Raw genomic sequence first — 72089 nt, forward strand, 5'->3', positions numbered from 1 at the left:
CATTTTAAAACTACTGTACAAGAAAAGGTTTCTGAGTATATTAATATATATGGAAAAATTTATAAATCTTACGAAAGACCAAAACATTTTATAGCAATTTTGTAGGAGTTTTCAAATTCTGTTTGTTAAAGACAGTTGTTTAGGAAACTACTATGTGCTGGGTATTAGTGGTTCAATAATACACTAGCAAGATCTGCAGTCTATTTTCATGGAGTCTATTTATTCAAATTCATTAAATTATTTTCATAGTCAATTTTATCAGATTTATTAAAGTGCCTTTCTTTTACAACTTTGGTTAAGGAAGATGAATTCAGATGTACATGAAATGATGCCACCAGCCTCTAGAAGGCAAGAATCTTTTCCATTCTTTAGTGTCTTTTCCATTCTCTGGGCCAAGTGGACTATGTCAGTAACATTTGTGGAATGTTGACTATGAGGAATCAGAGCTGAAAAGTTGGCAAGAAGCTAAGAAGTCATCTCAGGAAAAATTTGTTATCCCACCCTTGCTTTCTCTGATAAATCAACAGTTACTTTCTTTGGTCACTGGTAATTTGGGGAGAAGTCATTTCAGTTCCTACAGGTGTGTGGCAGCACCTGGCATCACCTGGCATCGGTGGCCCTGTGGGATCCCCTACCTTCACGACTGGCTCTCCTACAAACCTCATAAACACACACTGTGTTCTAGGCCTGGGCAGCTATTTTTAGTTCTCTGTGGCTGTCACACTCTCCCATACCTCCTTTCTTTTGCCTGAAATGCCCTTCCTCTCCTCATTCAACTGGAGTCCCCTTACTCAGGTTCTGGGGGACAGCTCCAACATGGCTTCCTCTGAGAAGCCCTCACCTGGCTGGCTCGTCAGCTCAGTGGCAGTGTAGAACGATGGTGAGAAAGGATAGACCAGGAAATGGATCTGGGGCTCTAGCTTTTACCAGGTGCAGAACTGTGTAAACTTTCTAAACATTAGTTTTTCCCACTGATAAAATACAGAGGCCTTTCAGGGCTGTTTTGAGGTGACAGTAAAGCGTCCCAAGCAGAGAGCCTGGCACACAGGCAGCGCTCAGCAAATACTGCTTTCCACACCCTCCTCTCTGTCACACCTGGAAATGGCACGAACTTGGCATTTATGCTAGATCAACATAGTCCTTATTTTGACAACCACTAGGATTATGATAATCTAAAGTTTCAAATTAAAAACAGTGTTATAAATCAAAGCTCATTAAAGAGTTTCCAATTACTCACAAAGATCCTTTGCGTGAAGAATAAAATAATTAGGGTGATCTTTTACTTGAAGTGTATGCATGCAATACTTTCAAAGATCTTGATCAAAAGCCTCTGCACAGTGTGTTCCAGGCCTATAAATTTTACATAGAGGTCATCGCTATATTCTTAGCAATCACGTCTGCTCTTGCACCCATTTTACAAACTCAGAGCTACTCCAAGAACAGCAGTACATCGATAGCAAAGGTTTCTAAAAGACAGTAACATTATAAAAGCAATCATTTTGCATGTAATGAGAATTTGCATTTTTTCCCAAGTTTCTCACTCATGCCTTAAACACATTACAAAGACTTATAAAGTCTTAAATAGTCTTCTTCATGGCATCTTCTGTGGGAGGTCAGTGGTGCTGGGGGGACTCAGTTGTCCCAGTCTCCAGAGTTGTGTGCAGAAGTCCTTCCATATCAGTGTAGCCGAGCAATGCTGGGTGTGTTTTTTGAATAGGAAGAACCCAATGAGGAATATGGAATCCTCCCAAACCGGCCAGAAAGTTTCATTTTCCAGTATAGTTTTCATTCCATTTGAAGATATTTGGGAATCTTTAATACCTTACTTAGCTATTCACTCAGCAACTAGTGGGTAGAAACACAGAATCTGAGTTCAAATTCTAGCTGTACCACTTGTAGCTATGAGGCCTTAGGCGAGTTACTTCCTCTGTGGTTTAGCTTCCCATCTATAAAACTGGGAGAACTACAACACCTACATCCTAAGACTATGGGCAGCAATGCCCAGGACATAATTAATATTCCTGATTACTGGGAACTATTAGCATTAACTTTTATTCCTGTCCTGGGACCTGAGATGCAATGGTAAACAAAGGCACTCAGTAAATATTTACTTGATGAATAATGTAAAACCATAATAGAATGAAGCTTATAAATATACTTTTGGATACTCAGTGGCTTCCACAAATGGTTGATGTCAGAGAACAAAAATTTAATTTAACAGTCATATGATTAAGTCTCAGCAACATGCTCATTTGCCCAAGAGCGAGCAGAAATAGAAAGATAAAATGAAACTATTCTCCTGACATCACAAAAGACAGACCAATGAGAATAAGCCAGGTAGCTCTGTGCACAAGTATTCTTTCTTAACTTGGCTGTATTATGAATTTTTTAATAAGCTTATAAATCTGGTTTAATTTTTAGCTAAATACAGTGACTCTCCAATGAGGTCATGTTTGGAAAAATATGTATCAATACTTAAACAACTCAAAACCATAAGAAAATCTTAAATACCTCAGCCAAATTCTGTCTCAATATTGAAATAAGTAAAGTGTGAAAATTAAAGGAAGGCATACTCTTAGGATCATTGTTTTTTGTTACCTTTTATATATGAGTGCTGAGTAAAGGCATTTCAGGATATTATCATTAAAACCGTTTGCAGTTATAAACCAGTTCTAATCATGGCCAAACTCCCAGCACTCTTTAAAAATACTCAAGAGAGCAGAACCACAATATTTATGTCTGTCTATAAGCACATAATCATCTTCAGTCTCAATTTTAAATATAGATATCTTCTTTTAAAGTTCTTCAAAAGGTATGTTCTATGGAAAGAATTCTAAAAGCATTACCTAAGGCTGCAGAAGAGCTAGAGGTCTTAAGAAAGGTGTGCAAAGAGTCAGTGCAAGCAACTGATAGAAATCAAAAGTGGCGCAGCAGGTCAAAGAACAGAGGGGAATGGAATAAGACAGTCACTTTCTTCCAACTGCTGAGAGGAGAATGCGTGGCCACCTGACTAGGAGTGCTGGCTTTTTATATTTCCCCAGAGATGATGAAATATTAGGAACCAGGCATACCTAGAAAGTTGACCTTTTAGAAGTCAGGACAGATAGAAGGGTTGTTGTTTTTAAACAACTAATGAAAACAGATTACTGACAAGAGGGAATAGAAAACCAGAAAGAAGGGGGAAGCTGTCCTGGCCTTCAAAATACAGTCATGGGACGCTGCCTTCAGGAACTGTGCACCCTGAAAATCATACACGCATTCAAAAGAAATGATTGATAAAGGACAGAATTAACTGGCACTCAGAAATACTTCTGCAGGAATTCCCTGGTGGTCCAGTGGTTAAGAATCCACCTGCCAGTACAGGAGACATAGGTTTGATCCCTGGTCTGGGAAGATTCCATATGCTGAGGCGCAAAGAAGCCTGTGCACCACAACTATTAATACTTAACAATAGTTTTGGCATCAAAAGTGTGGGGTTTTTCCTGATCTCAAAAAACCAGGTCTTCGATTCTCCAGACACCAAACAGTTGCCCTACCACTGAATTCAATTCTGACACTAACCACTGGAGTCAGTGCAGACTGCATAGGACTGCACTACGAGGTGCGGTCCTACAAGGACTCAGTCCCACAAGCCTTCTCCCACTCCAGACACCGTCATAAGTCCAGGTTGTCACCTGGACTTCTGACCAACCTGCTCTAAATTGGGGGTTCCCACTACTCCCTTCCAGGTTCAATTTGCTATAAAGGCTCACAGAATTCAAGGAAACACTTTACCTAAGTTTACCAGTTTATTATAAAGGATAGAATAAAAGATGAAAAGGCACATAAGGGTGAGATGTAGGAGAGTCCCGAGCACAGAAGCTTCTATTCTTGTGGAGTTAGGAACCAATCTTCCTGCTTATAGATACCAACCACCAACCCAGAACCTCTCCAAACCCTCCAGTTGAGAGATTTTTATGAAGGCTTTGTCACAGACAGGCATGATAGGTTACTAACTCACTCTCCAACCCCTCTTCCCTCCCCTGAGATCAGAGGGTAGGACTTGGTTTTGCCAGTGACCGACCCTATGCTGACACCACCTAGGGGCCGCCAGTCACCGGTCATCTCATTAGGTTACAAAAAGACATTCTTATCACTATGGAGATTCCAAGGGTCTTAGAAGCTCTTGTGTCAGAAACTAGGGACTCAGATCAAGTACACATTTCTTATTCTACCACAATATCATAGGTTTCAACATATGAATTTGGGAGGGGCAAGCACAGTTCAGTCCATAATATCATGTCATCTAACATATTCAGAGCCTCTGGGAATTAGGACACGGACATGTTTGGTAGAGCCATTGTTCCGCCTGCCACAGGGCGGTCCTTTGAGCAGCAGCCCCACCATAATATGCTCCTGAGGGCAAATGAAGGCACAATGGTGGGCTGATCACAGACAGGACTGGAGGAATGACACTGTATGAGACAATGGCTCTTTGGTTGTCATGGATGCTTGGGCCACTTTCAAACAGAGAGCTGGCTTCCCTTCCTCTCTGGCACCGGTTTAGAGTAAGATCAACTTGAGCATGTGCTCAGAGTAAAAGGAGAATGCGGCACTGGTATAGGGCCCTCCAGAGCTTGGGGCTGGGATGGTTACAACACTGAGGTGACTTTTAATCTGAACGTGGTTAAATGGTGTGTGCTGAGCAGATCCTGGGGAAGTGCCTGGGGGTCAAACACTCCGCACTGGGTTTTAAACTCCACATTTCAAGAGCGCGTGATGCATGAAAAAGACAAGCAATGAGCGCAGTGCACCGTGTGTCATAAAGGAGTTGCCTCTGTGAAGTCCAAGGGGAAGAAGCTCCTGATCCCGAAGAAGGCAAACCTCCCATGTGGATATTCCCCTTTTATCATTTATGAAGGTCACTGGGTTAATCAGGCCCATTATTCATCATTTGTATGTCAGGACACGCAGGGATGCGGCCATCTTGATAAAAGGCCTTACTGTTCTCAAGAGGAAGTAATTAGCTCGGGGAGTAAGAAATTTGCGGATTCCAAGGCTCAAAGGAGACAGCAAGTATCTGAAGAATGAAAATCTGCAGTTTCCTCTCTGTCGACCTCTTACTGCTGGCCAGATGCTTGGTAATAAATTTTTACCCAGAATTAGCTACCATTCTGATATCACCTGAAAGATCTAACAGTGATAGGAAATACTTTTTTGTCCTCCCATCCCACTGAACACACACACAAGCCGTACTGATATAAAAAGCATTTAAGCCCTTCACGTTATGTTGATTCATCAAGAAAAAGAGAAAACCAAACACCTATACATTAACTAAGGTCTAGTCTCTGCCATGTCCTGAATACAATGTCCACACATCAAGACAGGACTTGAGGCAACGCTTAGCGGAATATAGAAAAGTCTGTTTGACCACTAAACCTTTCCTATGCCCATGGCAGGCATTGCTAATCAATCATAGCATTAATTCCTATGAACCCAGAGGAAACTTTAAAGTCCCAAGGTAAGATTCTAGGTAGCCACTATTCGGGGCTGACATTAAATATGGTACCTTTTCCTGCCTTTCTGGTATACAATATCTCTAATTTCTCCCTTGCTACTGTCCTTTTCCTCACTTCCTCCAAATATACAATAGACCTTACTCTCAACAGCAAATGTTTGTGGAGGACTTACTGTGTGTTGGGCTTCCCAGGTGGGGCCAGTGGTAAAAGCCCACCTGCCAATGGAGGAGCCATCAAGAGACATGGATTCTATTCCTAGGTAGGGAAGATCCCCTGGAGGAGAGCATAGGAACCCACTCAGTATTCTTGCCTGGAGAATCCCATGGACAGAGGAGCCTGGCAGACTACAGTCCGTAGGGCAGCAAAGAGCTGGATGTGACTAAAGTGACTGAGCACACACACACATGTTGTGTGCCAAGCACCATTTGCTGCTGCTGCTGCTGCTGCTAAGTCGTATCAGTCGTGTCCAACTCTGTGTGACCCCATAGACGGCAGCCCACCAGGCTCCCCCATCCCTGGGATTCTCCAGGCAAGAACACTGGAGTGGGTTGCCATTTCCTTCTCCAATGCATGAAAGTGAAAAGTGAAAGTGAAGTCGCTCAGTCATGTCTGACTCTTAGCGATCCCATGGACTGCAGCCTACCAGGCTCCTCCATCCATGGGATTTTCCAGGCAAGAGTACTGGAGTGGGGTGTCATTGCCTTCTCCAAGCACCATTTAAGGCAATGGAAATACAGAGATAGCAAGAATTAGCACGATCTCTTGTATGGAGATCAAACCAGTCAATCCTAAAAGAAGTCAACCCTGAATATTCATTGGAAGGATTGATGCTGAAGCTGAAGCTCCAATACCTTGGCCACCTGATGCGAAGAGCCAACTCATTGGAAAAGACCCTGATGCTGGAAAAGATTGAGGGCAAGAGCAGAAGGAGGTGACAGAGGATGAGAGGGTGGATGGCATCATTGACTCAATGGACATGAGTTGAATAAACACCAGGAGATAGTGAAGGACAGGGAAGCCTGGCATGCTGCAGTCCATGGGGTAACAAAGAGTCAGACATGACTGAGCAACTGAATAACTAGTCTAATGTAAGTTACACTTAATGAGGGAGACAGACAATAAACAATCATTAAACTTACAAGTAAGATAATTCCAGATACTAATAAATGTTTTTAAAAAAATAAAACAGGGCAGTATGATGGAGAAGGACTGGGGGTGGGGGGATGGGCATTGGTAGGGTAGTCAGGGAAGTGCTATCTGAGTAGGTGGAATCAGATCTAATGAATGATGAGTCAAGCAGCACACAAAGAGGGGAGGAGTGTCTCAATGGAGGGAGCAGGAAGTACAAAGGTCCTGAGGCAGAATGAGGCAGACATCCAGGGGTCACACAGAAGACAAGTATGGCTAGAGCATACTGAGCTGGGGAGAATGAAGTCAAATAAGGTTGGAAAGAGATGGGAAACAGATGGTGGAGGGTTTTGAAGGAATGTCAAGGAAATGACCCATTTTATCAGTGTGATGAGAGGGCACTGGAGAATTTAAGTAGAAGACTCAACAGCATGATTTACTTTTACTACTCGGAAAAACATCTTCACTTGACCCACCTTTGCTGGTCATCTTTCTCTGCATCTATCCACTGTTGGGACTGGATCTGCACCCACCATTTCCTCACACGGCCCTCCTCCTTCACCACTTGAGGAAACACTCCATTTCCTTCACTCTCCTGAAACCTTTTGCACGCATCTCTCTTTGACCCTCTCCAAGCACTTTTACTTACTCAAGAGTTTTTACTGAGGCACCATTTTGTCCCAAACTCTATACTAGTCTCTGGGGATTCCATAGTAAGCAGTCCTGGCCCTCATGAAACTTAAAGGCCAACAGTCAAGCCAGTCCTAACAATGAAGCTGAAGGTCTCTGAAGGCAGAGCTTGTGGGTCATTAATGGGAAAGCACAGTGGAGCAGCTCAGACAGCCTGGGGAGGCCTGAGTGGTGTGGGGGACAGGGAGGGCAGAGAAAGCATGGCCACCTGCGGCTTAAGGACAGCAAGCATTAGCCAGGCTGCAGAGAACCGGAGAACCACATCCAGGTGGTGGAAACTGGAGGTGAGAAGAGCACAGCAAGCATTAGGAGCTGAAATGGTCCAGGAATGTGCCCGAGAGCCGGAGGAGACAGGAAATGAACTGTCTACTCATTACTAAAGTGCTCTGCTCACAGGATCTATAGCAATCTACTTCTCTTTTGTCTTCCTTTACAAATACTTTTTTCTTAAAGTATATTAGATTTAAAAAAATATTAAGATGTGAATGCTTGTTGTGAAAATTGATGGAAACTATCTAAAGAAAATTAAAATTAAAATCAAATCCCTGCTAAAACACTGGTCTATTTCTCTTTGTTTTTCCTTTGCCATCTCTCTGCCTCTGCCTCCTTTGGAGGAGAGGGCATTCAGTTTTGAATCTTATTTTTGAAGGGGAAAGTTTTTGGCTTAATATTTTGATGTGAATATTTTCCCCATGAAAATGCATAAATTTCTTATACTTTAAGCAATTCTCTGACAGATACAAGGTTTCTCCTTAGTTTGAAGGCAGGAGGAGAAGGGGACAAGAGAGGATGAGATGATTGGATAGCACCACTGACTTGATGGACAAGAGTTTGAGCAAGCTCCAGGAGTTGGTGATAGACAGGGAAGCCTGGCATGCTGCAGTCCATGGGGTCACAAAGAGTCTGACACAACTGAGTGACTGAACTGATATATAATTATGATTATGCTTGTACACAAATCTTTGTTTATATCATGGATTATTCTGAGAGATATTTCTGGAAGTAGAATTGCCAGGTAAAAGGATGTGAGATTTTCTGAAGTTGTCATGCAGGTCACCAAGTTACTCTCCAGAAAGGTTCTGCTAATTGTACCCCAGCAGCATCAAATGAATGTTTTGAGCCACCCCACACCCTTACTAGTAGGGAGGATTTTTGTTTTATTAATTGTTGATGTTTTATTTATTATTTATTTTTATTGGTTAAAAAATTTTCATTGTTCTAATTTACATTAATTTGGATCACAATTTTAATTTTTTTTGGTCAATTTATGTTTCTTATATAAAATTTTCAAACATGTCATTTGTCATGTTTGTGGTTTATTAATGTGTTTTTCTTAGTGATTTACAAAGTCCTTAATAGATTAATTAAATTGAATTGGTGCACCTTGAGATTTTATAGGCAAGTAGTCCTCTCTCAGATTTGTTAGATAGAAATGTTTTACTTATCTGTAATTTTTATATAGTCACATTTTATAAAACACACTTTCACCTCAGTCTACACAACTCTAGTTATAACAATAACAACACAAATGGTACCTTTGGCATGGTCTTTTAACCCCCAGCTCACCTCACTTCCTAAAGAGAACCTGTGGTGTGGGGCCTTTATTAATCCTATCAGACTTTGTCCCTAAGTTCTCTCAGGCGGTTAGGGCTCCACTGTCTCACCAAGTCTCACCGTTTCCACTTGGCTCCCTTCCAGTGTTTCTCCAGAGGAAATCTGAATGACTGTTTAAAAATCTGCTTTAAATGCTTCAACAGCTTCCTGGGGCATTCAGAACAAATTCCCAACTCCTCAACGTGGTCTAAACAGCCTTTTCTGTGGTCTGGCCTCCCTTTTTCCTCCTCCTCATCTTGTGTCATCTTTCCCTTTGACTCCAGTCAGCATTCTTGCCTGGAAAATTCCATGGACAGAGGAGCCTGGTGGGCTACAGTCCATGGGGATCACAAAGAGTCAGGTATGATTGCACACACACACACACACACACACACACACACACACACACAGTTGATTAACAATGCTGTGGTAGTTGGTCACCAAATCCCAAATTCCAGGTTCACAGGCCTTCTGCCATGCCCTGGGATTTCCTTTTTCTCTTTTAACTGATTTTATTTAATTTTTTAATAATTTTTTAACTTTTTTATTTTACATTGGAATATAGGTGATTAGAGCTTCCTGGGGTGGGGCGCAGTGGTAAAGTAGCCACCTGCCAATGCAGGAGATACAAGAAACACAGGTTCGATCCCTGGGTCTGGAAGATCCCCTGGCGAAGGGAATGGCAACCCACTCCAGTCAGTATCTTGCCTGGAAAATTTCATAGACAGAAGAGCCCGGTGGGCTACAGTCCATGGGGGTTAGATAAAGTTAGATATGACTGAACATACACACACACACACACACACACACAGCTGATTAACAATGTTGTGACAGTTTCTGGTGTACAGCAAAGTGATTCAGTTATATAAATTCATGTATCTATTCTTTTTCAAATTCTTTCCCCATTTATGTTGTTACATAATATTAAACAGAGTTCTCTGTGCTACCCAGCAGACCCTTATTGATTATGTATTTTACAGCAATGTATACATGTCCTGGGCTTCTGAGCTGCCCTCACCCTTCAGAATACCACACTAACACCGTCATACCAGAGGGGGCTTTGCTGACTGCCCAGTCCACTTTTCTTTCTCACAATATCTAGCTCCTTTTCCCTCATGACACTTCTCATGATTTATACCTGATGTTTTCAGGATTATCTGTTACACATCTGGCCCCCCTCCTCTATTAAAATGGTATCTCCAGACACCTCTCTGCTCCTGCTCTGTTGGCAGTGAATGCCCAGAGGGTAAGATGGAGGGAAGCAGGGCAAAGGATCTCACATCATTTCCACTCACCTTCTACTCAGCAAAATTTCCTCCCAGGTGCTAAGACTGCCAATGTTAGCTTTTGGAAAGGGCCACCTTGCCCAAGCTCAGGTAAAGGAGGGCTTTGGAGAGGAAGTGATGATATCTGGCCTGAACTGAGGCCCACCGAGAAACAGTTTGGGAAAGGCATTCTTCACAGAGCATGCATTTGTACAGGAGTTGTGACTTGAGAATGTGCCACATCTGAGGAAACCACAAGACAAAAAGGCTTCACCCTTCAAAACAAAGGAATTATCCTTTGCTTTCTTATTCTGCAAAAAGCAAACAAACAAAAAAAGCTCAGTCTCTGCCTAGCCCTTACATTAGGCCAAGGAAAAAAATCATATACACAAAGTCCTTAATAAATATTGGATGACCAGAAGAATGTATGCTACATGCCAGGCCCAGTTGTAGTAAGTCTCTTCTAGAATGCTCTTTTTCTCTCTACCAGTTGGATCACCAAGACCTGGCTGGAGACCCACTCCCTGAAGCTTTCCTTATCTCGCAGGAGCACAAATAACCTTTCCTTGCTCAGAATTTCATCTTTTATTAATATCTTCTATCTAATCTTATCTTCTGAGTTAACATAAAGTTAACTGGAATCTATCTCCTTCACCTTCTCTTTTTTCTTGGGGTGGGGGTGGTCATTTTGTTTTGTTGTATTCAAATGTCTGTACACTAAAAGTATGACTTCTATGGAAAGAAGGAGGGAGGGAGGAAGAGATGATGGAAACCTAAAGAAGAGGATAGCTGTTGGGGGGTGATTTGGCTTAGCCCACCTCCACAAGCCCCCTTTTCCATCTTTTTTCTTTCTTTTTTACAAATTCTTTTAAACATACAATTCCTGAAAAATTTTTTAATTCAATTAATAAATGAGATTTGACTCAAAGTCCTCAAATTTCAGCAAGAGATAAATAGCTTACTAGTACTTTATAATAACTCTGTATCAAAAGGCATTAATCTTCACCCTTCTCTTTTCTCCAGCAAACCAGAAACTGTATCTCCTTTTGATGCAATGTAGCAAATCAGACACTAAAATAGCAACAGCTACTTTTCATGCACAAAGAAACACCACTATTATTTCTACCTTAATAATTCTGCATCTTAAAAAGCCCTCCAATCCATCCTCTTTGAAAATCTCCATTCCTGCCCTAGGCTCTCAACTTACATCTCCTGAGAACACTTTGCATTGGTTTTCTTTCCTCTACTCTGACCCCTCTCAGCACATTCTGCTAAAGACAGCCAGGGACAGTCCATCTGCTCAGGGCATTTTCCTCCTTAAAATCCCATGGTTGCTTGCACATAGGATAAAAACCAAAATCTGTGACAGCACCTACAAGGCTTGGCATGGCCTAGGGCCCAGTTAGCTCCCCAGCTTCATGTCACACCAGGTTCTCTCATTCTTGTGGTTCTTGCAAGTTTCAGCTGCAAGGACCTTCCTTTAATCGCTCACACATGCCTTGCCCTTAGCTCAGTGCTTCTGTCCATGCCCTCCTTCCTCTGTTCACTAGTGAAGCCATTCTTGATCCATACAACGCAACCTCCCCACTTTATCCTCACTACACAACACCACTGTACTTTTTCTTTACAGCTTTTCTTACACTTACGACTATGTATTTATTCGTGTATTTGCTTGTCTAATAGCTTATTTCCCAGTCTAAACACCTAAAGATAGGAACTGTCTGTTTTGTTCACCAACATATATCATTAGTGCCTAATACCTGACATGTAGTAGGCATTCAATAAATATTTGACAGATGAATGCCATCTACAATAGATATTAATAAGATGGATATCTGGGGGTGGTTGTTTTTGTGTTCTTTTTTAAAATGTAAGGCTACTCAAGCCAAAAACTCAAATAAATTGAACTCTAGATAAAAGGTAAATTAGGTTAGGTATCCCTCTTCAGAAAAAAGGATAAAAGTATCAGCCCAAACTTACCCATGCACGTTTTCCTGAAAATCTTTATAAACTGCTTGTACGCTAATCATATTTCCCCCTAAACAACAGAAAACTATTCAATAAGCTCTTAAATGACGCAAGCCTGTTCATGGGTTTTTGTTTTGTAAATAACACACTTCGTTTCTATAAGGGAAGAAATAGTTTAGATACTTAAAACTCCTCAAACTTAGGAGGGGAAATAATTTGGAGGAAAAAGCAAGGAAAGACACAATATTTCTGTTTGTAAAATTGGTTTATTTACAATTTGGTATTTTTAAATTATATTTGGAATTTTAATTTTTATATATTTCTTTGGCAGGCATTCTGTTTCTTAAATAGGGAGGCAAAGGAGAGGAGGAAACCTGAGTAAGTTTGAATTTTAGAGATTTACCTGCTGCTAGTCAGTCAAATTTAACTTTTAATCCCTGAGATTTAGTGAAGAATCAAAAATATCTTCATACATTCATATGTAAAAGCATATGTTAAGAACAATAAAGAATAAAGCCATTATAATTAATCTCCCCCCATATGGCAATATGAGAAGTCCCTCTTTCTTAAATTAACTAAAGGGTGTGCTGACAGTGCATTTAGCTATTAGATATACCAAGAGACTAAGCTACCCTAGGCCTCAGTTTCATTTTGCTTTTTCTTTGTAGTTTCTCCCCTTTTAAAAAATATTCTTGGAAACTGATACACAATTTATTCAAATAATAGAAATGCCCACTGCTAGCTCAAAATTTCTCCCCTTTCTAAATTTTTGGTTGTGATTTACAATTAGGGATTTTCCTTTATTGTCCAAGAGCAAAGTTCTTTATCTGATTGCAACCTGAGGCCGTTTTTTTGCAGTCACTTTGGAGCCAGTCACTTCTATCAAATTAGGGTAATTACAGTTCAGAGGGATGAACAAGGCTGAAGTGATGTTCATACACCACCATGAGATCTGGGAGGCTTTCTTCATAAAGAGCATACAAGAAGCTCTGGAACACATGGGAGTTGTTATATGTCTTGTTGCTCCCTTCTATAGATGGCTAGTTAATACTCCTAAAATGTCAGCTTTCCTCAGAGGAATGAATATTAATTTAGTTTGCTCATTAAATGTCCTTGAGATGCAAAGGAATGGCAATTATGTTTCTTCTTCCCATATATACGATATGTAGCAGATATTAAGGATGTGACCACAGCAAAACACTAAGTCAAAGACAAACCAAATAAACCAAATCCTTTGCAGTAAGATGCAATTTTCTTACGTATGTGTAATGCGCTGGCAAGTCATTTTTCATTTTGGAAGGTGTTAAGCATCACTCATGACAAGTGTTTATTTGCCTAATTGCCCAAAGGAAATGCAGTGTAATTCAAACTTTTTTAAAACAGCAATGAAACAAAGTCACAAATACCCTTTTTTCAAATCTCTCTCAACAGTTCTTTTTCCAAAACAGAAAATAAACTAATTTCTCTTGCTCTAAAACATCAATACCAATGCCAGCTAGGAACACCCTCCAGTGCTAGTTTGAAGACAACTTTGAGGTTCCAAGAATATTTATGTATTTATTCCAAAAGATTACAGAAATTCAAATAAAAAGTAGCATATATCAATTTAAGAAAGAACTTTGAGAAGATCCGATGATAGAGAATGAACAAGAGCTATCATCTGCTCTGTCAAATCTGGACAATATTTTAAACTGTAGCTTTAGCATCAACTTTCATTTTCATACATAATGCACATCTCTTAAAAATTCATATCAAATATACTGGGTTTCTTGGTTGGTTGGTATTTTGTCATGCGTAAGAACTCTGAGAAACAAGAGAAGCAATTCCGGAAGTCCACGGCCTAGGCTGTGATAAGACCAAGCCTGGGGCTGGGAGCTCCTAGCATGCCCTCGTTTTCGGTGTAGCCCCCTTCTGCTGCAGGAAGCCGCACTAAGTAGTTCCTCTGCTGTTGCTGGCAGGACGGGTGTAAATAAAAATGTGAGGTAGTTCTTTCCACAAGAGGGAAATATTTGTCTACATAATAACCCTGCAATGTCTGACAAATTACCACAGCATCTGCTCACTGTCATCTGTGAGTAAACTCTCCGCTTGGTATTAACTGAACTTGACAAATCACGAGCTAGCTGCAGTTCACAGGCCTTACTTTCTGATCCAGCCATGACTAAAGGAGCCACTAAAAACTCCCAAAAATGTGAACCAAAGAGACCACGAGTACAAGAACTGCAAAAGCATAAGCGTTAAAAAAAATATGGAGGAGCTGGTGAGAGCACATTAAGAATAATTTACCAGGACTTTAAGTACAGGGGAGAATGAAGACCAGTGGGAAATAATTTCGACTCTGCTCCCAAGGCCCTGAAAATTAAAAAGAAATTAAAACACACACACACACAAAAGATCTGAAGTTCTACAAGATACTAAATATAAGATAGAGAATATAGCAGAGGCTCATAAAAATAATATAGGTAAAAGAACAAAATACATTGAGAAAAAGCAAGAGTGATCTAACTAAAACTCTAGCCTTTCTGACTTGGAATCTGTACATTTATATGGAACTAATAAAAAAATAATTGGTGATTGCTGAAAAATATTTGTATTCTAAACTCTCTCCAGGCTACTAGACCAAGACTAACACCAGAAATGGATCAGGAGTAAAATTACAGTTAGAAAAGGGGAGAAAAGTAAGGTAGGACATTAAAATTTTATTCTGAAATTATCTCTGGCCACGACAATAAAATTTAACAAATATTCACTGAACAGTCTTACTCCTGTCATCAGCTGTACAATACATACAGTATCATAGAACTGGCCACTAGGATTAAAATCCACTAGAACATATTTCATGTTAAGTGGCGACAGCAGCATCTCACAGAAATTTTTACATACATATATACACAGTCCACATTCAACCATTTTCACATATTTTCAGTACACACAGTTGCAGCATATTACAGTCACGTGTCTAAGTTGTTGCTCGATAGAAACCCAAGCCACTGCCTAGACATAACTGTAGCAGTTGAGCTGAGTATAATTACAATTAATTTCATCTATGTCCATAGCAGAGATGTACAAGCCCCTAAGAAACAGAGTTCACAAATACTTTTTTTTTTAATGCTACCACAGCATTATGTTGGGCAATATTAAAACCTTTACCGACCAAATCAGTTTGTTTTTAAGTCTTCTGCTTACCAGAATATTCTTGATGAAAAAAATTACAAAAATGAATGCTCTCTTGAAAATAATTCACACTTTGAAGATTCCAATATGGCCCAATGCTGACGCCTAAAGTGTTTCCTAACATTCTGATGGAGTCCTTCCACATGACTCCAAACCACCTAGTAAGTTTAAAAGTGGCTTAAGTGCCTTGCACCCAAATTGTAAAAATCCCTGGCCATCCTTACTAGAGCCAGGCATATATAAAAGGAATGCACTTTGGTTCATACCAAATGCCCTGGGATTAATCACACTATAAAATTAAATGGTTTGAGGTAAATTTTTACAAATACAGTCGATTTTTGTCTAGTGTTAGCATAACAAAAAAAAAAATATCATTTAAAAAATCAGTCTGATGTTAAGATACAACAAAGACCATCTTTAACCCCTTAAACATAGGAATTCCATGCGTAACTAACCAGTGGTGACCTTTTTTGGTGCTTGACAATGATATACGCCTTATGGTTTCTATTAAGGCCAGTAAGTATCTGGATGTTTAAGACAGATGTCTCTTTGCAGAGGTGGGTTCCATTCTTACTGCCTAGTATTCAAAGAGTTAAAGAGGCCAAAAAATGCATGCCCTACAACATGGCATTCAGAACAAAAGGCACACTGTTATCACTAAGGGCACAATTTCTCCTCTACTGTTAATCTACACTGTCTTGCATCACTGTTGTAGCAACACACGGAAGTGGTGATGCACGCCCTGGGGGTGCAAGAAACGGAGCCAGATGAGACCACAACCAAAGACCAGACCACACTGTGCTCTTAAATCTGAAAACAGCTCAGACATCCCTAGACAATGGTAACCTGTGAGACCAAGGACTGTTTCCAAGCCAACTCCTACTAGCCTAGCAGAGCCCTTCACTGATTTACGTTTTAAAATCACAACGATGCAACATTTGTCTTTTTCTTTGACATTATAATTAAGCTAGACTTAAAAAGCAGCTCTATCACTAAACACTGAACGTGGTGGCTCTTTGTGAATGAGGGGAGTTTCACTGTATTTAGGAAGTGCAGTGGGGGGAGCCCCAGTGCCGCACATTTTAGTTTGGCTTAAAAGCTTCCGGTTACATTTGTGAATAAACACAGTCACAAATGCACTGTTGGCATGTGAAGAACCAGTTCTGTGTGGTGGGGGAGGAGACAAGCAGTATTAGACTGTTTATAAACTTTAACATGGATAATCATTCTATAGGGAAATTCATATTAATGGCAGGCTCAGGTTCATTTATTTCAGTGAAAATCTTGAGAGTGGATACGGCGGAAGAGGAGCATTGCAAGGGGAAAATAGCCTTTATGTTTCTGTTTGTTTTAATGACCTAAAGACACTAACCATCGTTAAGAGGCTTATGGTTTTCTAAAGCCACCACGAGTCTTACACTTCTTATGCCTTTAAGCCAAAATTTTAATAATACACAATCTTTAAATTCTATAAGCCACTGACTGATCACATGAGCATCATTTAAAATGCAACTAACATTATTGCACTTCCATAGATTACACAGAAATGTGTACAACAGGCTAAAGAATTTGACTAGGGGAAAGAAGCTATAATTTCTAAATACAGAAGTATAAATTAATTTATCAGTGACACCCTTAAATAGTAAAGCAAATATCAACACCACTACTTTATTAATAAGCTAATCTTATTACTGATTTTTTGGCAAATATCTGTAATATTTCCTGAGCATTTTTCTCCACCATCAACTGACAAAGCCTCAAGATAAGTAAAGTGTTTTATTCAAAACTACTCTTTTTCTTTTTTAAAGCAAGAGAAACTGTAGGATTAATATTAAAAGAACTTAACCGGAAACTTTCTTGGCCTCACTGGGGACCATGCTTTAAGTACTTGTAAATCAATTTACAGGCAATCCATACAATAATATCTGTGCATATAAAAGAGTATTTATCCTATTTTATACTACCCAAACCTATTGTCCAAACAGGCAGAAATCTTTCTATATTAAATTGCACATAACTAAATTTTTTTCCACGTGCCTTGAAATTGATATGTATCACTGCTCATACATTAGTGATAAAATACTGAAGTTTTCACTGTGAAAATAATTATTATTCAGAGGAGAAAATATTCTTTTACCTAACTCTCAAGAGTTACTTTTACAGGTAAAGTGTCATTCCCATGAAAACAATCAAGTGCAATCCAAACAAAAGTAAAATAAAACAGGAATGCAATGTCTATGGTTCTTCTAATGATGCACAGAGTAAGTCAAACCATTTAACTTGAGGCTGAAATTTTCCTCCTTAGATTTTGTTAAAATTGGCCTTGCTGGACAAGGACAATTGACGTCTGTTGAAGAAGAGGATTTTCAATCCTCTTTCTTTTTAAAGAGGTGATGCTTTCCCAGGCTACAAGAACCTTACTGTGGCACCTGAAGTGTGAACTCACTCGAGTCTGCTAAACTGTCTTTGGACTATGGAAATCCCCACTTTAAGTAGCTAGGCTATTCTTTTTTAAATTGGAATATGAAAAAGATGGTCATAATCACAGCTAAAAATGTCTCTTTTCTGTATTAACAGTCTGGGATATGTATTTGACGGAAGGAAAAGAAATTAGATGCAAGCAACAGATGTGTGGTGAAAGAGGAACAGCGGGGAGAAAAGCAAAGAGAAGGGAAGAACAGTTAGTTCATGGAATACATTTCTAACTTTAGGTGCAAAACCAAATTCTGTTAAACGAGACTTCTTTGCAAAATGGCTCACTGATTACATTGGAGAATTTGGAGGGACACACGCGTTTCCATTCATCCACCAGGTTTGCTTGGCTGGCCTTTAGAACGTCAAAATGCTAACTGAGCATTTCAACTGTGGGGATTTTGTCTCTGAGCACTATTTCAGGGGAAAAAACCTCTAAGGTGCAATTTTTCTTACAATATCATTTTCGTCCTGACCATCCTCCTCCCACCATCACTACCACCCAGGTAACTTATGGAAAACAAAGCAGGACATGCTGCACCTGTGCATGACCCTGGAGTGTGGAGAGAGAAGGGCTTGTTGGGGGCGGGGGGGCCTTCAGAGGCAATCACCTTGGGGAGAATACACTATGAACCATGAAGACATAGTGAATGTCTCTGACACCAATCTGTAGATGCGCGGCAGTCATGATGTGATCAATGGCCTGCCACTGATGTTTATTACTCTGCCACACTAATTACAGTAAGGCTCATCGTACTTTTAGAACACAAAAACAGTTTCAGAAAGTATAAAAACTTAAAGCATTGTCCCCATGTATTTTATAAAACAAAACAAACTTTCTTACATTAAAACAAGTGCCGAAAAGATACAAATGAGTCGAGTTATTGAGCAAATAAAAACAGGTCTGAGCTACTCTTTTTCAACCCAATAAGGCTCAGCAATGTCGTATCTTTCAGAATTACCAGCATCGGGGGGCTCAGCTCAGCTAACCAGTTTTGGCAATACTGTCCTCTGCTGAATATTCCCATTGGCATCTGTCATCTGTGCCAGATTAGTCCTCAGTTTGGAAGCTGAGCTGGAAGGTGGAGGTAACTTGGAAATGGATGTGATAGCACCAGTGCTCTCAGTGATCCTCTTCACAGACGTCTTCTCCCCCGTCGGAGGCTTTGGCAGCCGCCTCCTCAGCCAGGGGTGCCGCAAAGCCTGGCCAGGGGTCATGCGAACTGCAGGATCCCATTCTAAACACTGTTTTAAGAAGTCAAGGAAGAGGGGATCGTCACACCCCTTCAGTGCATTCCCCCACTCTCTGCTCTCTGGTGGGCCCCTCAGTTTCCCCCTCCGGGAACGGCCACCATTGAGGACCACGGAGCCGTCTGAGAGAGTCGTGACAGTGCAGTAACGAGGATAACCCTTGGAACTCACAAAATTTTTGGCTCGTTTGGATGCATCCAGCAGTTTCTGGGAGGGCATGCCCAACAGTTCAATCATACAGGCCAGCTGGTCCCCTTCATCCTCCCCAGGCAAGAGGGGGTAACCAGTCAGGAGCTCTGCGAGGATGCAGCCCAGGCTCCACATGTCGATGGGCATGCCATACCTGGCACCAAGGATCACTTCCGGGGCCCGGTAGAAACGGGACTGGATGTATGTGTAGACCCGCTGGTGCTCGTAACAACTGGAGCCAAAATCAATCACTTTAATCCCGCTTCTACCCTGCTGCTTCAATAAAATGTTCTCGGGCTTCAAGTCACAGTGAATTATCCTGTTTTTGTGCAAAGCGTCCAGGCACTGCAGGATGGAGTGGGCGAACTTGCGAACCAGAGGCAGACTAAAGCCCTGGAACTTGTTCTTCTTGATGAGCTCATAGAGGTTCATGCTGAGCAGCTCGAATGTCATGCAGATGTGGTTGCGGAAGGTGAAGTTCTCCAACATGTGGATGACGTTCATGGTGTTGTCCTTGTCCTGCTTGCGCAGATGCTCCAGGATGCGGATCTCCTCGGCCGCCTGCCGGTGGAAGCGCTTCTCGTTCCGCACCATCTTCAGGGCCACGTGCTGGTGGACTTTGTGGTCGTAGGCCTTGACCACCTGCCCAAAGCTCCCCTTCCCAATGACCTTGAGGACCTCGTACCTGTAAGCCACGTGATCGTGGGGCACCTGCACATAGGACCCCTGGTCATCGTCGTAGCCACCGTTGTTGGGCCCGCCTGTCATGCCCTGGCGCTTCTTTGCATTTGGACCTAAGAAGTATATTTCAGGGTAGCTGAAAATCTCGTGGTGTTCAAAGCTGGTTAGTTTTTGCATGTATTGCTTCATCGCTTGCTCCGGAGTCATGGGGGTGGCTTTCACCTTCCCCATGCCTTCCAGAGACTTCAGAGAGGTGGAACTCCCCTGCCGTCTGTGGATGCTCTCCAGCTGCCGCTCCGGCACCACTGGCAACCCCGTTTTGCCCACCGTGGTAAGCCCATTTGGTTGTGTCGTGAGCACTGTCCGCTTGTTACTGTTATCCTCAAACAGCTGCTGAACCTGGATCTGTCCGTGGCTGCTGACGTGTAGGTGGTCATTCATTGTGTGCTTACTGCCGCCAATCTGGAATTCAGAGAGGGAACATCAATGGAACAGAAGAGGTTCGTTCAAAAGGGCTATTTTATACGTTGGCTCCCACCCCCACCTTTACGAAATCCAACTTGGTTTGAATGTACAGTCGGTATCAGGTTTCTTCAAAGGAAAGAGCTGTGCACGCAGCAGGGACCTCACCAACATTGCCACAGGGAGAGTGGACGTCGTGATGCAGAGAGCCTCAAAGGCAGAAGAGGCTGAGGGGCTGGGGATGGCTATGAAACGAGGGATCTGGAAAAAAAGAAAGGACCCCAGAACTGCTGCACCTAACAAAGAGTTTGCTGTACATGTTTTCAGGGTCCTTAGAGTAAGTTCTCAGTGGAGGCAGAGATCAGGTTTCTTGGTCATCATTCTCTACCTAACATTTAGCACAGGCACTGTGGTATCATAGACATTCCATTCAACCCATACTTGATATCACGATGAAAGGATACAGAAAGAGCATGAACACATGGGCACTCTACTGGCTCTCCCGCCCCTGGATTACAACATTTTTCACACTTCACTTAGTAGCTTCTTTATTGCCATGAGGGCAGGGACCAGGTCAGTCTTGTTTACTACTCCGTCTCTGGAATTTAGCTCTATTCTGAGAGCACTGCTGTCTTCATTCTTGGTCTTCTCCACTACTCGCAAATCAAACTAATTATACCTAGGAAAGTACTTGATCCAGAAGCAGAGAATTGTACTTTTAGGCTGGAAAAGATTCCCATGTAGATATACACTGTAGTATCTTATAAACCCCAAACCTATTTTTAAGTCTCTGGGCTGTACTGACTGTGATGACCATTTAAGGCCATCCAGCCCAACAATCCAACCGCCTCACTCGGCGGGCCTTCCTTTGGTCAATGGCTTGGCTCTCTCAAAACATGTATTTCTCCCGGCTGCTGGGATACTCAGCTTTCCAACAAGGAATACAATGTAGCGATTTCTATTTCAGGCACACAAGCCATCCCTGAACATTCCTGTATGAACAAAAGTGAAGGCATAAGCCAGGGGGCCCCAGCCTTCTCACAGAGAATCTACTTGGGATTTCTCTCAAGCATTATTATGGCCAAGAGGTGAGGGGTGGAAGAGAACTAACAGCCAGGATCCCCTCCCAGTTAGGAATTCTTGCCAGCCTCAGACAATAACTCACAAGTCTTAAAAGCATCCCAGCAGGTGATTTTTTTTATATGAAAGCTTAAAGATGAACTTGCTGTTTGCGATCCATCTCATTCATTCAGTGTTCTCTGAGGTCTGGCCACACAGCCCTTCAGGAGTATACAGTCAATTAGCTGAAGTCCTAAACTTTCAGTATTTTCCCCATCATCTCCTAAACCCTATCTCTTGGACTTTACATATCACTAAATGCATAGAAGTGCTCTATGTAATATTATAATTCAAGAAATGGTTTGGGACTACCTAGATTACAAAATGAAATTCCAAGTCAATCTCACTAGGAGTCCAAGACCTTCAAATTTTAACTGATGTACTATCTGAGGCATGTGCTTTCTCTCTGCAATCTTCTAAAACAAAGGAGAATACAGTTCAGTACTTGGGCCTGTCTGAAGTGGGATTTCATTGACTGAGGGATTTTACTTCTTAGATTTCTGCAAGACTTCTAGTTGAACCCTTCTACTAAACTCACAGATGGTATTCTATGTTAAATGAACTTATCTTCTGTCAGTGTAGCCAGACAAGTTATTTTATCCTCATTCTTTGCCAAAAGCAAAGCAGTTTGTAAAAATGAATTAGGGAAGTCCTGGATGTATATATGAAAGTAGTACAGTCTTGTCCAATGCTTTTTGTCTAAGCCTCACTCTCTGTACCTCTCCTCCTCCCCACTGTGGTCTTTCAAGTACCAGGAATGAAAGGACCTGAAATTAGAAATATATGTCTCCTAGTGAACCGTTCTCTTCAGGGCAGCCTGGAGAGATTTCAGAAGAAAAACCAACATTACCAGTATACACAGTACAAAAGCATGAGGCTTCATTGGGGACAAAATTGACCTTGGAGCCATAGGAAGTTCTAAAAAGAGGGCAAAGTAAAACATTCTGAGCTTCAGAAACCGACTTCAATTTTTATAATAGCAATTTTAATGTTCTGCATAATTTAAAATACCATCACAAAAGCTGAGTGACTAGAACTAGAGTTTTCCAATTAATTGGATGACCTTCTGTCTCTCCCAACTATCTACTCTTGGTCTCTTCCACAGCAGCAATCAAGGAGGGTTCCAGGGTTCCCCCAGGGTTCAAGCCTCAAGTTGCTCATGGCTTTTACTCCCAGAACACCTCCAGCTTAGACAAGCCCAATCCATGACTCCTGAACTCAAGACTCGCTGTGTCCAACTACAGATCAGCTGCCTTCCTCATGTATTTCTCCATGAAATACTCAATGCAGGAAACCCAGATTCTAAATGAATCTAAGCTCCACCACTACAAACTATATGACCTTGGGCAATTAATCTCTCTGAACCTCAGGGCCCTTATCGGTATAAAGAGGGTAACAAGGCTGCCTCATTAGGGGCATTAGGAGGGTTAAACAAGGTAACTCAACTCAACTCAAACTCAACTCGCACTTTTCCCACTCAAACCACTTCTTCCTCCCATAACCCTGCATTTCTGACCAAGAAAACGCTGTGCTGCTGTGCTCAGTTGTGGCCAACTCTTTGTGACCCCATGGACTGTAGCCCAATAGGCATCAATGTCCATGGGGTTTTTCAGGCAAGAATACTGAAGTGGGTGGCCATTCCCTTCTCCAGGGAATCTTCCCCACCCAGGGATCAAATCTGGGTTTCCTGCATCGTAGGCAGATTCTTTACCGTATGAGCCACCCTCCCGAATAGTCACTCAGTCCATCTCCATATCTCCTGTACCTTCCCAAGTCACCATGGAGCCCCACCATCATTTCTAACTGACCCACTCCCCTCCAGCCTCGCTATCCCACCTGGAGTTCTTGTGTCTTTTACTGGGACAACAGAAGCAGCCTCTTCACGTGTCCTTTTGCTTCTAAGCCTAGAATTCACCATCTCTCCTCTCCATGATGTTTCTGGAGTTACCACTGAAAATGTCACTCACACTGCCCTTGACTTTGCTTAAGGCTCATGTGGGCACTCCATTTCCACAAAGAACTGAAGAACTTACAGGCAAGAACATGAGGTTCTAAAATGCTGAGCCTAAATGACCTGAGTCTTTCCAGTGTCACCTACCACTGTCACACTCTCTCTGAGAATAATAAGCTGGATTCCCTACGACCCATGGAGACACCACTCTCTTTTACATTCCTCTCTTTTCGGTGAAGTCATGTTTCATAATGGTTAGGTGTTCAGGGATTTTCAATTAGACACATGGGAAATGAATCTAAGCTCCACCACTTCAAACTATATGACCTTGAGTAATTAATCTCTCTGAACCTCAGGGCCCTTATCGGTATAAAGAGGGTAACAAGGCTGCCTCATTAGGGGGGTTAGGAGGGTTAAACAAGGTAAAAGGCATAGTGTGCTTAGTATAGTAGTGAGTAAGCAGAGACATTACTTTGTCAATAAACGTCCGTCCAGTCAGGCTATGGTTTTTCCAGTGGTCATGTATGGATGTGAGAGTTGGACTATGAAGCAAGCTGAGCACCGAAGAATTGATGCTTTTGAACTGTGGTGTTGGGAGAAGACTCTTGAGAGTCCCTTGCACTGCAAGGAGATCCAACCAGTCCATCCTAAAGAAGATCAGTCCTGAATATTCATTGGAAGGACCAATGTTGAAGCTGGAACTCCAATACTTTGGCCACCTGATGTGAAGAACTGACTCATTTGAAAAGACCCTGATGCTGGTAAAGATTGAGGGCAGGAGCAGAAGGGGACAACAGAGGATGAGATGGTTGGATGGCATCACCGACTCAATGGACATGGGTTTGAGTGGACTCCGGGAGTTGGTGATAGACAGGGAGGCCTGGAGTGCTGTGGTTCATGGGGTTGCAAAGAGTCGGACACGACTGAGCGACTGAACTGAACTGAAAGGAGAGCTAGAACTATCATCCTTTCCAAGTGCTGCTTGAAATCTTGTTAACGTGGGCCATGTGGAAAACTCCTACTCACCCTTCAATGGCCAGTTCAACTCTCACCTCCTCTTTGAAAAGGTCCCCTTCCCTTCCAGGGTGCTTACAGAGCACTGATATATTAAAATACTTATTTCATTTCACACCTGTTTTCAAACCTGATATACCAACCAGGATGTGAGCAGTTCCAGGGTGGGGTCACCTCTTATCTTTTTAAATCCTTATTGACATAAATCCAAGCATACAGTAAGCACCAGTCAATTTCTGCTGAATGGAAGAACGTATGTCAGTAACTCCTTTTAAACTCTCACCTCTTTAAGTTATTCTTGACAACTACCTTTGTACCTTCATAACAAAACATGAAGTTAACACCCAGGGAATCAAGACTTGTCCCTGGTGACTCAGTTAGGATTGCAATACATAAGCAGAGACATGGAGGCAAGGACAGCCCGTTAAAAGAATAATAGCATCAACTAAATACCTAAAAGTGACATGTGGAATCTTAAAAACTTTCCAGATGTTAAGGAAATTCATTTGAGGGGCTCCAGTAAAGGAGGCAGAGAAGGCAATGGCAACCTACTCCAGTACGCTTGCCTGGAAAATCCCATGGATGGAGGAGCCTGGTAGGCTGCAGTACACGGGGTCACGAAGAGTCAGACACGACTGAGCAACTTCACTTTCACTTTTCACTTTCATTCACTGGAGAAGAAAATGACAACCCACTCCAGTGCTCTTGCCTGGAGAATCCCAGGGATGGGGGAGCCTGGTGGGCTGCCGTCTATGGGGTCACACAGAGTCGGACATGACTGAAGCGACTTAGCAGCAGCAGTAAAGGAGGATATTGTCTTACACACCATAGGAATCTACAATCACAACCTGGGTCAGAAGCTCAATTAACTGTTCTATAAAAGGCGGGGGAGTGGGGGAGAAACCCTAGAAATGCCAAAACATTTCCAGAATACATAGGCCAGAACTATACCATAAACTTAAGGATGTTTAAAACCTCTTACTTGCTTTTTCCTTTTTGGCCAATGCCTATCTAGCACAGTGCCTGTTGAATTTAAAAATAACACAGTGAGTGGATGTAATTGTTAGATACCTAAAATGTATGGATTAAAGCAGAGATACCTAAAAAAGCCCTCGTTGACCATGAAACATTTTTGCATTAAAAATTATATAAGAACAATAGTCTAGCCAATTTGGTAGTTTTAATCTCTTCCAAAAATAAAAGGGAAAATTGCACATACTTCCCTGTGTTAACATTTCTGGGAGTTTTCAAATTTCACTGGAGTCATCTTAGAAATGCTATATGGTGTTATGGGAATAGAACTGAGTCCAAAATGATCGGAATTTTAGCTCCTCCTCAAACACTGATGGTCTGTGTGGCCCTGAGTCAAATGTCTACTTTTCTTCTACCAAACTCTACTATTTTTTAAAATGGAATATTCATTCTTCAACTCCAATTATTTTACAACAGTAAAACTGGTAACTGGAGAGTGCTTTAAACATTAAGCAGTTATAAAAGTGATACAATACTAATATTTCAGAATTTTAAAAATAAGCAAATTAATATCCCCCATAAAACATTAAAAAGAAAAAACTATTAAGAATCAGAATAGTTACTAGGTATGTATGCTTTTAGGACCAAAAGAGATACACAAAATGACTAATGTACAAGATATCCATGGAGACAAGGAACAAGAGGGCAATGCACTAGATAAATTCCAAAGTTTATAATTCTCAGTCATATATTTATCTACCTACTACATCACTCACAAGGGAAAACATAGGCAAACACTAGTTTCTTCTGCATAATGCTTCCCCTACTCAATCATTAATAGCTATTCCTAGTTGTAACTCCTGTGAAATTAAAAACTAAAAACTTTTAAAAATCTCAAAGACGTATAGAAACATGGATCTTTAAGGTTTGTGCCTTTATAAAGAAACCAGTTCAATTTCCTAAAATTAGCAGTCAAGCAGTATGTAAAGCTGAACTCAGGAGGGCCTGGGCTTTAGCTCCAGCTTTCATAGAAACTAGCTCAGGCATCTCGACCAAACCAGTTAACTTGTCTGCTCTCCTCATCCAAAAAATGAAGGAGCAGAACCAGATAAAACCCCGTGGTCCTTTTACTCACCCATTTGAGGAAGTCTGCGATATTCTGTAAATATTTAAAACCAAAACTAAACAACAACCAGAACCAAAATTCATACTTTCAAAACCAAGCTTCTAATCAATGGCACACTGAAGTTTTAGGTGAATCAAATAGACACCACAGTAAAATACAAGCACTATCATTAGGAGAGCTGAGAAGCACCCACATATCTTTTCATTTCTGGTCTCCCACAGACTACTCCTCTAGTAGTCACCTTTCATTTTCCATCATCTTATACACATTTCATTTGCAAAGAGGTTCTGATCAAGCAAAGCCCACTCTTAGAAAACCAGAATCCAGATGCAAACCCAGTAGTATTTCATTTCCAGGTCACACCAAGTCATGTGATCACATTCGGACATGGAAAAAAACTGGATGTTATACTTTCCAAGTTGTCAGATGATTCCAAACCAAACAAACAAACTGAAACACCTAAAACCCAATGGCAATTTCTCAACTAAAACATCACCGTGACAAGAACACGCAGAATCAGCAGTCTACTGATTCGCTTCCATCAACCACAGCCCCAACAGATTGGTTAACTTCTGTGCAGTGAATTCTTAGCCCCTGGGTCTAGATGTGTCATGAGAGACAGAAAGAGGAGGAGAGAGAGAAAGATTTAACAAGAAAACATTTTCCTGTGGAACTGTACACAGATGTTCAGGTCTAACAGAAAACATTCCACTTTGGCCATTCCCTCACAAATTCTCCCCTGATAAACAAGTTTCCGCATAGCACATGACCTTCAGAGCTACCCCTCTAGGCTAGAAATGGCCTATTCTACAAGAACTTAACTTTCACTTGGCAAACAAAGCCATATCCCTAGCAAGCGCCCCTCATTTAGAACCATCTTAGGCGTTTCCTCTGAAAGATTCAGAGGAATATGTAAACAAGTCCCTGGAAACCATCACCTCCTCCGGTGCACAGCTCTGCTAGGCTGTCAGCCACCATCCAAGGGCTCTCTCTGGGACTGAGAAAAGAGGTACACGCTGAAGTCAAGTCCAGCTTGCTGATCTCTGCAGCCACCGGTCTGGTGCTGGGCTCTCACCTCCCTCTTGGCCCTGTCAAGTGCCCTGCCCTTCCCACCTCCCTGGGAAGCAAAGCTGGCCCTTTCCTTCTGAATAATACCCAACTGCAGAAACCTACAGGGGTGGCTTGTTTTGACTGCTGCTGCGGCTCTTATTTTTGTTAATGTTAATTACAATTTCTGCTATGTTCAAACCTGTAGCACTCATAAAACATGCTTCCACACGCGGGGGACAATTGGCGGTGCTCCCTGCTGGCTGAGGCCAGGCCTGCGAGGCTCTTTGGGGGATCTATTTTCCGGGCAGGACAGCCGGGCTGACCCTAACACAGATCTATTTCTATAAATATCCACTACCCAACGTGGTGGCGGAGGGGGAGGGATGTTTATCCGGTCGGGGAAAGGAGCTCGAGGAAGCAAAGACGGGGGGAAAAAAAGAGGGGAAAAGAGCCGGAGGAAGTTCGAAGGAAGGGGAGTGCAGGGGTGGGCGGGCTCCAGAAGGGAAGTGAGGGGCCCGTGCCACGAATCCTCCTTTGTGGCTGCAGCTTTGGGCTCGCCCAAGTTCCAGAGGGCGGCGTCCCGGAGAGGCCACTGGCCAGGGGCGTGGAGACACTCGCACTTCGACCTCTCTCCCCTCTCCCGGCTGCAGACGCCCCCAAGTACGGGTGCTGGTGCCCCGGGCCCCTCTCCCGCCCCTCGTCCCCCTCCCAGCCGCCCACGGGCTGGGTCTCACCGTGTGGGCTGCGGTGGCAGCGTTGCTGGCTCGGAGAGGCGGCAGGGCGATGGGGGAGGGCGGGCCGGTCCCCACTCCGCTCCGGGGAGCCCCCGCACCAAGCCCCGGGGAAGCCTGAAGCTGGCGAACGGCGCTGTCCCCTCCTCGGCCTGGCAGCCACGCGCGGGAGGAGACAAAAGAGGGTCAAGGGGGAGAAAGTCACTGGGACCCCGTGGCCCCGCCCCACCCCACCCCTCCAGGCTGCGGAGCCCGCTCTGCCCCGGGCCGAGCCAGGGACCTTGAGTGCGAGCGCCGGGGGAGCGGCGGGAGGCCTGGGACGCAGAAACCCGGCGCGCCCGCGGGCGGGGCTTCGGCGGCTGCAAAGTTAGGTAGGGTTCCCCCGCTCGAGCGAGTTCGCGACCCCGCCAGGGAGCCGGGCTGGGCCGGGCCGGCGGTCCACTCTGCGGGCGTCCGTAGGCCCGGAGCGGAACTGGACTGCCGACCCGGGCGCCGCCGCATCACCGAGCCCCAGAGTGGGAGGTCAGGAACGGGTCCTGTCCGGCCGGAGGGCTCCGCTCCGAGGAGCCTCGGGGCCCGCGTGTTAACAATGAGCCGAGGCGAGGGCGCGCCGTCCACCCGGGGAATCCCGCGCCGCCCAGCCGCGGCGCAGACTTTGTTCGAGGTCCTGCTGGCAGCGGGCGCCGGCGCCACGAGGGCTGGCCCGGTGGCCGGCGCGGGCAGCGGGGCCCCGGCCTCCTTACCGGTCGGGTAGGCGGCGGGAGCGGCGGCCGAAGGTTTCCTGGTTAACATGGCCGCTGGAGAAGAAAATGCATCTCAAGGCTGCCGTCTCCGCCGCCGCCGCCGCCCGTCCTGCTGCTACTTCTCGCGGCCGCCACCGCGGCCGGCCCCTGGTTGCCCCTTTGGCGGATCTCCGGCGCCTCCTCGCCGCCTCGCGTCAGCTACAGCCAGACACACACAGTCCGCTGCATCCCCTCGGCCCGGGCCCGCCGCCGCGAGCCCCCCGCTCTCCTCGCCGCCGCCGCCGTCCTCCTCTTCCTCGGGCGGCCTCAGCTCCCTCCGGCCCGTGCACATGCCTCGCCCTCCCCGGTGCGCCGCGGGCCTCCCCGATTCCCTCACATAGGGCGCGGGGGAGCGGCGGGCTGCGCCGCCTGGGCCGACTCGCTTGGGAGCCTCCTCCCGGGCCCGCGCAGGCGCGCCCCCGCGCACACTCGCCGGGAGCCCGCGCGCCGCTCGGCCCAGGAGGGCAGCCCCGCCCCCGCTCCCTCCGCCGCCGGGCAGGCCCCGCCCCCGGGCTCCCCCACCGCCGCCGCGCCACTCACTCCCGCGCCCACCCCTCCCCCACCTAGCCGCCCACCGAAGTCCCTCCCTGCTCGCCCCCGCCTCCAGTCGTCGGCGTAGACACCCCTCCACTCCCCGGAAAACTCTGCAACCTCCTCTCGCCCTTCGCCTCCCCCTCCGGCCATCTGCACTGCTCCCCTCGGCGCCTCAGCTAACGACCTTCTGCCCTCCCGGGCCTCGTCCTCTCCCCGCCCAGCGCAACCCACCACCGCTTCCCTCCCACCGAAATCGCTGCAGAAAACCCCCCTCCTCTTCCGAGCGCTTTCCCCAAACACGTATGCATTTTCAGCTTTCCGAACCTAATGGCTGCTCACAGACAATACTGCCCGCCCCCCTCCCCGCCTTCCGGGTCCCAGTGGCTTAACCACCCCATCGCCCCATCTGATCATGGAAATAACTTAGTTGTGCAAGGGTCACCTGGCTAAGGTAAGTCTAGCCCCGTTGGAGGACCGAGCCTTAGCCTGGTGACCCAGAACGTGGGCCAAGGAGGGGGCTCCCCTCCCGCTTCCACTTCCACCTCCACCACACATACTCCCTCCCCGGTTTACTGACACCTAATGACCGCTCTCCAGTCGCTAGGACGAGGGGAGGCAGCGAGGCGCTTGTGGACGGCTGCCGGGGAAGCAGCTGGCTGTGGGTTGCTAGGCAAAAATAAACATCAAAGACACCTCCCATTTCCTTAACAACTCCGAGCCTTTCCCTGCGCAGCCACTGGGAGAGACACACCTTCCTAAGCGATACCTTCAATTCCTCTCCTCCAGAGACACGAAGTCTCTTTCCCTTTCCCATCCAAGACACGTGGAGAATTTCCCTTTTTATTTTGCTATATACAGCCTCTCTTTCCCTTGCAGACGGAAAAACTGCTTGCCCTTCTCACACCCGCCTCGTGTCGTCTGTGGCACAGGCCTTTGTGCAAAGGTCACAGGTTTTGTTACTTCAGCGGGAGGGGAGATGGGAAGCGGGAAGCTTGCCTTGCGCTTTCTTCCTAAGATTTGCCTGGTTTCTGAACTTCTTCTGGCGGCCTGGGTCCGTTAAGTCTGTCCTGGGACTCTGCGGCCGCTGGCCAGATCAAGTGTGCAGGCCTGAGCTAGTGCAGACTCAAATCAGAATGGGGACCCATCCCCTCTACTGTTTGCAAATTGTCATAGCAACCTGCCAGCAACATCACTCTCAGCTTTGTACAAATGCCCCCAAATGGGTGTTTCAAAGTTACAGTGTGACCCTCTCAGAGTCTCCAGGGATCCCACACGGGGCAGCAAGGATTGAGGGCACTGGCAGAGAGAACAGGTGGCAAAGCATAAAATTGTGACTGGTAATATGTACCTCAAACGGGTCCTGTCTGTGCCTTCTCTTAATAAAGTAGAACCACAGTGAAACAGTCAATCCAGTAATAAGCCTTTACAAAAGAATCTGGTCCTGATCTGGTCCCAGAAGAGGATAGTCTCCTTTGCTTGTCATCACAGGCTATCACATTCAGATTCACCTGGGGAAACATATTCAGTATTCTCAATGAAAAGAGATTTCTTAGTAGCAGAGTTGAAGCTAGAACTCATTTTCTGAGTCCCTGTAATCTAACTCTGCTCTCTGTTACACTACCTTGGCTTTTTAACAAACCTCACACCTCTTTTCCTTCCTTCCCTTTCAAAACAATTGTTTTCATACTGTTTTCCTTTTCTTAATGAGCCTTCCATACAACTGATGTTCAAATGAAAAATGTGAAGCCAAAAATTCAATTTTGATATAATGTGACAGTTATTTTACTCAAATAATTATTATATTACTTCAACAGAAGCTAAATATTCTCCTGCTTTTTCATGAATAAGAAAAACAATAACTGCTAGATGTCATAGTTTGTGAAATCCATATTAATAATATTAATTTCCACATTAAACATGAGGAAAAGGAACACTGACTTTTTTTTCCAGGGAAGGGACACAATGAATCATTAACTTTGATCAAAGAAAAACTGTATGTTTAGAGAACTTTTCCTAGTATATTGCTTTATGACATGACAAGTGCAATTTCCATTTTTTAATTTTTGCTTTCTTAAGGAAAATTTGCAATTAGTCTAATATCTTTCACTATTTTAATTATAAATGCTATACCTTTCAAATCAAAGACCTAAAAATCTTATTCTTACTGACCTCTGAATTAGTATTTACAATTGCTTGGACTTCTCTCATTCTATTTTTTATTGATGGCTCCAACCTGTGTTAATGGCAAATATAGAAAGATGAACAAAAGCACTACCCGAGCTTTCAAGGAGAATGAACTAGGTGAATTCTAGGAGTTACCCTCAAACCTTATTATTCTAATGCATCATTACAAAATTACATTGCAAAATTACACTGCATTAATCTCTGTATAGAACCCTTTCACAAATACTATCGTATTTAATCGTCACAACTCATAGCCAGACCAGAGCTGTATTGATGTTAATAGTAACCACATCAGGGGCTCCACTCAGTAAGACTCTGCTCTTTGGTTCTTGCCCATTGTAAAAATGTCTACTGCTCTGAATGTTTACAAAATCCAGATTGAAATAACAGGTAGGCAGGGTGAGCGAGAAAGAAACTTTGGGGAATTCAGCCTGGTGTCTTGTAGAAGGGAGTTGATTCTTCACTAGGAAAAGTGCTGATCATAGAGAAAATTGGAAATGTACAAGAACATCGCTGGTTTCAAAACTTATTCACTCACTTAATATCTTTATCCCAGAAACATTTACAAAGAATTTAGTATGTGCTGGGCCTAGAGGACAGGATGAATCATCAGATGCAGTGGGAAAGGCTTCAGTCAGGCAGTCTGTTAGGACCTCATTCTTTTATTCAATGAAGCAATAAGCAGTAAGCACCTAACATATTTTTGACACTATTGATACTGGAGCTGTACATTTAAATAAAGAATCTTTGGCTCTGGCCATGGATATTAATAATCACAATCCAGTAGGGGAGATGAGATACTTAATGATGTGATGGGACAGAAATCAAGGCAGGCAGGAGGCACAGTGGTGGTCCATGGGAAGGAATCATGACTTCAGCTTAAGTGGTGACTGGCCTCAAAAGTGCTGTGATGTTAAAGATATGTGGGAGGTTGGCACTCAGACAAGCCAGGCTAGGACATTCTAGGCAGAAGAATAGGATGTGTAGTGGCACCAAATAGAAGAAAACATAGTGTCCTTTGGGAGAAGCATAAGCAATTCAGAACAGAGGAAGCTGGAAGTGGCAGGGAGAGAGAGTACTGCTATGTTCATAAGGTTAGGGATACTGATGATACATTTGGGGTAAGAATGATCTGAAACTTTACTAGCTATGGAAATGTGAAAACAAAGTACAGTCTTTTAAAGCAACTAAGGTAATTCCTAAGAAACTGACTCATTTTGGATAATCTAGACCTGTCAGTTAGGCCCAACGCCCCTTAGAAGGGTAGCATTTACTGATGGTATCATCCCTGTGTCCATCACCAAGGTCCAGAACCATCTAGAGAAGAATATGAAGACCACATGGCCTGAAGTTCAGGTGTAGGGGGCATGGATGTCATAACCAAATGGCCACTGGTGTTTGCATTTGCCTCTGTGGCCACTGCTGGTATAGAAATCTGGAGGAAATGTCTGTACCACTAGAGAGCTGGTGATCTGAAGTGTCTAAGCAGGTTGGTGGTGTTCTGGTCAGGGTACTTACAGAGCCAGTTTCCTTAGTCCTGGGAAAGGGGGATGCATTTGTCCCCTAGGTGAACTAGGTGTCTGGAAAGGCTAGGCATATTATCCAGCATTTCTTAGGGCTGGTTCATCTGCTTTTTTTCCAACTGCATCCTAAGGCCAGAGTTAATGTTAAAAAGAAGTAAGAAGAGAAAAGAGAAAGCTATATCCTGGATGTGGAGAGTGCTGTGTGGGGCCTCTACCTTTGATGCCACCAGGACAAGTGCCAGCAGAGTGGTGCCCAGTGTGTCCAGGAGCTTCAGAGGGATAGGAGGGCCATCACTAGGTAGGGCCCCCAGCAGCAGGCCCCTAGGCCAGGCATCCCCTGCCACTGGCTCAACTTACAGAGCACTCGCTAGTAGAGTCAGTCACCAGGAGACAGGATCACCAGGCCACATTGGGAGCTACCAGCCAGAAACAAGCTGATTCCAGGACGTCAGCAACCATGCAGGTCCTTGTACCTGGTAAGGAATGAGTAAATAAGAATAGTACAGCAACTCCAAGAGTGACTCTATCCTGGGAAGTCTGCTGTAAAAGAAACAGTGGTACAATTCTGCAAGCCAGAGAAGAGTAGGGGACAGGACCTGTAGTTCCAGCTCTTGGGATCTTTGGTGACACTCTAACCAAAAGTAATGCTATCTAGAAGCTGCTGCTGCTGCTGTCACTTCAGTCGTGTCCAACTCTGTGCGACCCCATAGACGGTAGTCCACCAGGCTCCTCTGTCCCTGGGATTCTCCAGGCAAGAATACTGGAGTGGGTTGCCATTTCCTTCTCCAGGAATCTGAAGCTAGGAAGGGGCTAGTGGGAAGGAGCGGGTGCCCAGGGCTGCAATGGGCACTGCTCCTGGCTTGCCTTAGCACAGACTCAATAAAAACATTTAAATAGTGCACAGTTTAGCTTAGCCTAGGATGGGCTAAGGGCGAGCATCCACATTCAAACTTATAAACAATGAAAAGGGATTCCACTCCACTTTACTTCTACGAAAGACCTATAAGAGTACCTGCTTTCCCTAACAGAGAGAAACCCAAACAGGATTTTCATTTTTACAACAACAAAAAGAAAGCAAAAACAACACCCTTCAACATTTGTTTTGCAATGAGTTTTTAAAGGCATCACACAGCTCAAGGAACCAGAGTGATGCCACAAAATTCCTTCCCCTGAAACTGCATCTCAGCCCAAAGCTACCATCGCTTTGAACCTGTCTGCTTTATCTGGACTTATTCTGCTCCTTTGTTAGCAGGGTATGTCCTAAGATCACTATTTCTCCACTTGATGCCATTTTGGCTTATGAAAGGTTTCAAAAGAATGCTGTACTTTGAATAGTGGGGGGGTGGGGAACTATATATGTATGTATATAATCAATTATCAGCTCCTACTACATGACAGGCATTGATCTTGGTATTTGGAACAAAGCAAAATAAGATCCTTGCTCCATAGGTCTTGTCTTCTGTTGCAAGGAGGATAACAAGTAATGGACAATACATATATCACATGTCAGAGAGTGGTAAATACTGTACAGAACATGATGTGAGGTAAGAGGGGACAGAGAAATGGGAGATGGTACTGTTTTACTGAGGATCATCAGTGAAGGCCTCTCTGATAAGACAACATTATAGCAGACTTGAAAGAAGTACAAAGCATGTGGAAATCTGCAGGCAAAGGGCCCAGCAGATGCACAGGCCCTGAAGTGGAAATATACTTGGGGCATAGCTAGAGGGCATATGGCTAGAGTAGTGGCAGGGGCAAGAGCTAGGAAGTCACAGGGTTGAGGTCAGAGGGACAGCTAAAGCCACATTAAGGAAACTGGATTTTACTTTGAGTTGGGAAAGTAAGGCTTAGATGCTTCAAAAGATAGCAAACCAAAAGTGGGAAATAGGGAGGAGGAGGTTCAAGAGAAGGGAGATTGCATATATATGTACGCATGTGTGCTAAGTCACTTAAGTTATGTCCGACTCCTTGCAACTCTATGGACTGTAACCCACAAAGCTCCTATATCCATGGGATTCTCCAGGCAAGAACACTGGAGTGGGTTGCCATGCCCTCCTCTAAGGGACTTTCCCAACCCAGAGATCAAACCTGAACTTCTTACGTCTCCTGCACTGGAAGGTGGCTTCTTTACTACTAGCACCACCTATAATTATGTTATGTTGTTGTGTGGCAGATACCAACACAATATTGCAAAGCAATTATCCTCCAATTAAAAAAAAAAAAGGTGTGGGAGGTTAGAACCAGCCCTCTCCCCCTTTATTTTTCATACAATCTCAATGTATATGCATTTTGACACTTTTCCTATTTCACACTGAGCTAAGCACTGTGGAAGACAAAGACCAATCACAAGTCATGGTCTCTACCCTTTAAGTCTAGTTTGGGAGAAAACTTACACTCCAGGAAACTTTTCAACCCCACATAAAGACCACATGTTGCGTGTTTTCCTTTTGCCCCTCAGATCCACTCTTTGCACCCTACTCTGTGCCATGGGGGGCTTTACAGACAGCATCAATGGGCTCTCATATCCACTGGCTTCCAGCTGGATTTAGCTGATGGAAAGTTCTGGCAAGAGACCCAAGGCTCAGGACAATGAGGTCAAGCTCTTGATCTTCCTGTCTTCCTGCCATGACAGCTTGTCACAGACAGGCCAGGTTCCTTGGCCTCAGCTCTTGTCCGATAGCCCTTTCCTACAGCTACAGCTTGGAATTCTCTAAACCATTCAGTTCCCTTGCCCTTTCAAGCCTACAGATGGTTAAGAGTTTCCTGAAGTTGCTAGCTCCATGCTGCTTCATTTTCCTTTGCTTATTTCTCTTTACCCAACCCATACTTTTGCACATAGTCTTTTAGCTAAACTCTGTGTCATGTTTTTTTCCATTGGGTCCTAAGTGATAATCGAGCTTCCCCAGCAAGTAAAGAAGGTAAGCAACAGGCTCAGCAGGTAAAGAATCTGCCAACAAATCAAGAGACACAGGAGACGCGGATTTGATCCCTGGGTCAGAAGATCCCCTGGAGGAGGAAATGGCAAACCACTCCAGTATTCTGGAGAATTCCATGGACAGAAGAGCCTGCAGACTACCAGTCTAAAGGATCACAAAGAGTCAGACATGATGAAGCAACTAAGCACACTTAAGTGATACAGAGGATAACATATATATAAGTCCTATATAGTATAGGTTATGGGATCTAGATATCATAGAACCTGCAAGGGCCAGAAGGATCTGGGTTTGTTGGAAAAGTCAATATAGGAATCTTGGAAAAGATAGAATTTGATCTTCGTATTCTAAATGGGCCTCATAAAATGGGCTGCTGCTGCTGCTGCTGCTGCTGCTGCTGCTGCTGCTAAGTCACTTCAGTTGTGTCCGACTCTGTGCGACCCCATAGACGGCAGCCTACCAGGGTCCTCCGTCCCTGGGATTCTCCAGGCAAGAACACTGGAGTGGGTTGCCATTTCCTTCTCCAATGCAGGAAAGTGAAAAATGAAAGTGAAGTCGCTTAGTCGTGTCCGACTCTCAGCGACCCCACGGACTGCAGCCCACCAGGCTCCTCCATCCATGGGATTTTCCAGGCAAGAGTACTGGAGTGGGGTGCCATAATGGGCAGGCTTCTCTTAAGCAGAAGAAAAAGCACTCTGGGTCAGGGGAACAATGTTGGGGTAGGCAGAGAAGTGGGAATCAGCACTGGAGAAGCAAGAGCCCCTAGAGTAGAGAAGAGGACAGAAAATAAGATGGCGGACGGGGAGAGTGCGTGTGCCCAGGTCCCAGACTACAGTGGAAGCTGGACGGGAGAGTTTCTACTCGGTGTAGATGGAAACACGGAGCCACTGGAGATTTCCATGTTAAGCAAGAAATGCAGATCAATTTGGCTGGAGGGGGCTTCCCTGGTGGCTCATAGGGTAAAGAATCTGCCTGCAATGCAGGAAACCCAGGTTTGATCCCTGGGTGGGGAAGATTCCCTGGAGAAGAGAATGGCAACCCACTCCAGTATTCTTGCCTGATGAATTTGATGGACAAGAAGAGTCTGGTGGGTTATGGGATGGCAAAGAGTCAGACACACCTGAGTGACTAATTCTTTTCACTTTCACTAGAGCTCAAGAGAGAGGTCTTTGAAATGGGGAGAGGCCAGAAGTAATGGAGGGGGCAGATGGTTTCCTTGCTACATCTGGGTTTCAGAAGCAGACACAATTCTTAAAACTACTTATCTAGGAATTTTACAATAAAGCTCATTGAATGATCTGCTAAAAGTGAGACATAACTTAAAAAATGTTTGAACCCAAAAAGATTCTCCCATCATGCCGTTTCTCAGTTGTCTATAGAGAAGATTTACCAATCACTCAAGGAGAAAATAAGGTATTATAAATAAGAATAAATGGTGCTATCACTTCATGGCAAATAGATGGAGGAAAAGTGGAAACAGTGATAGATTTTATTTTGGGTGGGCTCCAAAATCACTGAGGATGGTGACTGCACTCATGAAATTAAAAGAAGCTTGCTCCTTGGAAGAAAAGCTATGACAAACCTAGAAAACGTATTAAAAAGCAGAGACGTCACTTTACCAGAAAAGATCTGTATAGTCGAAGCTATGGTCTTTCCAGTAGTCATATATGGATGTGGGAGTCAGACCATAAAAAAGGCTGAGCACCGAAGAATTGATGCTTTCGAACTTTGGTGCTAGGGAAGACTCTTGAGAGTCCCTTGGACTGTCAGGAGATCAAACCAGTCCATCCTAAAGTAAATCAACCATGAATACTCATTAGAAGGACTGATGCTAAAGCTGAAGCTCCAACACTTTGGCCACCTGATTGCGAATAGCCAACTCACTGGAAAAGACCCTAATGCTGTGAAAGATTGAAGACAGAAGGAGAAGAGGGTGACAGAGGATGAGATCGTTGGATGGAATCACGAATCCAATGGACATGAACTTGGACAAACTCCTGGAGATGGTGAGGGACAGGGAGGCGTGGCATGCTGCAGTCCATGGAATTGCAAAGAGTTGGACACAACTTGACTGAACAACAACAACAAGAGATTTGACAAGATCACCACCATGATGACCTCAACCTCATTATTACCAACAATAGCATTTTAAGCACACAATGAACTTTTAGGAGAACCCTCTCATGTTTATACGGTCATTCAGATCTCTGGTTATACTTGGTAACCAATAGCTCAAGGCAAGCATATGTAATAGATGAGTAGAGTGAGAATTCCTTGGACAGAGGATTCTGGCGGGCTGTGGACCATGGGGTTGCAAAGAACTGGACGTGACGGAGTGACTAACACTTTCACACTTTCACTTTCAGAGTGAGATGAAAACAGCAAAGTGACACACCATGCCCAGAACCACCAGTAGGAGTAGAGGAGTAGAGGAGGTCAGAATTCAGTTTGCCTGATTATAATACAGTTTTTTCTCCCACACCAACTTATTATAAAATTTCCTCCATTTCAGAGATGAAGGGATATATACTCCTTAAAGGGATGTATGCATGCCACATAAAGGACAAGTCTTAAAACATTGGGACTCTGGGGACAAATTTTTTATTGTGGCTTCCCCCAAGAATGATTTCAGTCTGGCCTTAATTAAAAACCAAAATTAAAGACTTAACTTCACCAGAGTCACAAAGTGTCCAAAGACAAGTAACTCATTTCTTCTTTATATTATTTGTAGCAAACCAGCCCTTTGCCTCAGGCAAATGGAAAAGAGGAGTCTATATTAGTTGAAGTCGGTCCTCTCAACCAACATGGCCTTCCCATGGTGGAATCTAGACCATGTAAAGTTTTTGGGGAATTTGCTCTTCATTTAATCATACATTTACATACATCTACACTTTTATTCAGGTTAAAGTCTGACTTAACAGTGCTCATGCTCATTAAGGTAGTATAAACAATCAGTGAATCAGCTAAGCCAGACCCACTTTCGTCTTCAATTACCTTGGCAAAAGCAAGACAAGTCATTTTTGGTGAGTAATTTGGGTAGTTGTTGTTAAATAGTCCTGGACAATTTTTTAACACTTTTATATTCCAAAATATCTTTGTTTGAAGAAAAGCCACTCTAAATATCACTATGGACAATTACACTGTGCTTGCTAGTTATCTCTAAGAACATGATAATGGACAAGGCCCTTTGTTCACATAGCAATGTTCTCTAACAAAGGTTTTGAAATACAGAAAATCTGAAGGCCAGTAAGCAAACACCTGCATTTAGCACATGTGCAGGTGAATGGGCCTTGATCATCTCCAGGTGGCATAAATAACAAAAATTAGCCAAGAGAAGATGAGCGACCAGTGGGCAGATAATAATGGATAAGAAGGAGAGAGGAGTTTGTGAAGTAAAAAGAGGATTGCTTTTGGAGAAAGAAAAAATAGTTTTCTCATGATCTGGAAGGAAGAAAAAAGAAGGTAGCGGGTAGGGTAGAGGGAGTAATGCTTTACAAGAACAGCAAAAGAGAACTAAATCATAATGAAAGTACCAGTAAGAATTAAGAGGGAAAAAAATGGGTGCGGGAAGAGAGCAAGAATGAGAGAGGAGAAGGGGGAGGAAACTTACAGAAAACTTTGTAAGGAAGAAGAGGGGCATGGTGAAACGTGTGAGGTGAGGCTGAACACAAGATAAAAGTGAGAAAACAAAACACAGGACTGCAGGAGAGCCAGAATGCTCAAATTGAATGATTTTCTAAAAATACGCACGGTTGTGCCTGTGGCTTGCTTTACCTAAGGGTTCTTTCTGTTGCTTTGTCTGTCCCTTTCCATGTAGAGTTATCTGTGGTCCCCTCTCGCTGGAGTTTTTCCATTCCAGTGCTCTGATTTCCCTTCTTTCTCCTCTCCCACCAATGCTTTATCATCTTTCCTCTTTGCCTAATCCACAGCAAGTGAGAAACCTGCCAAATGTTTCATGTAATACATACACACTTATAGCAAAAAAAAAAAAATTCTCGATGGCTTTCTCCTGGAGCTTTGTGTCAAGTTCTGTGCGTGTGCACTGTTTTGTCTGAACCATCTCCTTCAATTATCCTACAATTCAATGGAGGAGGTCTAGTATTATCCTGATTTTAGAGATGAGACTCGGGTCTCAGTGAGTTGTTAGTAATGGGCAGTGAACAGATTAGGATTCAGGGAAATCCAGAGCTCACTCTTCTCCATCCAGAACTGATTAAGAGGGAGATGGCATATAGTTCTCAGACTGCATACTGCTTGGGGCACGAAGGATGCCCACAGAGCTCCATCTGACCTAACAGTGTCACCTTCACTTCCCCGCTGGTATTTCTGTACTTCCCCTCAATAGCCGAGTAGTGGAAAAACAGAGAATTCCCCTCCATAGACGTCCCGCCATTAGTGTGCTCAACCTAAGCAGAAGCCAGGGCCGCTTCCTCTTTTGCTGTAGGTCCATTTCCATGGTGCTGTTTCCCAGCTTGGCCTGGATTTTGTCTTCCCTTCCCTCAGCTGAACAGAACTGCTTCCTCTAACTACTGAGCTCTTAAGGCAGCACGTGGGAAATGATGAAGCAAGACCGAGGGGATTTAGGCAAAGAAATGAAGTATCAACTATAGGAACTAGTAGACAATTACCCATTTCTGATGTGATTCAGTCAAGTATCATGCTATTTGTAAATGAAAATGTTAAATAATAATCTCACTTAGTAGAGAAAGATTATCTAACACTAAGAACCTACTATCTTCTATTTCAGATCTTTGAAACAAGTGTTTACTAACATGGTATTTGGTGAGTTTTTCTTCATTGAGAAATAAAAAGTCAACATACTCTTTTACTGTAAGCACCCCTTTATCTAAAACTGTTGTGGACTGAGAACATAGATCTCATGAGATGACTAACATCCATAACCCAAGTTTTTAATCAGAATAAAATAATATGCTGACCCTCTAAAAAGAAATAATATGCTCTAACCTGATAAGGCAAGGGAAAAGAGAAAAGACACTTCCCTTTCTTCCCTTTTTCGATAAAAGGAGTTTCGCATGAAGCTAACTGGTAGTAAAGGGTATCTAAAAGGTCCGTTTATGAAGAGTAAGTCAGGAGGAAGCACTAATATCCTGAAACCCTACAGGGTTTTACAAAGTGCCAAAGAAATCACTGAACAAACACATGGCTAGCAGGCATTTGCCCCAGAGCCTACAGCAGAGAACTTCCTTATTTGTGAGCAGGGTCTCATTTTCAACAGCAGCTTCTGACCTCAGGCTTACCCCTCCTTAGCCCTATGTCAGCAAATCTCTCCAAAGTTTGCCTAGGAAGACCTGCTCCATTTACAGGTAACTGACCAAGATAGATTTGTCAACTTGGAGCCAAGCTCTTCCACTTTGCTTTTTTTCTCCACAGTTTTCCATACATCTTTTCCATAGTCAGGAAAGTTTTCCTGAAGGCATCAGAGATTATACACAAAATTGGGGTTGGGTGAAATAAACTAAAATGATCCTTCCTCTCTCTAAATTCTAAGCTCTTTTCTATTTTCATCTGGAGCAACAGATACGTAAAAAAAAAATCCCCCTAAAAACCCCAGAGCATTTTGATTTGTCACTGCATGGAGATTTGAAGTCTCTAGCTGCACCCTCGCTCTCCTGGGAATTAGAGTTAGTGCTAGGCAGAATTAAGTGACACCTCACACCTCCAGTTCATATCCTTTCCAGACTTCTGGAGCCTCTGTCGTTTCTTCTTGCTCTTGCTGTCTCAGCTGCCTGCCCCTGTTGAGAACAGAAAAGAATTAAGTCATTCTCTCACATAACGTGTTAGCTAATAACTGTTTTAAGACATCACCCTGCTCTGGGGTATCTGCTTTCTCAATTATTTTAGTAAAAAGAATGAAGACTCCTGCCTGCCACCCCATCTATCTATATGAGTAGAAATGAAGCCACCATAGGGCAAGCGTCCCTAAAGAAAGTTTCCTGGAAGACAGAACTGTGCCCAGATCTTTTTCAAAGCACAGGGCCGGAATCCTGGTCTAGCTGTCTGCTTGGGTTAACCCAGCTTAGAGGACATCTGGATCCAAACCAAAGGAATTCAAGCATTCCTCTAAAGCTATTCACTCATCCAGTATGCTTGCTTTTTAATGGAAATTTCTATATTGAATGATGGAGAAAATGAGTTATAGGAAAGACTATGTAGACTGATCTTAATCATAATGAAAACTGCTCCCTCCATTTGTTCGTTCCAGTTAGAACCAGTCCTTTCCCACCAGCTATATAATTTCTGAAGCTGAGCATCCTCAAAAAATTATTTCATGAGAAGTTTGCAAAATGTCAACCTATTTTGGAAGCAGCAGGGCATGGCTGCCTCATTCTGCATTATACTTAATTTAATGTAGACTTTAATTTGAGGAGATTTATGCAAGAATAGTAACAAAAGTCAGTAACTTTTATTTTTAAAAACCCCCAAAAGGAATTATTTTTATTATATGATTACCTTATATTTATTCTTTATATTAGGACTTCATAGTGAAACAGAAACTCCAGGTCCTACACAAAAAAGAATGGGTTCTCCTGTGCAGGAGAAATGATTGTCATAACTATGTTGGAATTTAATGACTCAATTTAGTCAATAGTTAAAACTATTTGTATGTAAATAGCAGTGTTAGAAGTTGTGAAGTGGGGTCTAAAGACTGAAAGCAGCTTGCAGATACTGTTTTGTTTGGTTTGCATAGTGCCCTTTGGAAATGTGAACTAAAAGACAATATTTACAAATCAGGAGATTTCACATAAATATCTAGATGTCTGGCTTTTCTTAAAATCAGGTAAGATCTGACCGCTCTGTGCCCCCAGTCTTATATGACAACAAAGAGCCTTCCCCCCAACCCCCGCACCCCGGCAAGCTCCCTTTCGGAGGAAACCTGTGCCCAGCTGATGGATCACCTCAGTCCCCACCACTTCCTGTTATTGTGTATGTGTGCGCATGAGCGCAGGAGGCTGGCTTTACCCATTGACACTACCTGCCTTTCTCCAGAAGGCATTTGGTTTTCTAACCTCTACTTTAAGTTTTGTATTTCCTGAAATTTCCTCACTGCCGTTCCCTGTTGCTCCGAATTTCTCTCTTCTATTTCCATTTCTCACGCTCCATGTCTTGGTGCCATTGCCACCCCTGACAGAGGTCAGTCGCAATTGGAGTGTTCATGCTGAGAGCTTTCAAACTATTTTGTGCAAAAATACATATCTGGCACAGGAAACATTGCTTGCCCGTGTGCTTGAAAATCAAACCAATCTATACTTAGTACCAAAGAGCGTGGAAACACTTAAAACCACGGCCTATTTGAGATTGAACTGCAGTTAAACCTGCTCTCTTTTACCCTTTGGTGCCTGTTGCAGCTGCTGTTGGCAGAATTAGCTCTATCTGGGAGTCTTTCTCGGAGAAGGCAATGGCACCCCACTCCAGTACTCTTGCCTGAAGAATCCCATGGACAGAGGAGCCTGGAAGGCTGCAGTCCATGGGGTTACTGAGGGTCAGACACGAGTGAATGACTTCACTTTCACTTTTCACTTTCATGCATTGGAGAAGGAAATGGCAACCCACTCCACTGTTCTTGCCTGGAGAATCCCAGGGACGGGGGAGCCTGGTGGGCTGCCGTCTATGGGGTCGCACAGAGTCGTACACGACTGAAGTGACTTAGCAGCAGGAACTCTTTCTACTCATAAACATACAAATTATATTCTTCCTGTTAGTATTTTGCTTTCTCTGAAAGCAGTGTTGAGGTTCCAAATTTCTTCTAGAAGTTCACAAACATGTTTTATATCAAGTGGCAATTCATGTATGTCTCAGTAGTATAGAAACACGTAGCTGGAAGGACTATATTCAGGACACAGAAAAATCAGAAAGCCAACTGCATATTCCACACTGCTGCTTAGATAGCTAATAAATAGACATTTCAAACTTATTGTGTCTAATAGCATATGTCTAATTTCATCTCTCCAAACCTGTTTATCCCAGTGGGATTCCTATTCAGCAAATGGCAACTCCAGCCTTTCAGTTGTTCAAGCTAAAAGCCTTGGAGTCATTCTTGATTTCTCTCTTGTTCTTATATATACCTCACATTTCATCCATTTGCAAATCCTGTTGGTTGCACATCCAAAAATGTCCAGAATCCATCCATTCCTCACTGCTGCCATTAATATCAGCATAACCAAAGGCACTATCTCTCACTTGCTTTACAGAAGCAGGCTGTTACCTGGTCTCTCTTGTCCCCTTTAGTTCATTCTCTAAACAATAGCCATACCATTCTTCTTAAATGTAAGATCGTGACACTCCTCATAACTCCCCAAATTTCCCATTTTCCAGACGAAAAGCCAAAATCCTTAGTGTAGTCCAGGTTACTATATGATTTACGTGCTGTCCCCTCATCCTTATGTCTCTAAACTTACATCCTGTTCTTATACCCGGCCTTGCTTAGTTTGCTCCAGTCAGACTGATCCTGTTCCCATTCCTCAAATACACATGCCCCACCTCAGAGCTTTAGCGTCTCTGGGTCCTTTGCCTAGAATGTTCTTCCCTTAGAAAAACTCAACTCCTTGAGCTCAGTCATGTCTGACTCTCTGCAACCCCATGGACTGTAGCCCACAAGGCATCTCTGTCCATGGGATTCTCCAGGTAAAATACTGGAGTGGGTTGCCATTTCCTTCTCCAGGGGATCTTCCTGAACCACAGATTGAATTGTCTCCAACATTGCAGGGGAGATTCTTTACCATCTAAGCCACTAGGGAAGCCTCATCTCCTTGAGGTCTTTGCTAAACTTCCTCATGGTGAGGTCTTCCCTGACCACTCTATTTAATGAATTTTCTGTCACATAGCACATTGCCCTCACTTGTTTTTTCTTTGTCTGCCTCTGCAACATATACACTCCATTATGTGTACACTGTGCAGTGTATACACTCCACAATGAGTGCTTTATGAGGGCAAGGACTTTTCCATTGCTCTTTTCAGTATCCAGGACAGTGCCTGAGACATAATAGTTTCAATAAATATTTGATGAATGGATTAGGTAGGAATGCCATCCACTTTGTAATTATTCTATTTTCATCACTGAAGTATACAAAGAGGAATGCATGCTTCCGATCATGAGCATATTTCTGTGATCTTTAAATGAATGGAAACCAAAATAAAAAAGTTTATTTCTTATATGTTCTAGATATGAGCAGCAATTCTTGATTTATCAAAGTTAATCCCTCCTGCTGAATTCTAAACATGTGGAAACTTAAATATCTGATGAAAGGAAAATTTGCCATTTCAAGTGAAGTCAAGCTAAGGGGTTAAGGATTCTGGTTTTGATATTATTTTGACTCTTGTCAACTGCACTGAGGATCCCAGTGCTTTTTAAGTAAGGCCCTTTGGGGAGACATGCTTAGGCTATTATGTGGGGCATGGTTCTGGGTCTAAGGTCCACTCTGTTAATTCAGTGGCATCATTGATTGCTGTATTTGTTTTGCTCAATTAATTAAACAAGGAGACCATTATACCGAGTTTGTTCTAATGCCTCAGTAGCCCACATGCATAAAGAAACCAAAACCTTAGCCTGTCTATCCCTCAAGGTGAAGGTCTTGAAACCTGAGGACAACTTACACAAACAGGAAACTAGGCTTTCCCAAATAATGCAAATAGGTAAGCTACTGCCAATCAAATAAAGTACTTGCATACTTCCGCCTCAAAAAGCCTGTCCCCCCGCTCCTGTGGGCAGAGGGCTCCTAACAATTTTCAGTTGGGTACTGCTTGATTCAAATTGATTTTCACTCACATCAACTCTTAAAATTTTTCATAGGCTTCCATTTATCTTTTAACAGTTGTAACACCTTAATGTGTGTTAAGACCTTACAGCCATTGACAGTGAAAGTCGCTCAGTCGTGTCTGACTCTTTGCGATCCATGGACTATACAGTCCATGGAATTCTCCAGGCCAGAATACTGGAGTGGGTAGCCTTTCCCTTCTCCAGGGGATCGTCCCACCCCAGGATTGAAACCAGGTCTCCCGCACTGCAGGTGGATTCTTTACCAGCTGAGCCACAGTTCAGTTCAGTTCAGTTCAGTCGCTCAGTCGTGTCTGACTCTTTGCGACCCCATGAATCGCAGCACACCAGGCCTCCCTGTCCATCACCAACTCCCAGAGTTCACTCAAACTCACGTCCATTGAGTCGGTGATGCCATCCAGCCATCTCATCCTCTGTCATCCCCTTTTCCTCCTGCCCCCAATCCCTCCCAGCATCAGAGTCTTTTCCAATGAGTCAACTCTTTGCATGAGCTGAGCCACAAGGGAAGCCCAAATACTGGAGTGGGTAGCCTATCCCTTCTCCAATGGATCTTCCCGACCCAGGAATCGAACCAGGGTCTCCTGCATTGCAGGCAGATTCTTTATCAACTGAGCTATCAGGGAAGCCTGTTAGGCTATATTATTTAAATGCATCATGCTTCCTCTGAACTTGAAAAAAATATAACTGCAGGAGAAAGACAAAAAACACAACAGAGAAGCAGGAACAATTACAAAACAAAACAAAACGGACACAGATTGACCGTCTTAAAGTTTCTGACTTTTGTTTGTCAGGGTTAATTTTCCATGGCTGTGATCCTTGTTCATTGCATATGCCACTAAATAAGTTAAAACATGATGTGACCAACTATCCAATGCACCTATTAATTCTGGAATTGCCATTCACCTATTTCAGGGGATTCTTTAATGCTGATTTTTATTCAAAGCACTGTGGGACAACCTAAGACTTGACAGATAATCATAGCTAATATTTACAAAACTCTCACCTTGTACGGGCACTGTTCCCTGGGCTTAAGCATATTCACTAATCGCAATGCTGTGAAGTAGAGACTGTCATACAAGAGGAAAAGGTTGTTCCCGACCTTCTTCTGGGTCAGAAAATTTAACTGACAAAGATTAATAGGTGAAAAGCATATTAAGTGTGACTGTATTTTTACATTATACATGGAAACTTTCATAAGATGTGAGGAAGTAATCAGAGCAGGAAGCTTTTATACATTTTAGACAAAGAAACAATAAATTTGTGAAGAACTAATAAGATAAAAGGCTTGGACTAGGGATAATAAGCAATGAAGAAGTAACTAGGAAGAATGAGTCTAGTTTAACAAAGTTTGCTTGTACCTGTTTCTTAGCCCCCTATTCCCTATCTCTGGTAATAAGAATGTCTTCCTTCCTCTTGGTACATGGAGGACATCTCTCATGTGGGAGTTTTACAATCAGTTTCAGGGAAGAAGGGCAAGAGTGAGGAGGTCAGAGTGACCTTCCTGCTTCTGCTGTGTTTTAAATTTCTTCAGTGTAAGAAATTTAACATGTCAAGGTGGCATATTTTGTGTAGTGTCTCTTAAAACCCCACTGTTATTATCGCCATTTTACAGATGAGGAGACTGAGTCAAAAAGAGGTTAAGTAGTTTGACCTAAGGTCACAAATCTAGTTAGTTGCAACACTTGGTTTGGACCCACGTAGTCTGGTTCTAGAGCTCATTCTCTTACCCATGGCTATAAAAAAGGGAAATAATACTGTAATATAATAAAAGGCTTCCCAGGTGGCACAGTGGTAAAAAAATCCACCTGCCAATGCGGAAGACACAAGAGACGTGGGTTCAATCCCTGGGTCAGGAAGATCCCCTGGAGTGGGAAATGGCAACCTGCTCCAATATTCTTGCCTGGAGAATCCCATGGACAGAGCGGCCTGGCAGGCTACAGTCCATAGCGTCACAGAGTCAGACACGACTGAGTACATACACATAATAAAAAATATATCTGGTCTTTGTCCCCAGTTTCTGGCAGATCTCCTAAAATCTTTGAAATTTCCTGAGAGATAGGAGTGTCTTTTACTATTCACGAGGAACCCCTTTGGAGCACATCTGAGTACATATTAGTGAAGCGGCTTAAACTTAGTCTTCTAGATAGTCTCAGAAAAGGGCTGTCACCGGAAAGAACAAATGATCAGAGGGTTGGAACTTTCAGAACCACCCACCGACGTCTGAGAATTAGGAAAGAGGGGGCTGAAGATTAAACTCTTAATCTGTGGGATTTGAGTTAAATTAGTAGGACACCCAGAATCTGCTGAGAATTGGAGAACTAACTTGGTGGTATTGGAAAACATGCCAGAAATACGAAACCAGAACTCAAATATTGACAATGAGATAAGAATCCTCACTGAGAGTTATTCAAAGTCTTATTCATAAGTTCTGATGGAGGTACCTGATAAAATCTCTTTCTTGCAGAATCACTAGCACTGTTTTGAGTTTGACAAAATTTGAACACATATATTTAATCAAGGATGTAATACTCTAACCTCAATCAATATAACCTCTTCTGGAAATGCTTTTTACCTCCCCACAATCCTCAACTCTCTGATATGAAATCATGAAAGTGATTAGAGATCATTTAACATCAGAAAGGTGGAATAAGTTTACAGAAGGATATTCTGCCCCAGAGATTCTTTTTATTGAGGCCCCTACCAGGAGTCTCAGGACACCATTGGCTATTTGGAGAGTGTAGCAGGGAAGGGTAACTCTTGACACTTAAGCTATACTCATGGTAGGGTGTAACACCAATGACAGGATGGTTAGCCTTCCCAGTCAGATAAGGCCAGGAGCTTATAGAGAATGTAACTTTGCCTCTTTGTAAATTCTAGTCACGTGTATCAAACATACTTTCAGAACACATGTCAGCTTGCTTCTGTTGCACATTTCTGAAGCAACAACAAAGTTTTCTGACGTTGAAAGTTGTAAATGTATTCCTTCTCAGTCAGCTTTTTGAACATTTAGTTTTTAATTTTAGGACATAAAGAAAACTGAATTTAACTTATTTAATAATAGTAAAATTAATTAAAAGGAAAATAATTCATTTAAACTAAAATTTTTTATATCTTTTCCATATTATAATTAACTTTGGAAAAACAAAGTTTTTTCAATACCTCTTATTCTTATGCTTAAGACATGGTTTACCAATACAGTTTAAAATTTCTTTCCTTAGGCATACCTTTTAATTTCCCCCCAAGCACAAAGAAAAAGCATTTCGATTATTGTAAGCGTTTGATAAAATGCTTGTTTAATACACTTTGAGAATCAGAAGACAGTGTGCTCTTTCTAAGAGGTAAATCTGGTCATGTTACACTCTGTTTCAATGTTTCCATGACTCCCTACCACTCTATCATGCCGGACCTTTGAACATCCTGCCTCCTTCATCTAGAATGCCTCCTGCACACTATGCCCTTCATCCAGCCTCCTCCTGCCTCAGCTCTCAGTCTGATGATCTGTCTTCCTGAACGCCCCCCACCCCCGGTTGGACCAGGTTGGGTGCCCCTGCCATGTGCGGCTAGTCTACACATTCACTGATGATAGAGATTATATTTTCTCTTCCTTGTATTGCTGAGACCTAGGACAGTGCCAATACATAGTCTGACAGATGACTATTTGTAGAATCAACAAGTCAACAACATTAATCTATATCATCAAAAAGTTGATATGAGACTAAGGTAGATCATGGATACCCAGACAAATGCTGTCCACAGCATACTGTCTGTACTTTCCTTTAAAAATGTTTTTAATTCATTCCACAAATAATATTTGAATGCCAATTTCCAGGTACTACTCTAGGTCCTTGGGATATACATTGGTGAACAAAACAAGGATCTCTACCCAGCTGGAACTTAATATTCTAACAAGCAGAGTGACACCAGACATAACAAATAAGTTAGGTGATAATTTTTATGGAGAGAAAATGTAGAGCAGGGCAAGGGGGTTCAGATATGTGAGGACAGGGTACAGCTTGTAACTTTAAATAAGGGAGTTAGATAGGCCTCGTCAAGAGGCAGTCATCTGAGCAAGTATTAGAGTAAGCAAGTATTTGCACATGGATGTTGAGGGGAATGGAGTCGCAAAGAGTCGGACACGACTGAGCGACTTCACTTTCACGTTTCACTTTCATGCATTGGAGAAGGAAATGGCAACCCACTCCAGTGTTCTTGCCTGGAGAATCCCAGGGACGGCGGAGCCTGGTGGGCTGCCGTCTATGGGGTTGCACAGAGTCGTACATGACTGTAGCGACTTAGCAGCAGCAGTTGAGGGGAAGAAAATTTAGACACAGAACAGCTAATGCAAAGGCCAGATCTGGAGTAGGAGTTTGCTCAGCTTATTCCAGGAACAGCCCGGAGGCCAGAAGGGTTGGAGCAGAGTGAATGAAAGGGATGAAGGGGAAGGGTGAGGCAGAGAGGAGGGATCAGAGGTAGGCACTAGGTGTATAGGACCTGAGATCTGTTCTGAATCAAACGGAGGGCCTGGAGGAGTGGCACGCGAAAATTATCTTTCTTAATTGATAGTTTCCACTTTCATTTTCTTGTGCAGCCAATTCTGTACCAAAGAAAAGCTTCCTCCTGTATGTCTGAGTCTTATCCAGTATTTCTTAGCCAAGTGATCTTGGTGCACAGGAATGTTATGACCTGTGGCTAGAGTTTTTTCAGAATTCACAGCCAAGTTGATTTTTAGGATGTTTTAAGATGGAATATAAAAAATGTGATTTTAATTCTGATTTTTAAATATTATTTCAAAATAAGGAGTGGTCAGTCAGTTAGTTCAGTCGCTCAGTCGTGTCTGACTCTTTGTGACCCCATAAATTGCAGCACACCAGGCCTCCCTGTCCATCACCAACTCCCAGAGTTCACTCAAACTCATGTCCATCGAGTTGGTGATGCCATCCAGCCATCTCATCCTCTGTCATCCCCTTCTCCTCCTGCCCCCAATCCCTCCCAGCATCAGGGTCTTTTCCAATGAGTCAACTCTTCCCATGAGGTGGCCAAAGTACTGGAATTTCAGCTTTAGCATCATTCTTTCCAATGAATACCCAGGACTGCTCTCCTTTAGAACGGACTGGTTGGATCTCCTTGCAGTCCAAGGGACTCTCTTATATGAAGGAGCAGATTAATGATGTGGTATGAGAATTGATCATTATAGCTACACAATTGTCCTGCAGAATGTTACAGTATCATTGAATCAAATGCTCTGTGTGAACCTTAGGAACAAAGCCAACATTAGAGAAACCTCACTTCCAGATTCTAGTGTTTTTACCACATCAAAAGAAAATGTATTTTCTAGGAACTGGTCCTAGACATGTTTTGTTACCAGTCCAAAGGAAAAGCCACATAAAGAGTATTTCCAAAATGCACTAGAGAAGGTATTTTATAGAAGATAAGTAGATAATAAATCTGACAAAAACTGTTTAGCTACAAAAAAAATGCAAAATCTTTAGCTGCAAAAAAAAAAAGGGCAAAAAATGAGGTACTTAAATGACTTTTGAGGGGAAAAAAGGAGAATATTAGAATATTCAGATGAGAATATAGAAAGTTAGTGAAACACATTCTCAGACTATTTGGGAGTGAGAACATCTCTGTTCTCGCTGCTGGTGAACAGAAAGCAATGTGATACTGTGGATTATAAATCTGAAAAGGTATCATATTTTTTGGCCTTGTACTCCTGGGAAAGTTTGTTTAGGAAATAATGCAACAAAAAAGTCAAATTGCAGTTTTAGAGAGAAATTATATATATATATATATATATGAAGTGAAGTGAAGTGAAGTCGCTCAGTCGTGTCTGACTCTTTGCAACCCTGTGGACTGTAGCCCACTAGGCTCCTCCATCCATGGGATTCTCCAGGCAAGAGTACTGGAGTGGGTTGCCATTTCCTTCTCTAGGGGATCTTCCCGACCAGGGATTGAACCCAGGTCTCCCACATTGCAGACAGATGCTTTAACCTCTGAGCCACCAGGGAAGCCCTATATATATATATATATTCCAAAGAAAAGAGAGTTAAATAACACTTTATCCATATTAAGAAGTGTTATACAACTTTAAATATTTTATGAAAAATTAATGATATTTATAATGATAAGTTTGCAGGATGAAATAAAGTTCAGACACATGGCCTGAGCATATAATAAAGTATGATAGCAATAAAACCTTAGTGGAAATACATTAAACTATTAATAGTCATTATTTTTAAATGGTGATGTCATGGAGGGGTATTTTTTCTTATATTTCTGTTCACAGCATTGATAATAAATATTTATGTGTAATATTTCTAACACTTTTCTACACTTTTCTGTTTTACTATAAATTATATATTTTAATGTACAAATCTGTTTAATTTTTTGCACATAAACCTTTAAGAGTATTTTAGAATAAGATAAAACTATTTTCAAAGTGTGCTTGCTCAGTCGCTTCAGCCATGTCTGACTCTTTGTGACACTATGGACTGTATAGCCCACCAGGCTCCTCTGTCCATGGGGATTCTCCAGGCAAGAATACTGGAGGGGGTTGCCATGCCCTCTTCCAGGAAAACTTTTCAACCTGGGGATTGAACACATGTCTCCTGTAATGCAGGTGTTTTGTTTACCACTGAGCCACTTTTTTTAATTAAAAAAAATTAAAATCTTTTGATCTAGTCAGTGGTATAATATGAATACAAGCATATAGGATATATCAGAAGATCTTCATTGAAGACTCTTATAAATTTTCTAGTGTCAAACCATTAACTTGCTATCAATCTGAGTAAAATGAATTAATGACAGTCTATTTGATGCTAACTAGGATATGTTGGGCTTCCCTGGTGACTCAGACAGTAGGGTATGTTAACATTTACCAAATTATTAATGAAACTGGCTTTATGGAGATTTTGATAGGTCAAACCTTAAAGTACTACCATAGATGCACAGGGTAAATATTTCATATAAATGTATGTAAATATTTCATGTAAAAATCAACAAGACAAGGAATGTTTGTGTAAGAATGTAAACTCTATATACCTACAGTGTCCTTGTAGGAAGTGTGGAAGAAAAGCTGATGCAAATTTGCAACTCTTGATGAACGCGTTAAAACCTCTATACAGACATTACAGACAGAAGAGCATCATTGTTTGCTAGTTTGATATTTCACTCTGCTAGTTCTGTTCAGTGACAGCTCACATTAATGTCAGGCTTGATAAAGAAATCATTGCCTTTCTTTTTGGCAAACAAGGCTTGTTAGTTTTTCAAAGGCAAGCCATTTAACTTTCTTACTAGTAAGAATGGGTATCAATTATTTTAAAAACATAGTTTGTTTTTTTTTTTAATGAAGTCTTTGCTCTTGAAATGCTGCGAAAATCAGCATTTTTAGAGTGACGTTCCATTGTAAGGCAGTTGGGCTTAATGAATTCAAATTTTGAGATGTTTTCTTTCTTCTGAAAGTCCTCATGGCATAGTTGGCTCACTTTTCTACACCTTTGTGGTCTCAATTTTCCCAAACCTCCCTCCAAAACAAGTTAAGCATGTGGGCATTCAAACTAGTTTTCCAACAAAGTGTATTTTCCCTCCAGATTCAAGGCCTGGTGATTACAATGGTGGGAATTCTGAATATTGTCCTGACACAAAGCCACCCTAACACTTCTGGGACTTAACTCTTAGTTCCCCAGAAAGGCAGTTTCCTAGAAGAGCTCACCGAGTTCATCCAGGTGAGCCGCTCTTTCCTCCAAAGCTTGCTTCTCACTGTGCTTCACCCTTTTGGTGCTTTTAAATATTTTGTTGGAAATCCTTCTCCCAAGAGTTGGAACCTTTGATACAAACTTGTTATGGTAGTCCCCAGTTTTCAGTTTAGTGGGAGTGCACATTAGGTTTTTTACCGATGGTCACATAGATATTTCTGCTCCTTCATTTGAGCAATGAAAGCCATGGTATGAACCTGACACCAGCTCTAGCAAAACACTGCATTTTATGACCCCTCAGTCATAAAAAGACACAGTACCATCACAATTTAATACCCCAAATTAGGGGGAGGATGGGAGGTCTTCATCCTCCCATGCTTACTTTAATTCCTTACTTAGCTTGGCAATCACTTACTTTCCTAGATTTCTTTCGAGTCAGTCCATAACAGACTTAGTAGAACATGAGCCAGCTGCCCTGTGGGTGAGTTTGGAAGCTGATCCTTTAGCCCCGGTTAAGCCTCAGATCTGCAGCCCCCGCTGACAGGGGGATTGCTTAGTGACATGCTAACATTCTAAACTGCCTTTTAGAATTGCCAGGTCTGCATTCAAGGGGGCAACTTGGTGTCACCGTGGCCACCTTGATATCCCATAGAGAACAGCTCGTCATGAGAAACCATTATGGAAATATTCCAGAAAAGCTTACTTCTCCATTTACCCACAGGGAAGAGTGGGAAGAAGATCTGAGCTTTAACCTTGAACATTTAGGATGGGAGGAGCTAGTCTCAATATTACTTCTAAATTTCCTCAAACAGTGGGTGTTCTATGCCAGGAAAGTGTCTGCCATTCACTGAATCATCATCTTGGAACACTTCTCTTTTTCAAACTCTGTTTTAGTCCATTTTTTATTTGGTAAGGAATCAAGATACTCGGTGGAATCGTTACTCAGTCTCCTGAAATGTATGGTTTTGATTCCTAGGTGTTCTGCTTGTGTTTACCTGATGTTACCCTCCAGCTAATCCAGAGATACAGTCATTTTTATATTATTTATACATGTGACACACGTACTTTAGAGATTTTCATACTGAGCATATAAACCTTTTAAATTTTTAAATCTTGTAATTTATGGCAGTTTTATAGAAATCTGACAGTTAAAGCTGGATAAAGAACCACAATGGTGTGGGTGAGTAAAGAAGTTATTTAGGGGGAAGAGATGACCTTGAGCAATATTGTGAGATACACCCAGGGTTCCTTCTGAGGACTGACAATTTACCATCCGTCCCCCATTCTTGCCTCTTCCTCTGTGTATCTGTGATGAATCATTACCCAAATAAACCGGACTAGCTACTTCATCGCAAAGCTCTGGATGTTCGGTTATTAATAAACTCCTTTATGCAGTAGATAAGAACTGAGGCTTAAAATAAGATGCCTAGCTTAAAGTTATACAACTCATAATGGCAAACACAGAGCTTAAAAACAGGTTTTCTGGTTTAAGATTCCATACTCTTCTATATGCCAGTGATGCCTAAACTAACATTGGTTTTTATCTTTGTAAAATGATCTGTAATTAAGGAATAATTTGCTTTGTATCTTTTTAAAATTGAGAATGTTTCTAGCTATTATTAGCAACATCTGCATAGAGGGTCTGCTAACCTCTCTTCGAGAGTCACTGTGAAGGTAGAATGTGATGAGGTCTATAAGTCCCCAGCATGGTATCTGGGCAGTACGAGCTCCTTGCCCATGCAGTTCTTACCCTTCTGAGCTTACCTGCATGAGTAGGCACCCGATGACCACCCCTGGGATCTCAGGACAAAATTTCATTACACTGTTATTTCAATGTAAAGCTAAGCAAAACTAAGTTTTTCCCCCCTAAAACCTTTCCCATTGAATGTAGAATTTCTGTTTTAATATCAGAACTAGTTTTATTAACCTCTTCTCAGTTACTATTTTCCTAGTTGCCTTACAATCCCAGTTATGAACCCACAGAGCATGTCTTTCCTTTTGTAGTAATCTGGAATCCTCTGGTTCAAAGGGTATGTAAATTAACTGACTGTTAAGACTTTGGTCTTAATCATTAATATGCCATCCTTTCCTTGGGTATATTTTCCTTTCAAAAAGAAGAACCAAGAGAAAGAAATATTTAACACAAAGGACTCCCTTGTGGCTCAGCTGCTAAAGAACCCACCTGCCAATGCAGGAGATGCAAGAGTCTGGGGTTCAATCCCTGGATCGAGAAGATTCCCTGGAGAAGGAAAGCCATCCACTCCAGTGTTCTTGTCTGGAAAATTCCATGGATAGAGGAGCCTGAAGGACTACAGTCCACAGGGTCGCAGAGAGTTAAACACAACTGAGCACGCATGCAATTGGATAAGTACTGGTGGGATTTCCAATAATGTATGAAATAGCAGTTGTAGAGATTGGAGGAAAGGAAAATGTTTTAAGCCCTCAAAAGATCCTAAGACAAGTCAACTTTCTTCTTTTTTATATATAGATGATCTTTTTAATAATAATTGGAACAGGCTCAGAGAATGAGATAAAATGTTACCTTTTCTCCTCAGCTTGAAATGTTGCCCCAGAATCAACAATATAAAAGCATCATGATGGGAAGCCAAGGCTGTGGGCTCAGACAAATCTAGATTCAAATTCTTAGCCACATACAAGCCATGTGTCCTTTGACATGTTGCAAATCGATCCTCAATTTCTCCCTCTGAAAATACAGGTAGCTCTTTGGCAGAGTGATTGCAGGATTTAATGAACCAATACAGGTAATACATAAGCCCTACCTAGCACTTTGCCTTCTGTATATCATTTCTACTCCATCCCTGTAGTATTAAAGTGTCCTTACAAATCCCTTTCTTTCTCCTCTCCAGATAAATGCTGTGGTTTCTTGGATTTATTTCTTAAAACCAGAGAAATTTCTAGGAATTGGCAGCAGTTAGGAACATGGGGAATGATTTAGAAGCTCCCCTAAGAAGTCAGAGAAAGCAATTCCACGGTAGAGATATTCTTCTGCATCCACAAAAGTTTATTTACTATTCAAAAGACTACACGGGTTAAAAAAAAAAGAAGATTCATTAGATCCGAATCCCCGCTCTCTTTTCCAGGATCTAAATTAGATGTCCTCACAGTTACCTGCGTGCTGCCCAAGCTGCCAAAACTTGAAATTTACAACCCCCTTGACTTTGTGTTTCAGGAAATTTGATTTTGCGATTTAATTTTAGAATAACAAATAGTCCTCCACAGAGAGTCTCAAATGTTCCTGTTTCTCAAGGAATTACAATTTCTGAGTTTCTCTATGAAAATCTAAATATATAATCTTCTATTTCTGTTTTTTTTTTTTTTTGCAGGAAAGGGGATAAATCACTCAATATATAAATTCTATGAGAATCAACACTACAATCTTGTGCAGAATCATCATTTATTGAATAATTCTCCAATAAGGCAAAATATACTAAAGTACTCTGTAAAGTCTCGGTGATATTTACAAAGGCCAAAATAAATCTGTAAAACATATGTACATAGACATATTTTTATTTTTAACTGGTCTAAAATAAAACTGTCTTCCTTATCTGAACTTTTTACAGAAGCCATACTGATCGTCTGAGGCTAACAACCACCTGAATGATTATTTCATCAACAACTCAGTGCTTGGCCCTGCCCTCTGCTCAGAAAACAGCATCGAGCTCAGCTTTGGACACGGTTAAGCCTGTATACGTGCTTTTGTATAGTTTCATCTTTTCCTTGCTCTCAATTCAAGAGTGAGATCTTATTCCCTGGTTTCAACATCATCTGTCCTTTATTTTGGAATTAAAAAAAAATACAAGTTAAGCAATATGTGATTTCCTATGCCACAAAGTCAAAGACCCACATATTTTTCCTGGTAGAACTCCTGACATTCAAGATGTTTAGAAACCTTTAGATTTATTGATAAATTTTTTTAATTGGAGGATAGTTGCTTCACATTGTGGTGGTGGTCTCTGCCATATATCAGCATGCATCAGTCATAATTATATATATCTATATCTCCTGCATCTTGTGCTTTCTTTCCCACACCCTCAATTGTCACACAGGCCAGGCTGGGTACTGATAGAATTTAAATTCCGTTTTCTCCAGGTTTCTCCTAGAACTTACATTCTGTGCTGGGGATTTAAGCTCTCTACTGTGTTGTTTTTCTGGTGTGACTCATTCATTTCACAAGTAACCCTCTTGTCTCTGCAACAACCTTCAACTTCCCAACTGAGGAATCTACGATGTTTTAAAGGGTTCTTAAACCTCCCACTATGTCTACCACTGAGTTTGATGATTAAAATACCATCAGTAAAGTTTAGATGGGTTAAAGTGAATACCTGATAGTTGAAGATGTTGGTTGAAAGACTCAATTTGAACAAATACATTGTTTAAAACTTTATTTCAATGGAAAATTTGGAGAGAAGATATATAATGAACCTCATGCTCCCATCACCAGCTTCAATAATTCTCAACTCATGAACTAATCTGCTTCATATGTGTAGTTTTTTTTATACTAATAGACTACATTTCGAGCAGTTTCAGGTTTACAGACAAATTAAGTGAAACAGAATTCTCATATATTCCTTTCTCTCTTTTCCCAGTTTCCCCTATTATTAACATCTTGAGTCAGTGTGGTACATTTGTTACAATTGATGAGACAATACTGAGACATTATTATGAACTAAAATCCACAGTTCACTTTAGGGTTCACTCTTTGTACTGTACATTCTATGGTTTTAACAAATATATAATGACATGTACCTACCACTACTGTATCATACAGACTGTGCATGCATGCATGCTCAGTCTCATCTGACTCTTTGGACCTCATGGACTGTAGCCTGCCAGGCTCCTCTGTCCATAGGATTTTCCAGGCAAGAATTGGAGTGGGTTGCTATTTACTTCTCCAGAGGATCTTCCCGATCCAGGGGTCAAATCCACATCTGCACTGGCAGACAGATTCTTTACCACAGAGCCGCCTGGGAAGCCCCATCATACAGAATAGTTTTACCAAATAGTTTTTAATATTGAGAAAATAATAACTAACTCTTAATTATCACAGGGATAATTATGTTCACGCTATTGAAGATATTTCTATCCAGATTCAATTCACATTTTATGCTTATTATGATTTCTATTGTATATTTCAATTCATAGCAGTTTCCTTTGGTAGGCATTTTTATCCCCATTTCCTAGATAAAGATATTGGAGATCTGGAAGATTAAATAACTTTCCAAAGGTCAAACAGCTAGTAAGGAGCAGAGCAAGAATTCCAACCTAAATTAAGTGGGATTAATTCATGCTGCAAAATTTATGACTTGGTAAATGATGGAAATGCTAAAATTAGTCCTTTCTACCATTTGCAGAGCAATTAAGCATGTAGTTGAAAGCAGATCCAGATGGCAGAAGGCTTCCCGGGAGCAAGGTTTCCTCTGTTACGGCAGAGGAGTAACAATCTGGAAGTGATGCTGGGGGAGTGCTTGGTGGCCCAACTCACCTCCCCTGAGCTTGTGCATCACGTGTAAGAATGAACAATTGTAAGAGATGTGTTGGGTCCAGGGAGATGGCCAGGCTTCAATCAGGCGATGGAGCTGGTGGTAGAAAATGTTATTTGCCATGGCATAGAGCTTCCATATGGTACACGGGACAACTGATGAGGGAAAAGGGAGCTGTGGGAGGATGTGCAGAGGAACAGAAGCCCTAAGCACAGTGGGAATGAGCACAGAAGCCAAAAAGTCTTCCATCTCAGTTAGTAATTGAGGGAAGAAGAATGCTAGGCATGATGAGTTTAACTGACCACAAGGTTTTCAAAAGCATCCGCTTTGAAGCCTGGGTAGGATTTGGCAATCCCCACTCTGAGTCCAGAACATCTGCAGTCAAAAATCTGCTTTCCAGTTGCTCAGAACCACGCTATTTGAGAGGGAGTCTCTCACTCAGCAGCCTGGTCACTGCACCACAGGATGGTCCCACCAGGTCCTAGGAGGTAGTGGTCTAATGTTCAGGTTGATGCACAGGTAGCATATCCCCTAGGATTAAGCTGTGAGCTTGGTTTTGATGGAGAGATCTCTGGAGATGCTAAGGCACATGAGCAGGGCTGTGACAGTGAATATGGCTCTTGAGAAGTATTCTGCCCTTTCCAATCATAGTGTAGGACCAGTTCTCTGAAAACCTGTGTCACAGGGGAAATATACTCTTGAGTTTGAAAGCACCATTTTTTTTCCATTCTGGTGCCTTCCTCTCTACTCTTTCCCATGACTCATCATCTCTGCTGCCGTAGCCCACCACTAGATAGAGTTTCTCCCCTGGGCATGTTTTCATGCAAACTTTTTGTCTCTCTGGATTCCATTAAGAATGTAACTTTTATATCTGGTCCTATATTAATTGGCTCCACCATTCTGATAACCATGCAATATGCATGTTATAAATCTATTCGAACTACTTATCCTGTGAATAAATGCCTCAATAACACCTGAACTGAGGAATAATGATAACTAGGAATTCAGCAGGAAATAAAAGAGATAGTCTTTCTGTTTCAAAGAACTTGTACTGTGATAAGCTATGAAAGAAAAGTACAAGTCACCCTGGGGAGATTTTTAAATGTAGTCCTAACTTACTGTAGGTGGTCAGAGAAAGCTTCTTAGAGAATGAGACATTTGGGAAGAAATAAGAGTGAGCTACTGGTCTCCACCGAAGGGTCTTATCATCTTGAATGCATGTAGGGACAGAAAACTCACTACCTTACAAAGCAGCCTAGCTTTAGGTAGGCCTGAGTGATAGGAAATTCTTGTTGAGTTAAAATCCTTTTAGCCTCCCCGAGTGTAATTCTTCTTCAAGCCATCCATTCAAATATCTGCCCAGGTTTATTTTACTATGACAGCTGCTGAATCCTATGTCCCTCAGACATTGAATGCCAATGTTGAGGGGTGAGAGCACAGTTTCCAGTTAAGAAACCTGCCTCTTACCTTTTTTAAAAAGCCACATTATACCTTTACTCCATGCCAGACTTTGTGCTAATCGTGAAGATTAATTTAATTTGATTAATCCTTCCAATAATCCCAGAAGGGAAGTATTGTTTTCTTTCAGCAGATGAATAAACAATGGCTTAGAGAAAGATGTGATTTACCTAAAGGCAAGCTGTTCTTCAGGGGCTGAGCCAGCATTGAAGCTTAGGTCCTCCAAAGCTCTTTCTCCTGCCACTGCATGACCAAGAGTGACCCTCTTCAGACAATGACCAGTCCAGTGTTGGGAAGTCCACGCAAAATTACAGGTCTGAAGGCTGAGGGACAATTTGAAGCTTTAAAAAAAAATTTCCAAAAAGCATAATATATAGGTAGTGTGTGTGTGTATCAGTTGCTCAGTCATGCCCAACTCTCTGCAGCTCCATAGACTGTAGCCCACCAGGCTCCTCTGTCCATGGAATTCTCCAGGCAAGAAAACTGGTGTGGGTTGCCATTTCCTTCTCCAGGGGATCTCTCCGACCCAGGAATCTAACCCAAGTCTCCTGCATTGCAGGCAGATTCTTTACCAACTGAGATACCAAGGAAGTCCTAGTATATAGACAATAGGTACTTTTCTTTGTTACTCTCTAGGCCAAGATTAGTGTGATGGGATGGTGTCATAGTTATGGAAGGAGGCAGTAGTTACTATGACAGCAACACAAAAGTGTCTCACACTGTATCTAATGAAGATGGCCCTCTGGCAGATGACCTTCCATGTGGCCAGCTATGGGCTGAAAAAAACTGATCATGTTGAAGTCCTAAGCACCAGTACCTCAGAACATGATCTCATTTGAAAATGGAACTGCTGTTGCAAATGTAATTAGTAGATGAGTGGGGTGGGCCTCTAATCCAATAGATCTGGTGTCTTCATAAAATTAGACACAGGTGCCCATACATGAGGATGAACAGGCCTCTATGAGCTGAGAGAGTCAGAGGACTGAGTCTTCCTTGCAGTCCTCAGAAGGTATCCACTCTTCCAGAATTTTGAACAGAAGCCTCTAGCCTCTTAAACTGGGAGACAAGTTTCTGTCGTGTAAGTCACCCAGTTTTGTGGTACTTTGTGATGGCAGCTCTAGTGAATTAACACAAGATCCTCTAGAGCCAGCTAGACATCTTGTGGCTCTGCCATCCTCTAGAGCCTCACATTCTTTACTGGAGCCTCTGTGTTTGGCCAGTGGAAGGAGAAGAGCATGTGGAGGATCACACAGGAATTTATAGGGCAGTTATGAAAGGAACATAGATGTCTTCTGCCCATATTTCATTGGTAAAAAACCAGCCACATGGCCAAACCTAACTGCAAAAGAGGCTCAAAAAATGTAGGTTGGCTGTTTACAGCCTCTATGAGCTGGAGGAAATAGATACCAATAAATAAATAGCAGTCCTGGCCACAGATAATTTTGAGTAGGGAGACACTGGAAGAAAGAGGCCACTTCTAGGAGGCTGAACAGGAGTCATCTATCACCCACTGAGTCCTTCATCCATTCACCAAGTATTTTTTTGTTGCCTGGTATTTGCCAGCATTGAACTTGATAACTAGGGATTCAGAATGAAGCAAAAGAGATAGTCTTTCTGCTTCAAAGAACTTGTGCTGTGATAATCTATGAAAGAAAAGTACAAGTTACCCTGGGGAGATTTTTAAATGTAGTCCTAACCTACTATAGGTGGTCAGAGAAAGCTTCTTAGAGAAAGAGACTTTTGCGAAAAAATGAGTGAGCTGCTGGTCTGCAGTCCCTTCACTATAGTTCTCAGGTACTTTGAAGCTCCTCTTGATGCCACATAATTTAAACCAGAGATCAAGGCCAGGTCAGGGGTTCCCAGGTGTTGTTAGTGGTAAAGAACTTGCCTGCCAATGCCTGAGACTTAAGAAAAGTAGGTTCGATTCCTGGGTTGGGAAGATCCCCTGGAGGAGGGCATGGCAACCCACCCCAGTATTCTTGCCTGGAAAATTCCAGGGAGAGAGGAGCCTGGTGGGCTACAGTCCATAAGGTTGCAAAGAGTCAGACATGACTGAAACACCTTAGCACACAGCACACACAAGGCCAAGTTTATGGAGATATAGCCTAATTTTTATACTGAATGGAGTAAAGTGAAGCTTATAAATAGAGATGTAATGTGGTTTCTCCACAGCTGTGAGAGGGTGATATGAGATATCCCACTTTATAGATATTTACGGACAGTGTCAATGACAATCTCTCTCAAGTATTTTACACTTGAACTTGGAAAGAAGGGAGAGGCAAAGAAGTCAGTCTTTTCCAGCCCCAAGTTCTTAGGAGTGAAAGTTGAATAAATTTAGCCTTATAAATCCCCTAAAAAATGTCCCTATCAAAAGGAAAGACCAAATTCTGAAGAATTTCTCAAAGTTCAGTAATTAGAATTCTGTGGATTTTTTTTTGTGTATGTGTGTGTGAATTATTGCACTGAAAACCTATAGTATTTTTTAAAGGAAAACTGAAATGCTTATCCCTGGAATAAGTACCTAAATCAAAAACAGTCCTATAACTATGAATTTGTTTTTGTTCTTTGGTTACTAAGTTGTGTCCAACTCTCTGTGACCCATGGACTGTAGCCCACCAGGCTCCTCTCTCCATGGGATTTCCCAGGCAAGAATACTGGAGTGTGTTGCCATTTCCTTTTCCAGGAGATCGTCCCAACCCAGGGATCAAACCTGCATCTCCTGCACTGGCAGGTGGATTCTTTACTGCTGAGCCAGCAGAGAGGCTTGTAACTATAAATAGCCTACAGAGATGTTCATGCCAAACAGTAGATATAATAGTAATGGCAGGAAAAACAGAATTATGATTTCATCTTCTTTATTATGTGAATGTCACATGTGGTAGATTTCTTTTTCCTCTGTTGGCATAGATTTAATGGTAATCCTTCACTGAGATGTCTTTAGAAGTACTATTGTGATGCTTCTGCTAATATCCTCTGGATTACCCCTGTAGACCACATGGACTTATTCAACTGGGGACAAAAAAGTGTAGCTGTATTTATCCCCTGTTATTCTCTACTATCAAATTTGTGTATTCAGAAAGGAGGGGGAAACCAGGGGAGGCTGCCATCACCCTGGAAAATCTGTTATACAGTAGTTGAATTAGCTTGGCTTGTTGTAGTCATTTAATAGGACATTAGGACCTTGTAACTTTTTATGTAGGCCCTTTTGCAAGTCTGATCTCCTCTGCTCACACTTGCTGGTTACATCCTTACCTATCTCTCTATACATGGACCAGATCTTTACACAGACTATGCAAAGAAAGTATCAGCAAGCGATAAATAGCATCATTTAATAGATAATTTTTGGAATAATTAATTATTATTAGTCAAAAGTAGTCACACGTGATGCAGATAACACTAAGATTTATGAGCTCATAAGGTAGAGGGAGAAAGGAACATTTTGTGAAATATCCTAAACTACTTTGGCCATTCACAATCGATAATGGTTATAGCCTCATTCAGAAGAGGGTGGGGAAGCAATCCATGTGCTAATCAACAGATGGCTGGCTTAAGAAGACATGGTTTATATAAACAATGGAATATTACTCAGCTATAAAAAGAATGAAATGTTACCTTCTGCAGTGACATATATGGAAAAAAGTAAAAAGGAAAGTGAAAGTCACTCAGTCCTGTCCAACTCTTTGCAACCCCATGGACTTATACAGTCCATGGAATTCTCCAGGTCAGAATAATGGGGTGGGTAGCCTTTCCCTTCTCCAGGGCATCTTCCTAACCCAGGGATCGAACCCAGGTCTCCCACATTTCAGGCGGATTCTTTACCAGCTAACCCATCAGCAAAGCCCAAGATGAACCTTGAGAATATTATGCTTAGTGGAATAAGTCAGAAAGAGAAAGCAAATACTGTATGATATCACTTTTATGTGAAATCTAAAAAATAATATGAGTGTATATGCAAAATAGAACCAGACTCACAGATATAGAAAACAAACTTATGGTTACCAAAGGGCATAGTGGGGGTTGGAAAGAGATAAATTAGGAGTTTGGGATTCACATATACATACTACTATATATAAAATAGGAAAAAAAATAAATAAATAAAATAGGTAAACAACAATGACCTACTGTATATAGCACAGGGAACTATACTCAGTATCTTGTAATAACCTATAAAGGAAAAGAATCTGAATATATATATATATATGAATCATTTTGCTGTACACTTGAAACTGGCACAATTTTGTAAATCAACCATACTTTAAAAAAAGAATTTTCTCTTAAAAAAAAGATCCTTCCAGTTTTAACTAACCACACTTGGATTATGGATTTCTGAATGGCACACTTTGGTTCTTATTTAACTGCCTCTGGAAAGTATAACTGTGTCCATAAAATGGATACAGAACTATTTCTAGGAAATTAAAGGCAATATAAGAGAGTAGTTGAGGGAATGAAGACTTGAGCTGCACAATTAAAGACTTTCAAAGCTCTGGCCTACAGATTTGGAAAATGATATTCTATTATCCACCTGACTGCATCTTTTTAGGGCCAGGTTCACCACTCTTCTTTCTCATCTGCCTTCCCCCTAGATCATTTCTATAAAGCAATATTGGCGAGAATAAGAGTAGAGCCTCTGAGTCCAGGCTCCCTGGTTTGAAGCCTGGTTCTGCCATGACTCGGTCATGGTCTATCTTCTCCATAACTCCATTTCCTTATCCAGAAAATGAGGATGGTGATACACTTATGCCTTTAGGTTAGTCTGTAGATGTAAAGTGAGTGACTAAACTAAAAGCCTTGGCACCGTGCCTTAGACTTAGCAAGTATACAATGAATAATTAAAGAAAAGCAAATGTGTGCCCACAATAAAGGAATTGTCTTAGGCAGCAGTATATGGGATAAAAACCTCAGTTCCCGGTCTCAAGGAGCTCATGACCCAGTGGAACAGACAGACAAGTAAATGGTAATAATGTGGTTAATCAGTGATCAGGACTGTGAAAAGTGTATGTAAGCCATAGTACCTGGAGTAAACTGCCAGCCTAATTATTAAACATATGTATTGATATACCAAAGTCCACCAGAAATTTCCAGTATCTAAGAGGAGGATTAAGATAACTTATCATTCATGGTGCTATACTGGGTACATTTCAGCAAAGAAAATAATTTAAAACAACTGATGTATTGGAAAACAGTGTTTCATTTGAAATGTTCCACATTAAAATTTGTCTCTGTTGGACGCTGAAAACGTTTTCCAGGGCCCATTTCCAGTTAGAAATGAGACTAATGTAAACAGTCCAACAATTAACTACATGCAGTTGGCCTTTCTGAACTAAAACACAGTTATTGAGCCCAAATCTATAACTACAAAACGCTCTGCCAGCCACATAAACAAGGCTAGGATCAGGAGAAGGCAATGGCACCCCACTCCAGTACTCTTGCCTGGAAAATCCCATGGGCGGAGGAGCCCGGTGGGCTGCAGTCCATGGGGTCGCCAAGAGTCGGACATGACTGGGCGACTTCCCTTTCACTTTCATGCATTGTGAAAGTGAACCCACTCCACTGTTCTTGCCTGGAGAATCCCAGGGACGGGGGAGCCTGGTGGGCTGCCGTCTATGGGGTCACACAGAGTTGGACACGACTGAAGCGACTTAGCAGCAGCAGCAGCAGGATCATATCGGAAAACATATGGATTTCAGAAAGGGCAGAAAGTTTCATCTTTTTTTGGATTCCTTTGCTTACTCGTTATTTTAATAGGTCATCTACCTCTTCACAGCTGAGCTCGATGTTGCCATTTTCTTTGCCAACCACAGATACAAACTGGGATTTCAATGTGTGGATATGAACCATCTCACAAGAAAAGACAAAATGGCCAATTTAATAAATCCTCAACAAAAGCTAGAGTTTATTTTTGAATAGGAATGGCAGATTGAGAACGATTAACCTGCTGATCTGCAGATGCTATAAGTGTCTGTGACTAGTCAAGCCCACGATAGTTTTGATACAATTTTTCTATTTTTATCATGATAAAACAAATTCTACATATCCTTCACATTTCTGGAGCAAGGTGGATAGCACCAAATATTCAGGGTACAAGTATAAGAAGATTTTTCTTACACATATTTCTTTTATTTCTTTTTTAAGTTAGCTGAAAGTCAGGATGCTTCCCAGGTGGCTCAGTGGTAAAGAATCCGCCTGCAGTGTGCCAGATGTGGGTTTGATCCTGGGTCTGGAAGATCCCCTGGAAAAGGAAATGGCAACCCACTCCAGTATTCTTGCCTGGGAAATCCCATGGACAGAAGCTACACGTCCATCAGTTCCCCAAAAGTCAGACATAACTCAGCAACTGAACAGCGAGGGCAGCAGCAACAGAAAGTCAATCAAGAACTCACCATTTGTTTTCCTAAATATTAATTAGGGTTCATTTTGTTTTATATAATACATGGATAGACTTAAAACTTAGAAAAATAAGATTAATTTTGAAGGTATAAGAAATGTGTATTTTTGGTCTTACAAGAGTCTTCATAATGTAATAATTCAAATCTATATACTCTTCTTGAATAAAAGCATTATTAGAATGCTAATGAGCTCAATTTTTAAAAATTATTTTATAAATGATTGGGAGTGGAGCTGGGATTTATACGTGAAATGAAGGAAAGTGAAGAGATGCCAAGATAAAAAGCTTAATGGAAATTATGATTAAAACCCAATCTCCTTTCACTGGAAAGTGTTGTAGAATCTGAAAGTATTACTGTGTTCATGAAGGTGAGAAAAAAGTTAGCTCTAGTTCAATTCATTTAATACCAGAAAACATAATTGATTTTCATTTTTAAAAACTTAATTAGGTAGTTAATATGGTCCACTGATATCCAGATTTTATATCTGCCTGTGCACCAGAGCTTCAACCCAACTTGATTTGCTCTCATCAGCTATTTCATTTTCATAGAGATTCACAAATGGAGAATAAAATTATAACTTTATTCTTTTGCAGTGTTAGATCTTACACATTTCTCCCATTTATTTTACCTGGGAAAGTAGTTTGAGAGAGGAATTAAGAGAACATTGCCAAAAAGATCAAATATAGAAATGAGTTTGTAATTTTCGGTCTCATTTAGTTTTATATTCAACAGCACGTTAACAATTCGGGAAGGAAATTCTTCTTCAGTTCCTTTGAAAAGTAACACACAAACTACAATTCCTTTCTGAATCACCAACCATTTGGCTTCAAGTCTTCCCAAGAGCACCTCCTTTCAAGTAATATGCACCCACTACTTGAGGCATGCCTGGTTGTCAATCAAACTTGTCCACTGCAAGTATGCACACATTTATTTTATGTTCTAAATTAAAGTTTTAAATAAGCCTGAGCTTATTTTGCCATGCCAGATAAGCAAGAAGTTTTGTCTCTTCCTCTTGAGGCTATGTCTTTCCTTTCAACATCTAAGAACCTCAAGGGCATATACAGTCTAATAGAGGGATTCCAATACTGCAACTCCAATACTTTGGCCACCTGATGTGAAGAACTGACTCATTAGAAAAGACCTTGATGCTGAGAAAAATTTAAGGCAGGAGAAGGGGATGTCAGAGGATGAGATGGTTGGATGGTATCACCAACTCAATGGACATGGAGTTGAGCAAGCTCCAGGAGTTGGTGATGGACAGGGAAACCTGGTGTGCTGCAGTCCATGGGGTTGCAAAGAGCCGGACACGACTGAGCAACTGAACTGAACTGAGAGGGATTCCATCTGATTTCCATATCCAAGCTCAGCCATTTACTGTCATAATTTTCACCAAAACAGAGTGTAACTAAAGTAAAATTCCATAAAATCTAAATGCCAAGGAGGAATATTCCTGGCCCACATCCCTGTGAGTGGATGAGAGTGAAGAGTCATACCTTGGAGGAAGAGTCATACCTGATTCTACCATGTTGTATCTTTGAATGAGGCTAAGTTCCTTCCTCAGGCCAAGCTTAGGCAAGGAGTCTCTTCACTTGAATTCCAGGTTCACAGTTTAATTTTAAACTATCCTCTAAGACACCTGCTGCCCTATGTCACAAGAGGCCCAATAACTCACCATTTGAGGACCCCCAATCAGCATCCCTTTATTTTTGCAGAGATTTGAATGTCAAGAGTGAACCTGGGAAGCTTCTCATCTACAGACCTTCATCCACAATGTGCTGTGCTTAGTCGCTCAGTCATGTCCAACTCTTTGCGACTCCTTGGACTGTAGTCTGCCAGTCTCCTCTATCCATGGAGATTCTCCAGGCAAGAATACTGGAGTGGGTTGCCATACCCTCCTCCAGGGGATCTTCTCAATCCAGGGATTGATCCCAGGTCTCCCACATCGCAGGCAGGTTCTCTACTGTCTGAGCCACCAGGGAAGCATCCATAATAGGCTATTTTAAAAGACTGTTTAAAATTTTTACCTTATTACAGGCTTTTCTACTTGTAAACATTACATAGGTTTTCAACATTTCATTATTCTGCTCCATTGGATTCCATTTATTGCCTTGTAGGTCCCAGGCACTCCTAGCAGTAAAGGTCTTCTTGCCTTTACCTAACATTGGGCCTTGACTGCTCCCAGAGGGTCTAGATGCTCTACCCTCTTTCTGGGGATGAAACTACGTTGTTGCTGATATTGACTTACTTTTTCAAGGGTGATCCAGGAGCAAACAAACAAGCAAACAAAAACAACCAGCAAACAAAAATTACAAGCACAAGTTAAATTTTCAGAGGAGACATTTTACCCACTACATTAAGGTAAAATGATATATGATCATTCCTTCCTGGCAATAGTGTATAAGTCTGTCTTCACTGTGCTAGATATATTAATCTGCCCACGCTGCAAAATACTATAGACTGGGTGACTTAAATGACAGAATTTTATTTTCTCATAGTCTGGAGCCTGGAAGTCCAACATCAAGATGCCAACATAGCTTGGATTCTGGTGAGAACTCTCTTCCCAGCTTATAGATGGCCACCTTCTGCTGTGTCCTCAGGTGGCAAAGAGGTATAAAGCTCTCTGGTGTCTCTTCTTGCAGGGGCACTAATCCCATCAACCAGTCTGCATCCTTCTGGCCTCATCTAACTCTAGTTACCTCCCAAAGGACCCATCTTCAAATATCATCACATGGAGAGTTAGAGCTTCAGCATAAGATTTTGGGAATGAACTAAACATCCAGTCTTTAACAGTAGATAAGCCTTATTGTCATTTTCTTTCTTGGCTAACATTTAGAAAATGTTCCTTGTTTAAGATTTATCTTATTCCTGTGATGTATCATTTCAACCATGGTGAAACTGATCAAAAACAAAGGTTTTATATGAGATCATTAATATTTTGAAAACTTAAATAGAAAGGAATGCACATTTTTATGCAAATCAACTCAATCTCAGCTTTCATTTTTCCAATTTATTGCTTGCTGTCATACATGATTTTTAGAGAAAGAAAGAATATCCCAACATGGAAAAAGGTAAAAATACACATACATATTATCTGAATGTGGTTAGATATAGAATATACAGAAAAATATTTTAAAATTCTGAAATTTTCAACCATTTCTCTAACCAAATACATCTGAACATTTTTATCTAAGAATTCTGAGGTTTCTTTCATCATGAATAAAGGCACCTACAGCTTCACTTACATATATTTTTATTTTACACACTTCATCAGGGACAGCAACATGACCCATTCTAGTACAAAAAATTGACAACTCATTACAACATAAAATATTAACATTAAACTAACATTGATATTAAATCACTACTATGCAAAGGCTGATAGAAGAGAACTAGAAGCAGTATAATTCAACTTTTGTCTTATCTGTATTTATGCAATTTCCAAACAACTGAAATAATAATAATAATATTAATAGTATAACTTTATGCAATGAGACTTTTAGATAATTTAGAAGAAACTTACTTCCCTAGGCCCCCTTTCTAAAAACATATACAGCCATCAGAATTCATTCTTAAGTATACATTGGAAAGAAAAATTAGCTTGATATCAAGTGTAAAATATCTCAGTAACTTTAGAATCCAGAAACAAAGTTTGAAACAAGAAGACTGTGTTTATTTTTTGAGGTAAGTACCCTTCTAGGAGCTTTCATAAGCCATTATACTATTTAGTCTTATAGCCTCTCTGTAAGTGACAAAATGTCTCAATTGTGCCATTAAAATGGGTATGACCCAGTGTGAAAGGCCAGGAGATCTGAACTGCCAATGTATGTCATGTACCCCTCAGAGTGCCCAGGTGTGCCACTATTTTATATTAAGGGAAGAAAAGATCCATGACATTTTTTCTAAGGTGGGCTGGAGATAGTTTTCTATACAGGAGCATTTCATTTGCTTCAAATGAGTTTAAGGCACCATTTATAATACAAATATTATGGCTTAATTCTAGTGTAGGAGAGGTGGTGCTGAGCAGTGGGAGGACTTAAGTGGGAGACTTTAAATCCTTGGGAACTTTCTTATGTTCCATGTTCTGTATGCTTTGTCAGAGACAGCAAGGCAGAAGGAGCTGAGGAGACTGTGTTTCTACCTCCAGGCTTGGGGGAAGAGGGACACCTAGGGTAGCTCATGGGGCGGCAGTTAACTGCAAGAGAGAAAGGAGAGAAGGACTGACACAGAATGATTGCCTGCTGCACACCAGGTTCTATACTGGGCACTCTGTGTACATTATCCCATGTAGAGAGTACAACAAATCTATGAGGGATTAGTCTCATCACAGGTGGAAAAAATCAAGACTTGATACTCAAGTTCATATACTCATCACAGTTGGGGTTTGAACTTGAATCTGATTGTGAAGCCCACATTCTTTTTTCTCTACCATATGTACAAACATACCATATCATTTCTACTACATCTCAGAGTCCTTTCTTTTGCTAGCATAAAGCAATTAAATTTACATTGCACGCTGTGCTTATAGCATTCTTACATATCCATCAGGTTCTCCTGCTTTAAAAGACAGTGTATCAATCTGAATTTAAACTTGAAACCCGAAGCCATTTTCATAAATTATACGCTGCTTGAAGTTTTGAAAATGTCTCTAGCAACTGGCTAGAGAAACCATAGATTCATGATGCCTGCCCCCTGGATATTTATACTTTTGTGACTGTCATTGAGAATTATATAAGGATTGATAAGTTGGAGTTTGGTTGTACCTTCTCTAGTTCAAAGGGTTTCCCTTCTACCTGATGTCAAGTTTTATATATCATGACCACAAATGAGACATTGTCACTGGTCTTAGAGTCAAATTTCAAAGGTAACCTTAACATATTGCTATATTTTATGGGAAAAGATAAATGCTGAGTCATGTTTCTTATCTTGGAACCTCAGGAGCTTCATACTTCTAAGCCCTGGGGCTGTTC

At 41.9% G+C, this 72089-nt stretch overlaps 1 protein-coding gene and 1 long non-coding RNA gene across 3 annotated transcripts; one reads left to right on the forward strand and one right to left on the reverse strand.

The window, feature by feature from the left end:
• Positions 1-14821: 14821 nt before the first annotated feature.
• Positions 14822-29547, reverse strand: DYRK2 (dual specificity tyrosine phosphorylation regulated kinase 2). Of its 2 annotated transcripts, XM_086400099.1 has the most exons (3): positions 29078-29547; positions 28338-28486; positions 14822-20371 (listed from the first exon to the last, which is right to left on the reverse strand). In XM_086400099.1, the coding sequence occupies exons 1-3, from the start codon at positions 29124-29126 to the stop codon at positions 18770-18772; spliced, it is 1800 nt and encodes a 599-aa protein (XP_086256225.1). In that variant the 5' UTR covers positions 29127-29547; the 3' UTR covers positions 14822-18769. The 2 variants fall into 2 exon arrangements, with proteins under 2 accessions (XP_086256225.1, XP_086256226.1); XM_086400100.1 differs by lacking the exons at positions 28338-28486; positions 29078-29547 and adding an exon at positions 20454-21644.
• On the forward strand, positions 28575-57602 carry LOC147371881 (uncharacterized). The gene is made up of 2 exons (XR_015163812.1): positions 28575-28705; positions 57359-57602. It is a non-coding gene; the product is annotated as an uncharacterized LOC147371881 (long non-coding RNA).
• Positions 57603-72089: the final 14487 nt, after the last annotated feature.

This window comes from Bos grunniens, chromosome 5 (genome assembly GCF_055505025.1).
Source record: "Bos grunniens cultivar Pamir isolate PY7600 chromosome 5, Bosgru_T2T1.0, whole genome shotgun sequence".
NCBI classification, from domain to species: domain Eukaryota; kingdom Metazoa; phylum Chordata; class Mammalia; order Artiodactyla; family Bovidae; genus Bos; species Bos grunniens.

Excerpts from the sequence above, each read along its gene's own strand:
- DYRK2 (XM_086400099.1), bottom strand. The coding sequence starts at position 29,126 with ATGTTAACCAGGAAACCTTCGGCCGCCGCTCCCGCCGCCTACCCGACC. Across the intron at positions 28,487-29,077 it reads TCCCGCCGCCTACCCGACCG|GCCGAGGAGGGGACAGCGCC; the intron begins GTAAGGAGGCCG and ends CGTGGCTGCCAG. Across the intron at positions 20,372-28,337 it reads CTGCCACCGCAGCCCACACG|ATTGGCGGCAGTAAGCACAC; the intron begins GTGAGACCCAGC and ends TCTGAATTCCAG.